This window comes from Triticum aestivum, chromosome 5B (genome assembly GCF_018294505.1).
Source record: "Triticum aestivum cultivar Chinese Spring chromosome 5B, IWGSC CS RefSeq v2.1, whole genome shotgun sequence".
Lineage (NCBI taxonomy): Eukaryota > Viridiplantae > Streptophyta > Magnoliopsida > Poales > Poaceae > Triticum > Triticum aestivum.
The window spans coordinates 225,567,356-225,638,303 of NC_057807.1; the positions used below are offsets into that span (position 1 = coordinate 225,567,356).

The 70,948-nt window shown below is 44.0% G+C and overlaps 4 protein-coding genes, 1 long non-coding RNA gene and 1 other non-coding gene across 9 annotated transcripts; 3 read left to right on the forward strand and 3 right to left on the reverse strand.

Moving 5' to 3' along the window:
• Window positions 1-10,417: 10,417 nt before the first annotated feature.
• Window positions 10,418-13,671, forward strand: LOC123111108 (stearoyl-[acyl-carrier-protein] 9-desaturase 5, chloroplastic). Its single transcript, XM_044531796.1, has 3 exons — window positions 10,418-11,255; window positions 12,292-12,781; window positions 12,971-13,671. The coding sequence occupies exons 1-3, from the start codon at window positions 11,149-11,151 to the stop codon at window positions 13,529-13,531; spliced, it is 1,158 nt and encodes a 385-aa protein (XP_044387731.1). The 5' UTR covers window positions 10,418-11,148; the 3' UTR covers window positions 13,532-13,671.
• Window positions 13,672-18,248: 4,577 nt separating this feature from the next.
• LOC123111110 (uncharacterized) lies at window positions 18,249-24,440 on the reverse strand. Its single transcript, XM_044531797.1, has 3 exons — window positions 24,014-24,440; window positions 20,332-22,096; window positions 18,249-19,766 (listed from the first exon to the last, which is right to left on the reverse strand). Exons 1-3 carry the CDS (start codon window positions 24,378-24,380, stop codon window positions 18,716-18,718), a joined length of 3,183 nt encoding a protein of 1,060 aa, XP_044387732.1. The 5' UTR covers window positions 24,381-24,440; the 3' UTR covers window positions 18,249-18,715.
• A 136-nt stretch (window positions 24,441-24,576) lies between these two features.
• Window positions 24,577-28,954, forward strand: LOC123111111 (phosphatidylinositol N-acetylglucosaminyltransferase subunit A). Of its 3 annotated transcripts, none has more exons than XM_044531799.1 (10): window positions 24,577-24,734; window positions 24,819-24,875; window positions 25,304-25,438; window positions 25,849-26,421; window positions 26,710-26,864; window positions 27,512-27,602; window positions 27,693-27,809; window positions 27,919-28,022; window positions 28,456-28,546; window positions 28,623-28,954. In XM_044531799.1, the coding sequence occupies exons 3-10, from the start codon at window positions 25,316-25,318 to the stop codon at window positions 28,713-28,715; spliced, it is 1,347 nt and encodes a 448-aa protein (XP_044387734.1). In that variant the 5' UTR covers window positions 24,577-24,734; window positions 24,819-24,875; window positions 25,304-25,315; the 3' UTR covers window positions 28,716-28,954. The 3 variants fall into 3 exon arrangements, with proteins under 3 accessions (XP_044387734.1, XP_044387735.1, XP_044387733.1); XM_044531800.1 differs by lacking the exon at window positions 24,819-24,875 and having other exon boundaries at window positions 24,578-24,734; window positions 25,849-26,094; window positions 26,167-26,421; XM_044531798.1 differs by lacking the exon at window positions 24,819-24,875 and having other exon boundaries at window positions 24,578-24,734.
• A 2,529-nt stretch (window positions 28,955-31,483) lies between these two features.
• On the reverse strand, window positions 31,484-34,894 carry LOC123111112 (uncharacterized). Of its 2 annotated transcripts, XM_044531802.1 has the most exons (4): window positions 34,726-34,894; window positions 34,571-34,624; window positions 34,399-34,450; window positions 31,484-31,819 (listed from the first exon to the last, which is right to left on the reverse strand). In XM_044531802.1, exons 1-4 carry the CDS (start codon window positions 34,824-34,826, stop codon window positions 31,646-31,648), a joined length of 381 nt encoding a protein of 126 aa, XP_044387737.1. In that variant the 5' UTR covers window positions 34,827-34,894; the 3' UTR covers window positions 31,484-31,645. The 2 variants fall into 2 exon arrangements, with proteins under 2 accessions (XP_044387737.1, XP_044387736.1); XM_044531801.1 differs by having other exon boundaries at window positions 34,399-34,624; window positions 34,726-34,866.
• A 35-nt stretch (window positions 34,895-34,929) lies between these two features.
• TRNAS-AGA (transfer RNA serine (anticodon AGA)) lies at window positions 34,930-35,011 on the forward strand. Its single transcript has one exon. It is a non-coding gene; the product is annotated as a tRNA-Ser (tRNA).
• Window positions 35,012-68,795: 33,784 nt separating this feature from the next.
• Window positions 68,796-70,131, reverse strand: LOC123115908 (uncharacterized). The gene is made up of 3 exons (XR_006456825.1): window positions 69,862-70,131; window positions 69,515-69,646; window positions 68,796-69,176 (listed from the first exon to the last, which is right to left on the reverse strand). It is a non-coding gene; the product is annotated as an uncharacterized lncRNA (long non-coding RNA).
• Between the last annotated feature and the right edge of the window lie 817 nt (window positions 70,132-70,948).

Consider the following 70,948-nt stretch of genomic DNA (forward strand, 5'->3'; position numbering starts at 1 on the left):
CCCTAAAAAAGGGGGATAACAATCAGTGGGGAAGGAAATGATGGGATTTCTTTCCTCCCACCTTTGCCAACGCCCCAATGGACTTGGAGGCCAAGAAACCACCCCCTCCACCCCTATATATAGTGGGGAGGCGCATGGGAGCTTCACCCTTCCCCTTGCGCAGCCCTCTCCCTCCCCAACACCTCCTCCTCCTTCGTAGTGCTTGGCGAAGCTCTGCCGGAGAACTGCAAGCTCCACCACCACGCCGTCATGCTGCTGGAGCTCTCCCTCAACTTCTCCTCTCCCCTTGTTGGATCAAGAAGGAGGAGACGTCCCCGGGCTGTACGTGTGTTGAACACGGAGGCACCGTTGTTCGGTGCTTAGATCGGATTCGGCCGTGATCTGAATCGCTTAATGAACGACTCCACCAACCGCGTTCTTGCAACGCTTCTGCATCACGATCTTCAAGGGTATGAAGATGCACTCCCCTCTCTCTCGTTGCTAGTTAATCCATAGATTGATCTTGGTGATGCGTAGAAAATTTTGAATTTCTGCTACGTTCCCCAACAGTGGCATCATGAGCAAGGTCTATTGCGTAGATTCTATGCACGAGTAGAACATAAGTAGTTGTGGGCGTTGGTTTGTTCAATTTGCTTACCGTTACTAGTCCTATCTTGATTCGGTGGCATCGTGGGATGAAGTGGCCCGAACCGACCTTACATATACGCTTACGTGAGACAGGTTCCATCGACTGACATGCACTTGTTGCATAAAGGTGGCTAGCGGGTGCCAGTCTCTCCCACTTTACTCGGATCGGATTCAATGAAAAGGGTCCTTATGAAGGGTAAATAGAAATTGGCATATCACCGTTGTGGCTTTTGCGTAGGTAAGAAACATTCTTGCTAGAAACCCATAGCAGCCACGTAAAACATGCAACAACAATTAGAGGACGTCTAACTTGTTTTTGCAGGGTATGCTATGTGATGTGATATGGCCAAAAGAATGTGATGAATGATATATGTGATGTATGAGATTGATCATGTTCTTATAATAGGAATCACGACTTGCATGTCGATGAGTATGACAACCAGCAGGAGCCATAGGAGTTATCTTAATTTATTGTATGACCCGCATGTCATTGAAAACGCCATGTAATTACTTTACTTTATTGCTAAACCGTTAGCCATAGTAGTAGAAGTAATAGTTGGCAAGACAACTTCATGAAGACATGATGATGGAGATCATGGTGTCATGCCGGTGACGAAGGTGATCATGTCGTGCCTCAAGATGGAGATCAAAGGCGCAAGATGATATTGGCCATATCATGTCACTTTATGATTTGCATGTGATGTTTGTCATGTTTACATCTTATTTACTTAGAACGACGGTAGCATAAATAAGATGATCCCTCATTAAAATTTCAAGAAAGTGTTCCCCCTAACTGTGCACCGTTGCGAAAGTTCGTTGTTTTGAAGCACCACGTGATGATCGGGTGTGATAGATTCTAACATTCACATACAACGGGTGTAAGCCAGATTTACACATGCAAAACACTTAGGTTGACTTGACGATCCTAGCATGTATAGACATGGCCTCGGAACACAAGAGACCGAAAGGTCGAACATGAGTCGTATAGTAGATACGATCAACATGGAGATGTTCACCGATGATGACTAGTCCGTCTCACGTGATGATCGGACACGGCCTAGTTGACTCGGATCATGTATCACTTAGATGACTAGAGGGATGTCTATCTGAGTAGGAGTTCATTAGATGAACTTAATTATCATGAACATAGTCAAAAGGACTTTGCAAATTATGTTGTAGCTTGCGCTTTAGTTATACTGTTTAAGATATGTTCCTAGAGAAAATTTTAGTTGAAAGTTGATAGTAGCAATTATGCAGATTGGGTCCGTATACTGAGGATTGTCCTCATTGCTGCACAGAAGGCTTATGTCCTTAATGCACCGCTCAGTGTGTTGAACCTCGAGCGTTGTTCGTGGATGTTGCGAACATCTGACATACACGTTTTGATGACTACGTGATAGTTCAGTGCGTAATGTTAAACGGTTTAGAATTGAGGCAACGAAGACATTTTTTGAAACGTCGCAGAACATATGAGATGTTCCAAGAGATGAAATTAGGATTTCAGGCTCGTGCCCACGTCAAGAGGTATGAGACCTCCGACAAGTTTCTTAACCTGCAAACTAAGGGAGAAAAGCTCAATCATTGAGCATGTGCTCAGATTGTCTCACTACTACAATCAGTTGAATCGAGTGGGAGTTAATCTTCCAGATGATATAGTGATGGTTCTCCATAGTCACTGCCACCAAGCTATTAGAGCTTCGTGATGAACTATAACATATCAGGGATAGACATGATGATCCTTGAGCAATTCGCGATGTTTGACACCGCGAAAGTAGAAATCGAGTAGGAGCATCAATTGTTGATGGTTAGTAAAACCACTAGTTTCAAGAAGGGCAAGGGCAGGAAGGGATACTTCATGAGACGACAAATCAGTTGCTGCTCTAGTGAAGAAACCCAGGGTTGAACCCAAACCCGAGACTAAGTGCTTCTGTAATGAGGGAACGGTCACTGAAGCAGAACTACCCTAGATACTTGGTAGATGAGAAGGCTGGCAAGGTTGACAGAAGTATATTGGATATACATTGTATTAAATGTGTACTTTACTAGTACTCCTAGTAGCACCAGGGTATTAAGATACCGGTTCGGTTGCTAAGTGTTAGTAACTCGAAATAAAAGAGCTACGGAATAAACGGAGACTAGCTAAAGGTGAGATGACGATGTGTGTTGGAAGTGTTTCCAAGGTTGATGTGATCAAGCATCGCCTGCTCCCTCTACCATCGAGATTGGTGTTAAACCTAAATAATTGTTATTTGGTGTTTGCGTTGAGCATAAACATGATTGGATTATGTTTATCGCAATACGGTTATTCATTTAAGGAGAATAATGGTTACTCTGTTTATTTGAATAATACCTTCAACGGTCTTGCACCTAAAATGAATGGTTTATTGAATCTCGATCGTAGTGATACACATGTTCGTGCCAAAAGATATAAGATAGTAATGATAGTACCACATACTTGTGGCACTGCCACTTAAGTCATATTGGTATAAAACGCATGAAGAAGCTCCATATTGATGGATCTTTGGACTCACTCGTTTTTGAAAAGATTGAGACATGCGAACCACGTCTATTGGTATATACGCATGAAGAAACTCCATGCAGATGGATCGTTTGGACTCACTTGTTTTTGAATCACTTGAGACATGCAAATCATACCACATGGGCAAGATGACTGAAAGGCCTCGTTTTCAGTGAGATGGAACAAGAGAGCAACTTGTTGGAAGTAATACATTTGATGTGTGCAATCCAATGAGTGCTGAGGCACGCAGTGAATATCGCTATGCTCTTACTTCACAGATGATTTGAGTAGATTCTTAGTATATTTACTTGATGAAACACAAATCTGAATTATTGAAAGGTTCAAGTAATTTCAGAGTGAAGTTGAAGATCGCCGTGACAAGAGGATAAAATGTCTATGATATGATCATAGAGATAAATATCTGAGTTACGAGTTTGGCACACAATTAAGACATTGTGGAAATTGTTTCACAACTAATACCGCCTAGAACACCATAGTGTGATGGTGTGTCCGAACATCGTAACTGCATCCTATTGGATATGGTGCATACCATGATGTCTCTTATCGAATTAACACTATCGTTTATGGGTTAGGCATTAGACACAACCGCATTCACTTTAATAGGGCACCACACAATTCCATCAAGATGACACCGTATGAACTATGGTTTAGAGAAACCTAAGCTGTCATTTCTTATAAAGTTTGGGGCTACGACGTTTATGTGAAAAAGTTTCGGGCTGATAAGCTCGAACCCAAAGCGGATAAATGCATCTTCGTAGGACACCCAAAAATAGTTGGGTATACCTCCTGTCTCAGATCCGGAAGCAAAATGGATTGTTTCTAGAATCGGGTCCTTTCTCGAGGAAAAGTTTCTGTCGAAAGAATTGAGTGGGAGGATGGTGGAGACTAGATGAGGTTATTGAACCGTCACTTCAACTAGTGTGTAGCAGGGCACAGGAAGTTGTTCTTGTGGCGCCTACACCAGCTGAAGTGGAAGCTGATGATAGTGATCATGAAACTTCGGATCAAGTCACTACCAAACCTCATAGGTCAACAAGGACACGTACTGCTTCAGAGTGGTGTGGTAATCCTGTCTTGAAGGTCATGTTGCTAGACAACAATAAACCTACGAGCTATGGAGAAGCGATGGTGGGCCCGGATTCCGACGAATGGCTCGAGGCCATAAAATCCGAGAGAGGATACATGTATGAAACCAAAGTATAGACTTTGGAAGAACTACTTGATGGTCGTAAGGCTGTTGGGTACAGATGGATTTTAAAAGGAAGACGGACAATGATGGTAAGTATCACCATTAAGAAAGCTCGACTTGTCATTAAGATGTTTTCCTACAAGTTCAAGGAGTTGACTATGATGAGACTTTCTCACTCGTAGCAATGCTAAGAGTCTGTTGAAATTATATTAGCAGTTCCTGCATTATTTATGAAATCTTGCAGATAGGATGTCAAAACATTGTTTCCTCAACGATTTTCTTGAGGAAAGGTTGTATGTGATACAACCAGAAGGTTTTGTCAATCCTAAAAGATGCTAACAAGTATGCAAAGCTCCAGCAATCCTTCTAAGGACTGGAGTAAGCATCTCGGAGTTGGAATATATGCTTTGATGAGATGATCAAAGATTTTGGGTTTATACGAAGTTTATTGGAAACTTGTATTTCCAAAGAAGTGAGTGGGAGCACTATAGCATTTCTGATGAGTATATGTTGTTGACATATTGTTGATCGGAAATGATGTAGAATTTCTGGAAAGCATATAGGGTTATTTGCAAAGTGTTTTTCAATGGAAAACCTGGATTAAGATACTTGAACATTGAGCATCAAGATCTATAAGGATAGATCAAAAATCGCTTGATAGTACTTTCAAATGAATATGCACCGTGACAAGATTTTGAAGGAGTTCAAAATAGATCAGCAAAGAAGGAGTTCTTGGCTGTGTTATAAGGTGTGAGTATTGAGTAAGACTCAAGACCTGACCACGGCTGAAGAGAGAGAAAGGACGAAGGTCGTCCCCTATGCTTTAGACGTAGGCTCTATAGTATGCTGTGTACTGCACCTGAAGTGTGCCTTGCCATGAGTCAGTCAAGGGGTACAAGAGTGATCCAGAAATGGATCATAGGACAGCGGTCAAAGTTATCCTTAGTGACTAGTGGACTAAGGAATTTTTCTTGATTATGGAGGTGGTAAAATAGTTCGTCGTAAATGGTTACGTCGATGCAAACTTTGACACTAATCTGGATGACTCTGAATAGTAAACCGGATTCATATAGTACAACAATTATTTGGAATAATTCCAAATAGTGCATGGTAGCCGCATCTACAAGATGACGTAGAGATTTGTAAAGCACACATGGATCTGAAAGGTTCAGACCCATTGACTAATAACCTCTCTCACAAGCGAGATATGATCAAACCCCATGGGTGTTGAATTCATTACGATCACATAGTGATGTGAACTAGATTATTGACTCTAGTGCAAGTGGGAGACTATTGGAAATATGCCCTAGAGGCAATAATAAAATGGTTATTATTATATTTCCCTGTTCATGATAATTGTCTATTGTTCATGCTATAATTGTATTAACTGGAAACGTAATACATGTGTGAATACATAGACCACAGCATGTCCCTAGTGAGCCTCTAGTTGACTAGCTCGTTGATCAATAGATGGTTATGGTTTCCCGACCATGGACATTGGATGTCATTGATAACGGGATCACATCATTAGGAGAATGATGTGATGGACAAGACCCAATCCTAAGCATAGCACAAGATCGTGTAGTTCGTTTGCTAAAAGCTTTTCTAATGTCAAGTATCATTTCCTTAGACCATGAGATTGTGCAACTCCCGGATACCGTAGGAATGCTTTGGGTGTGCCAAACGTCACAACGTAACTGGGTGGCTATAAAGGTGCACTACGGGTATCTCCGAAAGTGTCTGTTGGGTTGGCACGAATCGAGACTGGGATTTTTCACTCCGTGTGACGGAGAGGTATCTCTGGGCCCACTCGGTAATGCATCATCATAATGACCTCAATGTGACTAAGTAGTTAGTCATGGGATCATGCATTACGGAACGAGTAAAGTGACTTGCCGGTAACGAGATTGAACGAGGTATTGGGATACCGACGATCGAATCTCTGGCAAGTAACGTACCGATTGACAAAGGGAATTGTATACGGGATTGCTTGAATCCTTGAAATCGTGGTTCATCCAATGAGATCATCGTGGAACATGTGGGAGCCAACATGGGTATCCAGATCCCACTGTTGGTTATTGGCTAGAGAGTTGTCTCGGTCATGTCTGCATGATTCCCGAACCCGTAGGGTCTACACACTTAAGGTTCGGTGATGCTAGAGTTGTTATAGGAATTAGTGTGCAGTTACCGAATGTTATTCGGAGTCCAGGATGAGATCCCGGACGTCACGAGGAGTTCCGGAATGGTCCAGAGGTAAAGATTTATATATGGGAAGTCCCATTTTGGCCACCGGAAAATGTTCGGGATTTTTCGGTATTGTACCGGGAAGGTTCTAGAAGGTTCCGGAGTGCGTCCCACCTACATGGGGGGACGCACATGAACATGGGTAGTGGGGGAAAGGCCCCACACCTCTGGTCTAGGCGCACCAAGATCCCCCCTTAGAAGGAATAAGATCATATCCCGAAGGGATAAGATCAAGATCCCTAAAAAAGGGGGATAACAATCGGTGGGGAAGGAAATGATGGGATTTCTTTCCTCCCACCTTTGCCAACGCCCCAATGGACTTGGAGGGCAAGAAACCAGCCTCCTCCACCCCTATATATAGTGGGGAGGCGCATGGGAGCTTCACCCTTCCCCTGGCGCAGCCCTCTCCCTCCCCAACACCTCCTCCGTAGTAGTAGTGCTTGGCGAAGCTCTGCCGGAGAACTGCAAGCTCCACCACCACGCCGTCGTGCTGCCGGATCTCTCCCTCAACTTCTCCTCTCCCCTTGCTGGATCAAGAAGGAGGAGACGTCCCCGGGCTGTACGTGTGTTGAACGCGGAGGCACCGTTGTTTGGTGCTTAGATCGGATTCGGCCGCGATCTGAATCGCTTAGTGAACGACTCCACCAACCGCGTTCTTGCAACGCTTCCGCATCGCGATCTTCAAGGGTATGAAGATGCACTCCCCTCTCTCTCGTTGCTAGTTACTCCATAGATTCATCTTGGTGATTCGTAGAAAATTTTGAATTTCTGCTACGTTCCCCCAATAACATCTACCTTGTCAAGACGGAGCCCGCGACCCGGAACCACGAAGACGACGCACACCCTGGGGTTGCCCGCAACTTGAAGCCCGCGACACGGAGAAGAAGATGGCGCTACACGGTGCTGTCCGTGACTCGGTGGAGAAGAAAGTGTCGCATGATGCTATGCGCAACCCGAAGTCCATGCTGACGAGGTGCGACGGTGGGAAGGCGATGCGACTTCACCAAGATCTTACCACGACCCAGTGAGGTGATGCCCTTGTCTTGGCGGACCACCGTAAACTCAGCGTCTAGTCGAGACGAGGCACTACCACATGTCGTTACCCATGTCCCGGAACCCGTGAACATGAGGCGCGACGGTGGGAAGGCGACGCAACTTCACCAACATCTTATTGTGGCCCCGTGAGGTGGCGCCCTTGTCTTGGCGGACCATCGTAGACTCGGCGTCTAGCCGAGACGAGTCGCCAACCACACCGGCTATGCCGATATGAGTGTGCGTTGGTTTTACACCGACGCCGGTCTGCATAAGAATACTCCCGCGAGGCGAACCCCCTGTGTACCCCGACGAAGCCGCTACATCGTCAAGAAGTCCGTGCAGAGCAAGAACCATGCAACTTCAACACCGACTACATCAACATTGTCAAAACCGACGAGGCGTCACAGCGAGGGCAAACTTGGCTAGCACCAAGCCACGCTTTAAGTGGTACGTGTACCGACGAGGACACGAGCTTTGCTGCCGCCCACACTACGCACACACCATCATCATCATGCATGGAGAACGCGAAGCGAAGCGACGAAGATGACCACACGGCTTAATCGGAGGTATCTCGTGGAGCAACCCGCGGGAGTAATTAACCGGGAGCCTTCCGAGGCCCCGGGAAACAGGAGACCGCACATCGCCATAGTCAGGCTGGCCGCGCTAGTAGGCCACGGAGCGCATTCTTTTTTATGGGATCTTGTAATTTTGTTTATCCGATGAGATTAATGAAATACTTGTTTCCCGTACCCCTTTTCTTTGTGTACTACGGTACACTGGCACGCCCATATTTTCTTTTCCCCGGCACATTGAGAGAAATCAAACACCTCCTCTTCCCTTCATACGGAGTGCATATAATTTTTTTCTCGTGCCAAATAGTAGTGACTAGCATTATAGGTCGTCGAGCGGCCGAAAGTTTGCCATGAGTAAGGTTGAAAGATCAAAGGCAGTTTTCCGTGCACCGGACATGTAGCTTACCGAACCAGTTGCAATACTACATCGATTTTGCTAGGAATCGAGGATTTATTTTAACAATACCTTCTAAGGGATGGCTAGTCCAAGACGCAGAACAGAGTTTTATTTTGGAGAAACAGTAGGGTATGTCTAGGTCTCAGTAGACTGAGATTTAACCAAGTCTAAGTCACGTGACATAACATGTAAGAAAGAAAAAGAAAATTTAAAAAGAAAATTTTGCACGGATCTTCACATAAGATTCCGTGGATATAACATTGACTATAAATCTCATTCGACTGAGATTTAGCAACCCGATTATTATGAGGTTGTACGCGGTAGAAAAATTACGCAAATCTAGACAAGTGAATATTTGAAACAAGAAATAAATTTGGTACTATACTCTTGAAAAAAATTGCGCAACACTTTGCCCCGTTCGGCGGCGGCGAGCAAATGGGTGCTCGCGCGGCCCTCGTGAGGCGCCGCCACCACCGCTCGCTCGCCTTCCTCTACCCCACCACTCTCCCCGTGTGGACTCATTCCCTCGCAATCCCCCCCCCCCCCCCCTCCGGCGGCGGCCACGACTCTCTCCTCCAGCTCGCGCCGCCTCCCCTGACCAGGTGAAGGAGAAGAGGAGCAGCTGCGGTCCAGCGGTGGTGAATTTCTCCTCCTCCTCAACAACACACAGCGGCTATCGATGTTGTTGATGTCATGTGCTTGCTGATCATCTTCCGCGACGTCCGTCGGTTCCGGCTCGCCTCGGGCAGCCGCTGTGTTTTGTTTGCTGTTGTTGCTGAGTGCTGTGCTCTTGCCTGTTTGCTGTTGATGTATAATTCAATCCAGTAGTAGTTAGCAAGTAATCCGGTATGCTGTTGATGAAATAAACATATACCTGTGTGTGTGTATGTGTTGATTTCTCCCCTGCATATATCCCTAATGGCTGTTGATGTACGATCCATGAAGCTCTGCTAATGAATTAGCTACTAGTGGATCCTAGGAAGAAAAAAAAAATTGTTGCACAGAATGCCCAAGTGTGGTTATAAAACTGTTGCAAACAATGCTCGTAGCAGCTCAAGAACAAGTGAAATTCACCTAGGCCAACCAATTCCATATTTAGGTATTTGCTGGGTTAAGTATTTGGTCCCCAAATTTTCACGCATTATGGTGGTGAGCTAAAACCATCATAAGCGAATTATTGCCAAACTGGTAGAAAAGGAAGCAGTGGTACTAAAGAAAAATCACAGAAAGAGTTTATGCCTGGTTGGACCAAGTGGTTTCTGATCATGCATTCTTGATGCTGGTGCAAGCAGGAGGCGAACGTAAGCGAGTGTTGGTGTGTAGAGGTGATCATTTTTGGCTTCTCAAGCAACCTGCAAGCACGCACCACACTATTTCAGTGAATGTATGTGCAAGCATCCTAAGAATAAGTCCAAGTCCAAGTGTCCAACTGTGCTCACACGATCATAGCAGCTCAATACTCACTCTACTAAAATAATACTCACTCTACTATTATCTAGGTCGGGTCGGCAATAGATTGAATGTGAAATCAAATATTGATTTCCCTGTGTTTGCAGCCATATTTTAATTATAATAATTAGAAAATTTATCCCCACGGTTCTTTGGTTTCGAATACCATTCTAGGATAGAGATTGAACTCGTACTCCGAACGAATGTACGCTGGATCTGCTCGAACTGCGACATTTGCCTAATTTATTTTCACATTAAACAGAATTCAGCATTATAATATGTTGTATTATGCTCATGAAACATGTACTCCCTCCATTCCTAAATATAAGTCTCTTTAGAATTTCAATATGGACTACTACGGATGTATATAGACGTAGTTTAGAGTGTACATTCACTCATTTTGCTCCATATGTAGTCCATAATGGAATCTCTAAAAAGACTTATATTTAGGAACGGAGGGAGTAGATTCTAAATTACAATGACTTGTGGCTGGTTAGATGTTCTACAAAAAGATTTCAATGCTGAATTTGAATTCGGAGAAGCATAGAGAGAGACTCCGAACAAGAAAATATAGAATATATTCAAATTTATGTTCTATTTGTTGAATTTTAGCACAAATTATTATTGTCTGTTCATTTTTGTGAAAATTATATTTGCAGTCTGCAGGATTTGGATACTTCTTATTTATTTCTGCACCTACCTGTATGTTACTCTTATCATAGATATCTTTGTTTTCAAGAGCTTGTTTTCAAATTTCTGAAGGGCGTATTTTTCCCCCATGCTAGAGATTAGAGAAATATATGTTGGCGTATTTGGGACTCAACTAACTTTAATCCCGTAGGAACTGATTCTTTTTCAATGCAACAAAAAGAGGTTGGAAACCTTGCACAAGCCGTCAGGTCAGAAGTAACAATAAAAACAAAATGAAATCAGTTTCCTCTCCTCCATTTAGTACTAGTACTAGTCCGACTACTAGTACTCCATTCCAACTGCTCACTCTACCTCCCACCTCAGCTGGTACGTAAGTGGGCAGAATCAAAGTATTGCCAAACTCTAAACTCAGCGTTGAAAGTGGTGTTGGTGGATTGATAAGCTGATGTATCTAATGGCATACATGCCTTCCTGCGGCACCTTCCATGCACCTTTAGTGTCTTCTTGCCTGAGGAGGAAATTAACAGTGGTGGCCACGGCTTCCAAGGCCAAGTGAGTTCTGTTCTTCCTCTTCATCATGCAAAAATCTTTGTGGTTGGTTATATATTCCTCTTCTGTTCTTGAATCTTGCGCGGAGTGCTTGTGTCGGCTCCGTGATCTTGGTTGAACTGATATTTTGCTACTTGGACACCAGAGATGGCGAGTGGTTATTCTGTCTTGGGAATGAATGAATCTTTGGTTTTTCCAACGGGTTTCCTGTAGGTTCCCTAGAATGAACTGAATTTGGTCATAAAAGAATGTGTTCATTTGTTTTCGGTCATTTATGTGTTTGCTGATGCTTTTATCATCGTAATCTTGCTTTAATGTTCTTGTGGGTATTGGAGAGTCGAGTTTTGAAATTTTTTCACTCTACGCCTTATTGCAAGCTGATTTGGTTATTGACAAGTAGTTTTCTCTTCTATTTTTGTTATTTTTTGTTTACGGAGCGAGCTATTATTTCTTGCACACAGTGTTTTTTCGCTTTGTTGTCTTTGGACAGATGCATGTTTAAATCCTACAGTTCAGTTGCATGGCATGCAACTTTTGCGTATGCCCCTTTTTTTATTTTGTTAGTTGAATGATTGTGAGAAGCAGATTGGGTGTTATTTGCGTTTTTTCGCTGGTCTCCTGCTCGGTTCTGTAGTCGTGGTGCCCAGATCACTCACCTGCAGGCCATGGCATTCAAAAAGCGTGAAGTACTAGTGTAGTGAAGTTACGTGCTTGAGCTCATTACGTTTTCCTCTTGCATGTAGTTGCAAATAGCATGCCATGCTGCTCGAAAAGAGTATCTGAGTAGCATCGATGATTTATTTCATGGAAATTAGCACTTAGTTTTAGACCCATTGCCATAGCTCACAAGCTCTGAATGCTTCTTGAATTTGCATGAACTAGTGTGAATTTGCTGGGGGTAAAAACATACTAGGTGTTTCACCAATCTGGATACTCTTTCTTTTTTGAGCTTTAATTTGATTATTTAGTTCTGTTATATTACTCATTTTTCCATTACTCTTGTGCCTATCATTATAAGTTACTTTGTCTGCTTACGAAGGGTTGGAACTCCCGAAAAGGCCTCCACTCAAGTCCGATTCGCGCAACCATTCCCACCTGAAAAGAAGGAAGTTTTCGATTCATTGGAGCGCTGGGCAGAGGACAACATCCTGGTCTTGTTGAAGCCAGTAGAGAAATCCTGGCAGCCGCAGGACTACCTGCCAGACCCTTCCTCGGATGGATTCCATGATGAAGTCAAGGAGTTGAGGGAACGGGCCAAGGAGATCCCGGATGACTACTTGGTCTGTCTGGTTGGAGACATGGTCACTGAGGAAGCACTCCCTACTTACCAGACAATGCTCAATATCCTCGATGGCGGTGTCGGCGACGATACCGGCACCAGTCCAGCCAGTTGGGCTGTCTGGACGAGGGCATGGACGGCCGAGGAGAACAGGCACGGTGATCTCATGAACAAGTACATGTACCTCACCGGGAGGGTTGATATGAGGCAGATTGAGAAGACCATACAGTATCTCCTTGGTGCTGGAATGGTAAGCAAGCACTTGGTGTCAGGTTCCTGAATTTCCTTTTTTTTATCTCAACCTCCATTTTTCTTGCTTCCTTTTTGCTGACAAAATTAATTACAAGGATTACAATATGTCCCGAATGGGGAAAGACCCACGATTTGGCAACATATACATACACTTGCTAGTTGAATGGTGTGCTCTTCTTACTTGTAGGATCCAAAAACCGAGGGCAACCCATATCAGGGTTACATCTACACATCTTTCCAAGAGAGGGCAACCTTCATATCCCACGGCAACACTGCAAGGCACGCCAGGAAGTACGGGGACCTGAAACTGGCTCAGATATGTGGCACCATCGCGGCCGACGAGAAGCGCCATGAGACGGCCTACACCAAGATTGTGGAGAAGCTCTTCGAGGTCGACCCCGACTACACCGTGCTGGCATTCGCGGCCATGATGAGGAAGAAGGTCACGATGCCCGCCCACTTGATGTACGACGGGCAGGACGACAACCTGTTTGAGCACTTCAGCGCGGTGGCTCAACGGCTGGGCGTCTACACCGCCATAGACTACGCGGACATCCTCGACTTTCTGGTGCAGAGGTGGAACGTCGCCAACCTCACTGGGCTGTCTGGGGAAGGGAGGCGGGCTCAGGATTTCCTCTGCTCACTGGGACCAAGGTTCAGGAAGCTGGAGGAGCGAGCTCAGGGCAGGGCGAAGCAGTTACCGGTTGTTCCTTTCAGCTGGATCCATGGTCGGCAAGTGCAACTTTGAGTGACATTGCAAAACAATTATAAGACGATTTGTTCTTCTTATTTTCAAAATATGAAGCAACTGTTGACTTGTACTACTATAAACGTATTTACTCTACATGTGCCAAAGAAGCTTAAAATAACATAATTATATCATGAACACATCCAGACTTTTTGTTTGTTTGTTTGTTTTAGTTGTCCATTTTGAATATTGGATTTGGACATGTATAACCATCTAAGAGCATCTCCAACAGCTCCCATCTACCCAAATGTTTTGGGTGAACCCCTAAAAAACTTCTCATCTTCCCCTATAACCAAATTGACATTGGCGGGAGCCAACCACCCGAGACTTCACGCCAAGGCACGCCTGCAGTCAGATGCGCGCCTCACCGCCAACCATTGGAGAGAGAGGGGATGCATGTGGGGCCCATATGTCAGGCTATGTATATGTGAAGTTGTATTGGGGATAAGCTGCGGCTACACACCTTTCAAACTCAATTAATTTATTAGGGAGCTGCTGGAGATGCTCTAAAATTTGACTAGTTCTCGAGAGTAACATGGTCAATATTAGGTACTCCCAAGTCTCCTGTGCTCCGGTCATACAAGCCCATGTGGGTCGTTGGATCTCAGATCAAGGGTTAGGGACAAAGCCGCTAGACTTGCATATAATTACCGGACTCTTGGGGAGTTTCCTACAAAATTGCTAGAGCTCGATCCAACGGCCGAGCTCCCTCGGGAGCACCTGATATTTCAAAAACTCTGAGCCCTCACAAAGGGTACATCTTTACAAAGTAGGCGAACAGCGAGCCTAGTGGTTGAAGGCTATCAAGTAACTTCTAATCGTTTAGGAGATGCACACCCTCCAAGAGTAACAGAGCAAAACAAAGTCACTTGGTAGAACTCATCAAAAGACCTTCAATCAAAGCTTTCTTCAAGAACACGCACCCGTAGGATCTCTCTCACAAAAAGGATATGGATGGTGTAAGAGGAGATGAACTCTGTGTAGTGGTTCAAGAAGAAGAAAGGAGCTTGACCTTCAAAGAATCATGCAACTGTTATTAGAGAAATTTGACCATAACCCATTTGGTAATTTGCTTGGGGGGGGGGGTCCAGCTGCCATTGAAACTACCACAGTGTTCTTGGGATCACCCAACAATTTTCTTTCTTCTTTTCTTGCCTTGGGACTCTGTGGATTTAAACTTGTGCCAGTTGGAATGGAGTGAAATGGAATGAGGTGGTGAGTTGCTTTCCGCAACTAAGAGGATATGCAAGTCTACATATAGAGAGCGGGCAGAAATCTAGTCATTACTTGAAAAAGTAACTAGCGCAGAAGTAACGTAGAAATAATCTCGGAACTAATGGATACATTCAAAAAATTGAATGGACAAAGCATGTCTAGGAAACCTTAGAGAAAACATTATACTCGAAAGTATCGGGGTAAAAAGAAGCAAAGATTCCTGACATAAAAAAGTTGGCTCTTTTTTGCAGAAATGGAATAGACTTAGAAGTACTGGGTAAAACCAACTTCTTAGTAGTACCAGTAACATAGTAAACTGAGTATTTTTCAACAGAAAAATAGTGGATAAATGCCATGTCACAACTAAAAAATATTGGACTTATACCATGATTAGATACAAAGACAAACCGAAATAGCTCGGAAGTGTCGTGGACAATGTTATACTCGAAGGAGTCAGAGCTAACAAGAAAGGTTTTTAGAGGAAACATGGCTCACTAGAACAAACATGGACGGTAGTTCCAACCTATGAACATAATTGTCGAGAAGGGTTAACTCGCTCTATACGGGCTCGGTAGTACCGAGTAGAAAAACACAATGGTACCGGGGTGTTTAAAAACATAGGTAGAATTGTTAACGTGGATTCTTTGGAACTTTACTGTGGATCTTGTCTTGGGACTCAAACCAAATTACGGTTGCTTGTGCCCCTCAATTGATGTCATTAATCAACAAAAACCCAATAGCAATAGGCGGTGTCCAAGAGATGCACATTTAGGCTAGTTCCAATGCATTGATGCTTACATGAGGTGCTAAGCACATTAAAAAATTTAGCAACTAAAGCTTCCAATGCATAGGTGCCTAACTTGTTGGTGCTAAGCATCCTTCATTTAATGATTTTGCAACTAAAGTTCTTCATGCGTTGATAAGATCCTTCCAATTTAAGTGTTTTACCTAGGTTCTCGTGCTTGGCATTGTTTCTTCCTGAGGTCACCACACTCATCTCTATCCTCTTAATTACCTTGCCACGTCAGAATTTTTGCCTACATGACAGCCTTAGCACCTGTACAAGGTGGAGCATTGGGAGGGGCCTTACTTCAACAGCAATGGTCCATGTTATGTTGCGCCTTCACACTATATAGTCTTCTTCTTTTTTCGCGGGGAAACACACTGTAAGGTCAACCTAAAGAAACAACAACTACATAGTACCTAGTTGTAGCATTGTCAAGGAAACCACCGGCTCATGAAAAAATATGTAGAGTTCCGTTTGATCATCAGCTGTCATTTCGTCGTTCGAGTGAGTGTGTGTGTGTATGACTGACTCAGGCACCTGTTGCCTTTACTACTGTAACTACTCACACACACTAGAATAAATATGTAGAATTCCGAATTCGAATCAAGGAGTACTATTGTGATGATGACCCACAAGAATTCGAATCCGTCCGTCTACAGATCCAACAAGATGGTCCAACAAGAGCATCTCTGACGGTCCACGCGCATAGTAACAATGATGGCCGCAAAGAACTTGTACGACACTCACAATGGGCGTGTTTGGTTGCCCGCATTAGGCCCAGTCTGGCCCGCGCGGGAAGAATTCGGCCCGTTTGGTTTCTTGCATTCACTGTGCGGCCCGCATCGCACGAAACTTAAAGCACGTCCAAGCCAGGCCAGGGAAAACGCATGAATCGGCAGTAGCTCGCGAGCCTGGCTCAGGCGAGGCAGGGAAGGGCCATGTCGCGATTAGCTCACAGCCCTCTTCCTTTTCATATTGTCCATCATTGCCTACTCCTAATCGCAACTAAAAACACTTGTGTTTCATTCTTAGGACCACCCAAGGGACGCTGAGTTCCTCAACACACCCATCCAGACTACATCCAGATGCAGCACATCTTCTCCTTCGGGCTGGCAACTGGGAAGCATGCCATGGGCTCGGGTGAGCCTCTTGGTTCTCCCATGCCAGACTTCCCTGGGACACCGGACGTCGAGGTCCTTGATGGTCCTGACAAGCCCGCTGCGAAGCCCTTCGACAAGCCATTTGACCCCGTCCATGATAGGAAGAGGAAGAGAGGAGGCCTGCTGGAGGAGGAGATCAATGTCTTTTGTAGCATGACTGAGGCGGTGAAGGAGGTGGCAACAACCATCAGGGAGTGCAAGCCCCTCGACGTCCACCCTGACTTGTATGGCGCTGTCATGACCCAGGGTGGCTTCAGCAACGGGCTCTCATGGCAGCTCTCAGCCACCTTCTTGACAACAAGGCCCAGGATGTTGGGTTCGTTGCCATGGCCGACGCTCACAGGGTGCTGTGGCTCAGGAGCTGGCTGGGCAAGCACTACTACTAGAGTAGTGCTGCCTGTGAGCGTGCATGATCCCCGACGGCGACGGCGGTGGCGACGACGACGACGATGACGACGTACATTTTGTGTAGCTAGGGCTCAAAAACTATTTGATGGTCTGTATATTTTGGTGAGGTGGTATATATTAACCCCTCACTCTGATGGTGAATTTGTGGTGGTAGGACGACACCCTCTTTTGAATGTGGTGGTAGGTTAACACCAAGGTAGTGCTAGGTTGAACTTGCTATCCGTATGATCATGCATGATTTACTTCTGTTCTGCTTCATTGTTGTTTGTGTGCTACTTTGCTTACTACTTGTGCTCCATTGATTTGCTGCTTCAACTCTTGCTCTTGTGCATTGCTAGGGCAAGTGGTATGTCGTGTTCATCGGTGAGGTTCCAGGGGTTTATAGTTCATGGGAAGAAGCCAATGCACAAGTGGCATCGTATAGCAACATCAACTAGAGAGGGTTCAAGACTAGGCAGGAAGCAGAACAAGCTTACTCCATCTGGGTGCGAAAGCACGGAGGCAGCAGTGTTGACAGTGCCAAGGTTGGAGCTGTCAAAGTGGAAGCTGCTAAGGTGGATCGTCAGTTTGGGTTGAAGCTGAAGAACTTCATCATCTTCGCTCAGTTCATCATCATTGCTGTGTTGTGACGTTGGTGTGCTAGATGTGATTATTGTGGGTAAGCTCACCAACTGGGGTACAAGGTAAGCACAACATGTACGGCGTATCCATATGCCGCTAGGGCCAATGCAGCCAACCAAACAAAGTGCACTTGCGTATTACTTAATGCAGGAACACTAGATGCGGGCAACTAAACTAGTTGCATATGGCGTATTAGGCCCTGTTTTTGCTCAACCAGGCTGGGTTGTGTTTAAAACTTGAACCAAACACGCCCAATAAGATTTCACACTGCACCAAACCAAAACTTTTATTACCAAACGCAACACTGGTACCCTAAAGAAAACAAAAACAAGGCAGCACTAGTAACTCAAGACCAATCAACCGCGTATGTTGACCAAATCAAATGCAGCCAACCGACATAGCGAAAATATAAGAATCAGCAACAAAATATTGCAGTTGCAACAAAGCAACTGCAAACAACTATTTTTCTCTGCCCCGATGTAGAAACCCAACCTTATCGTAATGGATGGAGGAAGAACACAAGAAGGAAGACAAGCTTATAAATGTTACATGATGGCATCTATAAGTGTGATGCAAAATCTCAGTGGTATTTTTCCAAAGAGGAAAAGTGGGCATTTCTCTGAATCGACAGAATTGCAGTGGCATTTATCTAATTAACCCCTTATATTTTGGTACCCAGCGAGGCCTTACCAACGAATCGCAGTGCTCCAGTTTATTCAAAATACCAGTGAACCCTCAGCAAACTAAAATGGCCATGCTAAATGAAGCTTGTCAGTTAGCCTTACAAGAATAATATAAATACCCTCTAAACTAAGGAGATGAAATGTATATGGCCGCCGCGCCGCCCAACATGTCGTGCTGATTTGAGGAGCTGACGAAGAACATAATCCAAACGAGGAGCATGCCCGCTTTCAGTATGGCAACGGGGTAGCTGCTGCCATTTTGCCGCTCAAAGAGAAAAGGAAAACAGGCGTTGCTGCCATTACCAGCTCATCAATTAGACGCCTTTGCGCCTCGAGCTTTCTGCAGACTACCCAAGACGCTGTCCACAAGCTTATCCTTGCTTTCATCCTCTTCCGAGTCTGATGAAACAAAGGAATACTGCTTCTGTGGCTGTTGCTGCTGCCTTGTGGCCCTCAGAGTGTCAAGGTAACCTGGACTGCTCCTGGAACAATCCATGACCCCGTCCTCTTGAGGTTTCTTGCCAGAGCCATCCTTGCTGCCGTTCCAGGAATCAATGATTTTCAGGAGCGAGCTCTGTTCAGCGCTTCTTCTGGGCTCTTGCTCTGCTTGATTCTCATCGTCAGAGAAATCATCTTCTGAGCAGGTGGGAGGCCGGTAGCAAGTTTCTTTATCAACCCCTTCAGCAGTTTTGGCAGTGGCAGATACAGGACCAAGTTCCCCCCAGATGGAATCATCGCCATTACTTTGATTCCCATCGCCCTTACTGCCACCCTGATCATTCCCATTTTCTGCAGGCAGAACCCTTGGAAATTTTACCCTTATACCAGGCATAATCTGCAACAGTGACTCAATGTCTGCATATCCAAGCTTCTGGTGGTCAAGCTCGTATCCGTGCTTCTGAGCAAACTGACGCTTGAAAATGCTGATGTTAAATCCATATTTGTATTGCAGGAGAAGGTCCTTCAATAGCTTGTGGCAATCAGACAATGTTTCCTCCCTGTTCGGAGTCCTATTTGTCCTACCTTTTTCACCGCCATATTTACCCTGCTCCAATGGCTTGACATTAAAGAGAGAACTCAGATCAAACTTGCTAGAATTTGGTGGAGTGGATGTTGTGCTAGAATTTGATGGAGTGCATGCTGTGCTAGAATTTGGTGGAGTGCTTGTTGTGCTGGAATTTGGTGGAGTGCGCGTTCTCTTTTGAGGGAGTGTAAGACGGAAAGGAAAATCGCTAGAAGGAGTTTCCTCGATCCATTTCTTTTCTGAAAGTAACAAATGGACCAGATGATTGACATCTTTCTCGACAAGGCCTTTGAGAGGCCAACAATCTAAATTCTGCAATCCATGTACCAACTCCTCCCTGCCAATAAAAGAATCATGTAAGAATAATCTCTCTTAAAGTGATCGAGCCAAACATGATTTGTAGTATTAGCTTATGTGAATCTGGGTTGGATCCATTTGTTTGCCTGTAATTAGTTCTGGAGTAGACAGCACATGCTCATGAAAGATATAGGTGCTCCGACTACTAAACTAACTATTTGAGCAACAATATTTACTGCAACATGATCATAACACATCCAAACAAATTAATGAGAAGTTTTAAAGCAGCAAGGCAAAATTGCAGAACTATGTTATCAGGCTACAAGATCTCATGCAAGCAAACCTATCTATAGATGGGCATATTTGTTGGCAGCACAAGGTATAAATCTGTTGGCAATGAATGCTATTTCCTTCTCCTTAGTTGAACTGGACAATCTACATACTGTATATTGCTTCAGACACACAAACAGAAATACTATAAATGTAAAGAATATATTACATGCAAGACTTCACTGGTAAAATCTTCAACACTTTCTGTTTATCATAAGTAAGAACTGAGATGACTACAAGGCATGGAATAAAATTATCAGTGTTAAAAGCTTTACCTTGTCTTTGCTTTCGAAACAAGCTCAGACCCAATGGGCTTCGATAGCTGTTTCCCTAGAACATCCCAAAAGTAAAATCTTGTGAATATTTTATTAACTACTTGCTGCTCATTTCCACAAGTTGAAGCCTTCAAAGGTTGAGATTCCTCAATTATGTCTGTCTTTGCTTCATCAATGCCATTTTTCATGGCTATACTGTTATCTCCATCCAATTTTCCAAATTTCCACCACCGCATTACCCAACTAAAAAAGCCCTTACTCATCTTGGATGTATCACCTCCATCTTTACACAATGGAACAGATGCAGGTCCAGTACATGGTTTCGAGTTCTGCAGAATAGGCGGATCCCTCTTTAACTTTTCTGTCTCTTCTGCATGTTTTTCAGAATGGTCATGGTCAGACAAAGTTGAAAAGTTAACAGTCATAGCTGCAGAGCCATCTGTTACATCTGAACTTCTGTTCTGGGAAGAGGTCTTATGGATCCTATTCAAAAGCCTGCTACATTGATCACTATTGCAATCTTGCTGAGGAGTTCCCAAATCAGCGACTTCAGCAGAAGTGCCTTCATGACATTGAGAAACCTCACGATTAGCACTCTCAGGGCCATTCCATAGTACCCAGATCCTTTTTAATAGTCCGTCACTGTCAACAGTATTTTCCACCCCTAAGAAAGAGGGAGTTCCAGCGGCATCAACTTCCTTGTGGTTGGCAGATGATTTTGGCCTTGTGGTTGGACTTTTTAATAGCCCATCACTGTTAACAGTATTTTCCACCCCTAAGGAAGAGGGAGTTCCAGGGGCATCAACTTCCTTGTGGTTGGCAGGTGATTCTGGCCTTGCATTCATATCAGCTGCTGGGCACACCTTTTGATCCTCAGGTAAGACATCTTGTGGGGAAGATGATACAGCAGATGCAGCTGGGTTCTCATATACAGTCTGCTTGAAGCTTCTGTCCCTGATGATACTTTGAGAACTTAGGGTTTTACAGTTTTGTTCAGGAGAAGAAGTGGACACGGAGGATGGAGGCTTCTTATCATTGTGTGTTGCTCGACCGCGGTTATTGTCCTTGCCATCACTTTCAACAGAACTCAGGGGCTCAAAACATTGTTCAGCAGGTTCCAGTAATTTTTTGTTCACCCCAACTACACATGGCTCTCTTAAAGCAGATGAACGAGTAACAAACTTCACAATATCTGGCATTGATAGGAGAAGGCAAGACAACTTTTTGTGGCCAAAGAAATCATTACCAAGAGGCACATTGTTCTTTTTGAGATGTTGAAGAAGAATTGAAAGCTTGACCCCACTAGGATACGAATTCAGTGCCTCTCGTATCCCATCAACCACATCTTTGGGGACTGCAGTAACTGCATTTTTGGGATTATGGCATATTACATCAGATGGTACTGGTGTTGCAATGGTTTCTTCTGATTCAGCTTCCACGAAGGGGTCGTCAAGGGCTCCTTTGTAGTGACCATACCAAGATCCAGATAAACCATCTGGTGGGTGGTTAAAACGCTTTGGTGAGAAATTTTCCCCTTTCACTAAAGCTTCCCAAGGCCACATAATCGTCGCTGCATTGCACAGTACACTGGTAGTTTTACCAGGACAAGCAAGTAGTATGTTATAGTTGCTCATTCGCAACCGATGCAAAATGTTGGCGAAATCTTTATCCCCAGATATGAGGAAAAAATGAGCTGGTGGAGGGTTCTGAGCAATCCAGTAGACAAGATCAGCCATAAATGACCGGTCAGAACTGTTCTTTCCACCTACATTATTGAAATAGCATTGTTAGTATTACAAGAGAAACCACAATAGCACATCAGCAAAGAATCTGAAAAGGAATAAAAGATAATACAGACCGCCAAATTAAACCCATTAAGCTACGCGGGAAGGGCGGCCAACCAGCTATGCCACGTGGCGCAAGCTGGTTGGCCGCGGTGAGAACTCTTTTGGAAAAAAAACAACCAGCTATGCCATGTGGCGCAAGCTGGTTGGCCGCGATGAGAACTCTTTTGGAAAAAAGATTAGATGGAGGTGTGGATTATTTTTTTATATGTATTTTTTTCTTTTTAGACGGAGATGGAGACATAACTCCGCCTATGTCTTCTAGGCATAGCCGGTCCCAAGCCCGGGTAAAGGAGGAGGGTTGTGATAGGCTTGGCGAGCCAACGTAAAAACTAGCCAGTCCCATGGGTATGAAACCCATTTGAGCGAGAGTAGTACTAGGATGGGTGACCTCCTGGGAAGTCCTTGTGAAAGGGTTTCATATCTAAGGGTTGTGATAGGCTTGGCGAGCCAACGTAAAAACTAGCCAGTCCTTTGGGTATGAAACCCATTTGGGCGAGAATAGTACTAGGATGGGTGACCTCCTGGGAAGTCCTCGTGAAAGGGTTTCATATCTAGCCTACCCCAACTTGTTTGGGACAGAAGGCTTAGTAAGTAAGTAAGTAACGGAGATGGGGACATCTGGTATTTTTTAAATGGAGGGTTATGCAAAGTGGCACTTGCTGGTAGGCTGCGGTGGTAGTTTTTTCTTTTTTCTTTTTTACCTTTTTTAGATGAAGGTGAGTATATTTTTTTCTGAGATGTTTTTTTAGACGGAGGAGAGGACTCTATGTATTTTATTTTAAGTGAAAACGTACGCACAACTTCCTCTCAAGCGGCGCCACAGGGTGGCGCCCCAACCACTAGTTTGAAGAAATTCGAGAGCACCAATGAGGATGCTAATATTGTTACTTAACAATTGTTAGCAAACAAACTCCTAGCACACCAATCCAAGCTTCAAAATACTAGTTCATCATATCGGTCTGGTCTTAACAGACTGATACGACAACAATATCATCTGACATGACCCGTACTGCGGTGAATATGACCGCAAAAATCGTCCGAAACTACAATAGCTGCAAAATCCTATATCTAGACCAATCCCACAATGCCATTCATGCAGTGAACCGTCAACCTAATCACATGATACCAGAGTTGCCTAAAATTGGGGAAACATGGCCACAGCACTGCCTAATATTTTATCGATCCAAAATATGTAAAAGAAACATCATGAATTTTGCCCATAAAATTTGAAGGAATGACTTACAGATTACTACGAAACGAATGATAAAATCTATACAGGTTATGCTTCTATAAGATCATCAAGCAGTGAAGATGTTATCAAATCGAGTGATTGCAAATCAAATAATCATTTCTCAGAGTCCTCTAATGTTGCTACGCTATAAAAATGAAGCACATCTCCCACAAATCTGAAGCAATATCAAAGCAAAGTTCTAACCTTTCTGGTGAGAAAACACACACACACACACACACACACACACACACACACACACACACACACGCACGCACACACACACACACACGCACACATGGTTTCCATTGTTCAATTCGACTCTATGCAACCCAAGTGTGTTCCATCCTGTCAAAGTAACTCATTCGTGGTATTCAATTATGTGAATGAAATAGTACAAATAAACAAAACGACACCGTGCGATTCATGACCGTCAACTCAAGCATACGTACTAACAGGGCAAAAAACATGGCAATGCATCGCAAACCAGCAGCAGCAGTGCAGCACAACAAGCGAAACGCACACGACTTTTCCCCCCCAAATAATAGAGAATCGCACAGAGATAAGGGAATGTAACGGAAAAGGAGAGGGGACGGGAGGACGCAACTGCTTGGGACGTGGGAGATGACGACGCCGGTGGCAACGAGCGCCTCCTGCGCGGCGCGGGAGAGCTGGACGACGTCCCCGAAGGCGGTGATGGAGAGCGGGCCGCGGACGCCGGCGGCGCGGAGCGCGGCGGAGACGCGCTGGGCGACGCGGCAGACGTTGACGTTCTGGGGGACGTGGCAGTTCTCGAAGTCCCACCACACCGACACCTTGACCGCCTTGCTCTCCTCCTCGTGCTGCCGCCGCAAGCCGGGGCTTCCCGCCGCCTCCGACGCCGAGCTGAGGCGGCGGCGGTGGGCGTGTCCCTGGTAGCGGCAGAGGTGGGCGCCGGCGGAGGGGAAGCGGCGGAGGAGGAGCTGCGGCGACATGGCTGGGGGTTCGGATCGGCGCCGCCTCTCCCTCTGGGCCGGGGTGGGCTTGCGATTCGTTCCAGGGTTTTGTTAAACCCCATTTTAACAGCAGTCGTAAAACGCCCACCGTCCGATGCGCTCCGGACGGCTGTGATCTGGCGGAATGGTCACACCACTCAGCGGTGGCAAACACATTTCTCTCGGTGTGTTTTTTGAGAACAAAAACGCATTTCTCTCACTAGCCAGCCCGGGATGCCCGCTTAATCCCTGGGCGTCTGGGCCGGATCATCAACCCCTCCAAGCTCCTGTCTGCTCCGGCGACGGCGACGGCGACGGGCCGGCGGTTGCCTTCCTCCTCCTCCGTCGACCAAGGTTAGCCAGCCCCCTCCTCCTATTCCACCTCCCTTTGCTTATCCGTCTTTATCCGGCACCACACTGATGAGCTCGTCGCTCTAGATCCACCAACGCCAGCACCGCCTCCTCCTCTTCTTTCAGCTACTCGTCACATCACCAGTGAGCACAGCCTCCTCCTATCCCCTGGATCTTGCAAGCAAACCTCTAATTTCTTTTGGTTGGCAATAAACATTAGATATTTGACACCTTATCATGTTCAAAATTATTATAATTGGAGTTGTAGCCGCCGGTTTAGGCTGCACCTGCGAGTGTGATCTCCTGTATGTCTCTAGGTCTATGTAATTTGAGTTGTTTTTTACCTGCAAGCCCCCGTTTGGGAACATTGAACTGTTACGTTGGTTTCCTTCTCAGTAATGGAACCGGGGATTTAAATCCATGTTTATCTAGTACAAAATATATTATTATAATTGAAAACCTTTCATGCTCAATTCTTTTCCCAATTACGCTAGTGATTAGTCATGGTGTGTCAATATTGTAAAAAAAATAAGATGAATTGGTTATATGATACATGGCTTATGTTATTTCAGATTTCACACACAATGGATGGGCAAAGCAGAAAGCACAGGATTTTGATGGTGTCCGACTTCTTCTTCCCAAACTTTGGTGGTGTGGAAAGCCACATCTATTATCTATCGCAGTGCCTCCTTAAGCTTGGCCATAAGGTCTTTCCCTAATAAACTACTTTTTATTATCCTGCTTTCGTCATTTATGCTTCGAGAATGTAAGATAAGCTACTGGGTATGCATTTCATTCGTCCACTCGCATCAGTCGAATGGCGGAGACAGGCCCCAGGCAGCCTGGGCCGTGAGACCCAGCCCTACTACAGTGCACGAAGGCGGCCTGGGGCCTGGCCCATTCCTGGCGCCGCCACTGCTCATCACTCTGTATGAATGCATCATTTTTACGGGATTTTTGGAGCATGCACATATACTGAGTTTCTGTTTGAGGATGTACTGCTTGGGAGACCTTACCTTCTTATGAACACAATGAGCATAAGTTTGTGCAAAGTAACTTATGCTACTATTTCTAGGTCGTACAGACTTTTGAGCGAGTTCAATTTGTTATTCTATAGGTTGTTGTCATGACACATGCATATGGAAAACGTTCTGGAGTACGATATGTTACTGGCGGCTTGAAGGTTTATTATGTGCCGTGGAGGCCATTCCTGATGCAGAATACACTACCTACATTATTCATGACATTTCCAATCATAAGGACAATTCTTATTCGTGAGAGGATATCTGTTGTGCATGGACATCAGGCCTTTTCAACACTGTGCCACGAAGCGTTGATGCATGCTAGGACAATGGGGTACAAAGTTGTCTTCACAGATCACTCGCTTTATGGTTTTGCTGATGTTGGAAGCATTCACATGAATAAGGTGCTGCAGTTTACTCTTGCAGATATTGATCAGGCCATATGTGTGTCTCATACAAGCAAAGAGAACACTGTCTTGAGGTCAGGGATATCTCCGGACAAAGTTTTCATGGTTCCCAATGCAGTGGATACTGCAATGTTTACTCCCTCCTCCAACCGCTTAAGCTGTGATGAAATCATTATTGTTGTGATAAGTAGATTGGTATATCGAAAAGGTGCTGACCTTCTTGTTGAAGTCATTCCAGAAGTATGCCGTCTATTTCCAAAGGTGGGTGATAGCTAGTAACTACAGCACTCTTTGCATGAGATAGGAAAAGGTTAAGTTCATGTATGTTCTAAGGTGGAACAAGTTCGTAATTCAGCATATAGACATACTGTTTTCGTAACTGTCATCCTTTCTGGTCTGATACATATAATAAATTGCCTGACAGTTCAGCTTGATAGAATGTTTTGGTTCATATGTTATCATCTTGCATCTTTACTTTCTTACTCTTATCTTGTTTTGGACTTATAGTGGATTATGTTCCCTCAGTTAATAAATCTATGGATTTGTCAGGTTCGCTTTATTGTTGGAGGTGATGGTCCAAAACGTGTGCGGCTTGAAGAGATGAGGGAGAAGTTCTCCCTTCAGGATAGAGTTGAGATGTTAGGGGCTGTACCTCATGCTCAAGTACGATCTGTTCTGATATCCGGTCATATATTTCTGAACAGGTACCTTTCTGAGTTTTCATTCTTTTGTGTTCAAAATATCTAGATTATTGGTTATATATGTGCCTTTTTCTGTTCTTAATGTATTTTTACTTTACCATCGATTATTGTATACTCTGGTGTGTTGAAATAGTCTTGTCAGGTTCCAATTTTATGTTTTTTTGTTGCGACAAAGGAAGTTGCATTTACCAAACTGTCCATTGAATTCTAAAAGTCCAAGGCATCGGTGGCAATGATCATTGCTATTCACAGAGTAGCTAAAATTGTTGTACTAGAATGTCTGAAATGATTAGCGCTCTCCTCGAACAGATACTTTGAGCCGCTTTGGATCTTTTCTGTAGTTGGTCATATTTGTACCATATTATTGAATTGTTCCTGTGAGCCTCTGGTGCTTCCAACATGCATGTACAATATCATTTGATAAAATGTAATGATGTTGTGGGTGTATTTCTTGTGAAATTATAAGTATATATTTCATGGATCTAATGCAAAGAAAGAGAAGTGCTTTTGGTTTCGTTTTTTTCACTTACATAATCCTATATTATTGGGAAACTAGAAGGTGGATGAGTTAACCTTGTTTATGACAGTTGTGCATAGTGCAATTAACTATAGCAATACTGAGACGTAAAATGTAACCTTTGCTACTGTAGTTCGCTTACAGAAGCATTTTGCATAGCCATTCTGGAAGCAGCAAGCTGTGGGCTTTTGACAGTAAGCACTAGAGTCGGAGGGGTTCCAGAGGTATGCCCTTTATGATTTCATAGTTTCTTTTGTGGAGAGCCATAAATTTCATCTAGTTGGACAATTTGCAGACAAATTACTCCTTTTCAGGTTCTACCAGATGACATGATAGTACTTGCAGAACCAGATCCAGAAGATATGGTACGGGCTGTGAGGCAAGCTATCGACATACTTCCTGGTATAGATCCCCAAATTATGCATCGCCGGGTGAGTTTCAACTCTATGCACCTAGCTGACCTTACTGCACCAGCTTTTTTTAGTAGAAAATTAACATGCAAGTTCTCTTGGGCTTATTCAAATCTAATGTGCATTGTAGATGAAAAAACTCTACAGTTGGGATGATGTGGCCAAAAGAACAGAGATTGTCTACGATCGTGCAATGCAGTCATCAAACACTAATTTGCTAGATCGTCTTCCTCGGTGAGTATAAGGCAGAACACGGACTGTAAATTCATCTTCTGTCACTCATTGCAGAGTAGTTATAGCTGAAGATAGGTTTTTCCTTTGGATTGCCACCTGTCCTTGCATATATTGTATGTCAAAGTGCTAACTCTCCATTTTCTATATTTCATACTCCCTCCGTCCCAAAATAAGTGTCTCAACTTTGTACTAACTTTAGTACAAAGTTGTACTAGGGTTGAGACACTTATTTTAGGACGGACTCTGTCCCAAAATAAGTGTCTCAACTTTGTACTAACTTTAGTACAAAGTTGTACTAAGGTTGAGACACTTATTTTAGGACGGAGGGAGTATAATGATTAGTTCTACTGGTCAAAGTGTGGGCAATACCGCCACAGTTTTGCATGCAAACGCAAAAGGAAGTCACTGACGTTGTGTTTCCGTAATGTTGTAGATATCTCACATGTGGAGCTTGGGCAGGCAAGCTGTTTTGCCTCGTTATGATCATAAATTACCTTGTGTGGTGCCTTCTAGAATTCCTGCAGGTATTTCTTTTTTACCTAGGCATTTCTTATTTTCTGGAGATTGATGAGATTATAACGGGGTTTCTCTCCCTCTCAGCCTGCTGAAGGTATTGAAGAAGTCCCAGATATAGGGCCACTGCACATTCATTCGGATTCAGTAGATGACCAGTGCGAAGCGCAACGAAATTGAACTGTTTTGCAACCATTGTGGCATGGATCATATTGGAGGTCGTGATATCTATTTTAGGCTGGCTCTCACTCTGGAATTTCTTTCGGTGTTTCCCGGTTCTGCATTGACTGTTTTGGGAACAAGTCTTTGGCGAATGAGATAACTATGAAATCATTTCGTCATACCAAATACTGGAAACAATCGTGTTGCATAAAGTTAATGGTGTGAGTACTTAATGCCATTCCCAACTTTTCATCTCATGTGTCTCTTGTTCCAATCGTCGGACATCAGCTGCTTCTTGGTGCTAGTTTCTACCACTAGAGATATGACGGTCTTTGGTATTAACTACTCCCTCCGTTCCATAATATAAGAACGTTTTTAACGCTACACTAGTGTTAAAAACGTTCTTATATTATGGGACGCTCTAATATTTCTTTCCAAAGGGAGTAGAAGGAAAGCCGCGTGTTGCTGCGGCGGCGCGGGGGGGGGGGGGGGGGGGGGGGGGGGGATTAGCCTAAACGCGCATGTGACACACACAGAGTATATGTTGTTTCTCTTATTGCCAATATGCAGATTGTATGCTTATTGTTCAGTCATTGACGGAAAATATATTTTAAAATGTTCACAAATTTAAAATTTTGTCTATCGATCAGCGTAGGAGCATCCACAGCCCACAACCGCAAGTGTTCAAGTGTGAATAAGCATAACCGCAGCCCACAACTGATCCACTCCTTAACATGTGGGGCAACAAATGCAAAATCTTCCTTGATGCGCCATAAGGCTCCAATCCTGGGGAGAACTTGAGAGATTTTGAAATTTGTTTTGTCCTGAATTTGGCTCGCACGAGAACATGGGGAGTTTGTATTTATTTGAGCAATTGATTCTTCTTCTTTTTTCTGTTTTGAGATAGCCCCCGCTCTTTTCAAAACCTAGACGTATCTGTGAAGTCGGAATTGAACGTGACATCACATGTAAGTCAGAAATTCAACTTGTGTATTGTATAACTGCACAAAGCATGGAGAAACACGGTGTTGCTTTCAGAGACAACTTCAAAATGATATCTGAAGCAGTTATAAGGTATAACTATTTATCACCCTTCCAAGTCAATCCAACATTCTAGGTTTCGAAGTAGATTTTGCACAATATAACTGCCGCTACAAGCGGATGGGCTCATAGCCCAGTCGCTAGAGGGCAGCGGCGCCTCTCAGCTGGCGCGGGGCAGAACCTTAGTTCGGATGTGTGTCTCACTGTCTCTCTTAATTAAAAAAGCCGTAGGGGGCTCCTCCCGCTACTGATCTAGTTTCTTTTAGTTGGCGCTACATCTCATTTTCAAAACTACTTCTCGAGTTTCAAAAAATGTAAGATATACATTGTGAACCTGTCGAAAATCATTGAAAAGTGCGACTTATAGGGTGTGACACTCTGGAGTGAACATTTTCATAACTAGGAAATGATGCAGTTGAGAACGAAAAGTGCAGTTGAGAAAGAAAGTGATAATCTATTTCTTTACAGAGGGAGTACAAATTATTGGCCCCCTTCAAAGCATTTACAAGTCAGTTGTTAGCTCAACATTTTTGCAGAATTAACAATACTCACAATGGTCTTTATGGGGAAGATACCGCTAACAAACAACACTCAATCCACATGTCATCAACTAGACTACACTGTGTACAACAAGTAAATACCGAGCCATATACCAAAATAGGATCTCAAGAGCGAGTCAAGACCGACAAAGAGAGCAGGTCCGCTTGAACCCTATTCGAAGTTATGGACCCCAAGTGTGACTCTTTGTTTTAAAACTTTCGGTCAATACATTTTCAATCATGGTAGTATAACGAAATCTAGCGACGATTACAAGCATTGAAGCGAGCCGAATGCATGCCAACGTCATCGTCCCTCGCTAATCGGACAAAAACTTGTTGTAGTAGACAATTGGAGGTCGTGCTAATGTCTCGAAGGACACCACCCAAACAAAGACGAACATAGACTGGATCCAAACAAATCCATCAAAGACCAGCATCGATCGAATCTCGCAAGAACAGTCAGAGACACATCTGCACACCGCCCTACGACAACACTAGAGGCACCGTCGGGGCGAGGCTGAGCGAGAGGAACTTATTCTATCATCAGAAAGCCGCCGCCGCCTTGGCCCTCTAGGCAAGAAGAACCCTAACCGAAAACTTGTAACTAAAAGCTGAGTTGGAGCCCTCCCGGCAAGAGTCGGGTCCACCGCGCCTTTATGGCCCTAAGGCCACTAGAGACGAGGCAAACTAGCGGCAGCGCCAAGGGAGACAGGGAAACCTAATTGCCTTGTCGCCCAAAGACGCGAGGCAACATAAAAAAATGCTCGTGGGTGTATCAATAGTTTTTAGTACTCCTTCCTAAATATAAGTCTTTGTAGAGATTCTACTAGGTGGACTACATACGGAGGAAAATGAATGAATCTACTCTTAATATGCATCTATATACATCCGTATGTGGTTCATAGTGGAATCTCTACAAAGACTTACATTTAGGAACGGAGGAAGTATGTTGATAGGAACATGTCTACATCTAGAATGAAAATCATGTGTGTCCCTGGAGCTCAGCAAAACCAAATGTATCTGTGCACGGATGCAGAATCAACGCATCAAACAAATGTGTTTGTGCACAGATTCCGAAGACATAAACAATATGCCATCCATGTGAGTGCAGTTTTTGTGTGTTCCCTGTATTTTAGGGCACACACAAAAAATGCCCTCAACCCAAGCAGGACGAGAAATTAATCCAAAAAGTATTGAGAAGGATAATAACAGAGAAGATACACGGAAGTAATAAAAACCAATTGCACAAAACCGGGCGAAATGTTGCTAGCATTTCAAGATTTTGACCAAGCTATCTTTCGGACATTGTTAGGAAGCCACGCGTGTTTCGCCGACATAACTGACTTGTGCATTTTTTCCATATTCCACTTACAGAGTACTACATGGTATCAACTTGGTATCAGCTACGACTCCAGATCGCTCAAGTCCGTGGAACCAAGTTTGTTGCTTCCTATGCAATTGCAGGTGAGGAAGATATGCCAGTGGGGAGAAAATTTCAGGGCGTTTAAGAGCTGCGCTAACTGAATCGGCTGCATAGTCAACCTGTAAAAGAATACAAGTCCAGTAATTAGCTACTGGTTGGTTAAGCTTCTGTACAGGGGTATCTGAAAAAATGTCAAGCATGCATTGCATTGGATAACCTAATCAAATGGCATGTTAAATTTAATTTAACTAATGGCCACACATGTGAAAGTTGTGTGCTTCAGCATCTACATTGACAACAATATTGTCGAGTATTATTATGAAACAATGACTAAAATGCGCAAATGATCTGCATGGTTGATGACATGAATGGTCAACTAGCAATATTCAATATTCATGGAGAAAAAGGATCATATTTGTCTTATAATGTTTACAACTTTGCGTATGGTACATATAAAGTACTACTCCCTCCGTAGTGATCTAAACGCTCTTATATTTCTTTGCAGAGGGAGTAACATCTACCACAATCTGACCACAATAATGCCCTTCAGATATTAACAGGACAACATATACATTTGTTCTTGGGCAAAGACATGGGTAGAAGTTCTGTTGACACTGTATATTGGGCAAAAGCATGGAGTCATACATTTTGTAAACTGGTGACATATAAATGGAATTAACAGATGCCCAATTTGCTTTTCATCAACAGATTGAGTCAAAGTTAAAACAGCTGGCCTGAAAAGCACGTGCTGACTAACAAGGAGCAACTGAAAAGGGAGTACTGCATCATTTAAGCTAGCGTAGTGACTAGTGAAGGAAAAAATGTAATCCAACCAAGTTGATCCAGAAGAAAAAGGTCTAATTTTTGTCCCTCAGCCATTAACACGCCTTATTGCAACCCAAGTTTGAATACATTTAATTTTCCCCCTAAATTCTCAATACCGGTGCAGTGACTTGAAGGTGTGATCAGGGGCCAAGCCAGTGGTGGGACAGGCGTATTAGGGCTGGAGGTGGATGAGCAACCAGATGCAGTAGTGGCAGACCAAGGGTTTCTTGCCATCTGCCACCATGGATAGTACCGTTGGGATTTGCGGTGGCAGGCTGGGTGGTAGTGATGGCAAACTTCTTCAGGTGTACTGGCACTGTAAGTAGCTTGAAAGTTGGTTGGCAGCTGCCATGGATAATGGCAGCAGTGTCCATGGTGAAGACTGAAAAGAAAGATAGTGTCCATAGAGTGGAGAGGCTGATAAATGAATCCATTTGTTTAATACATAATGTTCATTTGCTGATCCACCACCTATATGCTTACTAGTACACAATAGCATGCCACATCATAAAAACCACAAACGAGCCGGCATTGGGATCTAATTGGATGGTATTGATATATGAGGGTGCAGATAAAATGATGGTCTAACAGAAGAGGGAAGTTAAACACTGGCAATAGTTGAGAGTTCAAGATTAGACTTTCCCAAGATGAAACATAAATATGAGTATCAGCCTCTCCACTATATATCTCTATTTGTCTCCCTTTTCTCTATCTGTCTCCCAAGATGTTAAAGATCTGTTAATCTTTACTGAACATTCACCAAATGAAACAAGAATATGAGTATCTTTAACCTCAGAAGAAATTCAATTGAAAATTGTTGAGTCGTGTGGTGTTCTGGTTATTTTGAAAAAAAGACTAAGATTAATTTCTAATTTTAAATAGAATTAGAATTTTTCTAATTCTTATGTATATCCACCGATTATCTCTTAACAAGTTAACATCATCCCATGCTGACAAGCCAGCCCAGCTAATCGCTTGCTTCTTTTAATGCCAAGTACGAAAGATGATCGATGAGTCTGCCATGGCACTACAATATAAGGTGCGAAAGACTATGGAAACTACACTGATGGTTACTACCTTTTTTTGTGAGGGATTGGTAACTAACTACACTATGAAGCAAGTTTTTTTTAGTAAGAGATATAGTTAGGTTATGAAGGACGGGCGTCGTGCAGTGGTAGTCTCTCCACTTGTGGCCTGGTGGTCCTGGGTTCAAACCAACCTCCTTGCAGAATTACTATGCAAGGGTAAGACTGTCTAGAAATTCCCTTCCCTAACCCCACCTTGTGTGGGAGCCTTCGGCACTGGGTACGCCCTTTATATAGTTAGGTTAACTTACGTATATGTGCAATATCACAACGCAACCTACTTTTGTAGGAAAGGCAACCTACGTATTGCTAAAATGTTCATGGGGTACTTCAATTTTGTGAACTTACTAGAACATAATTTTGAAAGCAACCATAGGTTCATCTCTTGTGCACATAGTATATGTTAAATCTAATCTCGTGAGCTACAACTGATACGCAAAATACTCTGACTGTAAACCTAAGAATCCTAACAAATCTCGAAACCAAGCGAAACGTTGACTGTAAACGCCAAACAAGAAACTACTAGTAATGACAGTGGAAAACTCTGCTTATCTGATCCTACCAAGTATCAATCCAAGTAAATAATAACAAAACCATTCGAGAATCATTCAATCAGGTCACGCGGTAGTTTCTAATCTTAGGTTTACAGTCAGCTCGCTCAAAGCCCATCAAAGCCCGAATTGAGCAAGCAACCAAACAAAATTATAATTCGGATAAGCTATTCGCAGGAAAATAATAAAAAAAAGAATCAGCACGCTCGTGTTTCTAATCTGTACAAAGTCGTTTACCGAAGATGCAGCCGCGCTCATCAGCGACTGAGCCATCGGTAGTATGCAGAACCTGGAACACAGGAGTGGGCAAAGAATCAGTACACGTGGGCATTGGGGGTAAAATTTAAGGACTCGGAAGAAGGCCGCCGTAGTGTGCTGGAGCGCGGGCGGACGGCGAGAGAATACTAACATTCCCCTGCCACCGGAGAGGGCGGCGACGGCCGGGTCCGTCCATTCGTCGAAACTGAGGGGGAGAAGAAAGCAAACGAGATGGTCAGCCAAAGCGCAGCGGGAGCAGAACCGGGAGAGAGAGGGTAAAAGGGTTAGAGGTCGGTGTACTCGTACATCCATCCGTAGCGCCGGTCGAATACGAGGCGGCGCTGGCGGCGGCGGAGGTCAGCACGCGGCGGATTGGGGGAGGAGGAAGAGGCTTCTGCCGCCGCCATACTCTTCGACGATAAGTTACAGCGGTAGAGGACGGCCTTGTCTTCTTAATAATGGGCACGCTTTCGCGAATATGTAACGGCAAAACATCAAATAGACACAAAAGTGGTCGTGCCGGAGTGGTTATCGGGCATGACTAGAAATCATGTGGGCTATGCTCGCGCAGGTTCGAATCCTGCCGATCAAGTTTCTTTTGTTTTTCATCTATGCATTTTCTTTTTAATTTGTTGTTTATGTTTTGTTCATCTATGCATTTTTCTTTTTCATTTGTTGTTTATGCTTTGGTCCATAAGGTTCGAATCCTGCCGACCACGTTTCTTTTGTTTTTCAACTATGCATTTTCTTTTTATTTTGTTGTTTATGTTTGTTCATCTATGCATTTTCTTTTTAATTTGTTGTTTATGTTTTGTTCATCTATGCATTTTTCTTTTTCATTTGTTGTTTATGCTTTGGTCCATAAGGTTCGAATCCTGCCGACCACGTTTCTTTTGTTTTTCAACTATGCATTTTCTTGTTCATCTATGCATTTTCTTTTTAATTTGTTGTTTATGTTTTGTTCATCTATGCATTTTTCTTTTTCATTTGTTGTTTATGCTTTGGTCCATAAATTATTTTAATTTCCTTTTAAATTTGTTGTTTTATGTTTTAGTCCAGAAAATATTTTAATAGAGTGTTATTCCATGTATTTTGTTCCATAACATGCATCTTTGTAAAAATCCGTCTATTTTAATATTTTGTTTACTGTTGGAGTATTGGCGTTACAAACGTTTTGGTCTATGGAATATTTTTATCAAGAGCATTATTCCATAATGCTTAACTTTGGAGTGCTGGTGTTAGGAATGTTTGCGCATCTTCATGGGAGTCTCAGAGAGCAGTCGTACCCTTTATCTTCAGTAATTGGGGAAGGAGAGTTAATATTGAAAATGTTGTCTAAACATGTAATGCACTGGTATCATAAGGTGTTATAAAACTATTTTTAATCCGTTTTCGCGACGGCATTTGAAACTGTCGTCAAGTGAGTGTGGGTGATAGGGGGTTCTTCCCACACGACTCAGAAACCCTCGGGGATGGACGGGCGGCTACTGACGATCGTCACAGAATAAACGTATGAGAAGCCGTCCCAGTCCCACACATTACATCTCAACGTTACGTTTCTGATCAGAGAGACATCCCAAATGTTTACGTCGCTATAGTCGTGTGAAAAAGGTGGACATCAATATTTAATCTGCCGATATGTTTGTGATAGGTACGTTATCGCACATGGTTCAAGAATGTAAAATATGTGTGGTACCTCTACTACCGCCAATGTGTCCATCTTCATAACTGTGTGCGATTGGTATTCCTATCACACACGCACACTGGTTTGAAATGTTTGTCTTATTACCATGAATCGCACACACATATGAGACGAAACCATGTGTGTGTCCGTCAGGCATCGCAAACGTTTCACGTCAAAGAACCGCATGTTCTCTTTTTTTCACCGCACACATTGTTTTCTTTCTAATCGTGTCCTATTATTTTATTCTGTCATGTATGTTTTTATTTTTCCGTGTAATTTATTATTTGAATTGGAAATTTGAAATATGAAACATGCAATTCAAATTCTCAGCACAATGGTTCAACAACGAATCCATAAATAAAATTGGCAGTACAATATGTTCAGTAATTACAAGATTAGACAGCAATTAACTATAATGAACCACGATATTTACAGACGATAAAGGTGAAGAGACAAATGTAAATCATTTTGACTGCCGATGGTGTTGAAGAAGCGGAATGCCCATAATGTGCCTTCCTGCATGCCATAGGCACGAACAACTTTTTTCCAACCCCTTGTGACGATCGCCCGCCCATCCTTCACCGCCTTCTGGAAGACTTCTAGAGCATTATCATGGTAGCATGCGTTATATACTTTAACCTTAGTTGCCTCCACTCTGATTATGTAGTTTGCAAGATAATCATCGGTAAATAGCTTCGAAAACCACTAACAAAATAAAAATATCAGATACTGAGGTCTAATAGAGTAACTTTTTTGTGGGCAGGATGGAAATGCAACACATTACTTACCATCCTAAAGTTCACTGTTGTCTTAGACAAAGTGTAAATAAAGAGCTTAATTCCTATCACCCATTTCTTTCGCCTAACAATCTTTCTTAGTTTCCTCAGTTGACGCTTGTTCATGAATATCTCATTGCTCCATACGCAAAAGGGATCGAAGCGTGGATCAGTACCGCTCAGATATGTACTTACAAGCAACCAGTAGAAGCTAAACTGAGATTGCACAAATGATGTAAAATACAACTTCCTATGTTCCTAAGTACAAGTATTTTTAGATATTTCAATATGAACTATATACGGATTTATATAGAATTATAGATATAGTTTAGATTAGAATCTAGAGTCACTCATTTTGCTCCTTATGTAGTCTATATTGGAATCTCTAAAAATACTTATATTTAAGAATAGATGGTGTATAAGACATGGGATGCAGCTAACCTCGACGACAAACAACATCATCATCCATTGTAGCCGTGTGCAAGTACATGGAAAGCCAATGTTAACTACAACAGGGTTAACATCCACAAAAAATAGCAAATGATAATAAAACAGCAGCATCTGTAGTGATATCTTCATTGCGAAAGAGTAGCACGGTAGCAAAGGGACGGATTAAAAAATGGATACAACTGTTAATTGCAACAGGCTTAACAGCATCATAATTCATGTTTTGTAAGTTTGTAGCCATTAAAATATAAATGTTTAAAAATAGATATAATTGTTAAGTGCAACAGACTTAATAGCCATTGAAACCGGTACTGATAAAAATGCAATTGACAGAGTTAAACATCACAAGGCAGGTGTTGCTAGAGTAGACAATGGCTCAGTTGTCTATAAAAAGGTAGGGAAAATAGCTAAAACATGTTAGGCATGTTTACTACAACATGCTTAATACATCGATCGTACAAAACATAGCCGTTAATTTCAACTGGTATTAGTAAGATTGAACTGGTGAGTACATACTTGATAAGTCCTGAGAGGTAGTTGTTGGGGCACTTCATCTTGGCCAGAGCTCGCCCAAAGTCAGCGGCGGTAGAGGCGAACTGTTCCTCCGGGTCGAAGCGTGGATCAGTATCACTGACATATGTACCTACATGCAACCAGTAAATGATAGAAGTTAAACTGTAATTGCACAAATGATGTGAAATATTATAAGACATGAGATGTAGCTAACCTCGACAGCAAACAACAACATCGGTCGTTATGACCTTGTGTAAGTACATGGACAGACATGTTAAGTACAACAGGGTTAGTATCCATCAAAAATAGCAAATGTGCAGCATATCTGGTATATTTTCATTGCGGAGAGTAGCATGGTAGCAAAGGGACAGATTAAAAAATGGATACAACTGTTAATTGCAACAGGCTTAACGGCATCCTAAGTCATGTTTTGTAAGTTTGTAGCCATTGAAATACAACTGTTTAAAAATGGATTCAACTGTTAATTGCAACAGGCTTAATAGCCATTGAAACCGATACTGATAAAAATGCAATCGGCAGAGTTAAACATCACAAGGAAGGTGCTGCCAGAACAGAGAATGACCCAATTGTCTATAAAAAGATAGGGAAATTAGCTAAAATGTGTTAGGCATGTTTACTAGAACATGCTTAATACATCGACCGTACAAAACATATGCATTAATTGCAACTGGTATTGGTAAGATTGAACTGGTGAGTACATATTTGGTAAGTCTTGAGAGGTAGTTTCTGGGGCACTTCATCTTGGCTAGAGCCCTCCCAAAGTCAGCGGTGGCGGAGGCGAGCTGTTCCTCCGGGTCGAAGCATGGATCAGTGCCACTGACATGTGTACCTACAGGCAACCAGTAAATGGTAGAAGTTAAACTGTAATTGCACAAATGATGTAAAATACTTTAAGACATGGGATGCAGCTAACCTCAACGGCAAACAACAACATCGGCCGTTATGACCCTGCGTAAGTACATGGACAGGCATGTTAAGTACAACAGGGTTAGCATTCACCAAAATAGCAAATGGGCAGCATCTCTAGTGATATCCTCAGTCATGTATTGTAAGTTTGTTGCTGGTATTGGTGAAATTGAGCTGGACAATTAATATTTGAACATCACATAGTGTGTAGTACTAAATAAACAAGGCATGAACATGCTTAGTACATCAACCGTACAAAGCATAGCCATTGCAAGTGGTATTGGTAAGATTTAGCTGGTCAAATCATACCTGTTAAGTCCTGGGGGTAGTCAATGGGGCACTTCATCTGGGCTAGAGCCTGCACCATGTCGGCGGCGGCGGAGATGAGGTGTTCCTCCGGGTCAACACGCACAGCAGCGATCGCGTCATGGACCACCATTAGCTCCTGGCGGTGGGGATTTGGAGGCATGAGGATGTTTCACATATGCCGTTTAAGAAATTAGGCTGGGACCGTGATAGAGATCGGTGGGTTACCTGACTGGATCCAAGCAGAACGTAGATGTGGTTGAAGTTGTGGTTGCGGCGGCGACGGTTTGAGCTGCCGGTAGGGTGAGGCGCACGCGGGGGCGGGGGGATACTAAGGAAATTTGATGGGTGGGGATGTGGTGGGAGGAATAAATTATGAAATCGCGCGCCTAGTGAAAATTTCACTGCGAAACTTGAAAATTGGGCGGGGGAAACACACAACACAGACGAAGCGCGTAAAATACTCGTGTGCGAGAAAAGAGAAAATTGGTAGATCCCATCTCCAAAAAACGCACACAGGTACGACATAGAAACCGTGTGTTTTGTGATCTCCTAATGATTAACGCAAAAAACGCACAAGGGAACACATGCTTACCGACATTGTAGTTAATACTACAAACTTAAAGTACTACTGGTAATTTGCTCTAATACTACAAACTTAAACTACTTCTCACATGCTGCTATCAGGGCATGCTGGCCAAACGCTTGCGTTCTCCTTCCTGGCCTTGTAGGCGGCAGCCCACCGTGCTTTGATCTCCGCCAAGCTCTCCTCACCACGGCATGCGGCCTCTTCTTTCTTGCGGCGGCGGGACTATCTTTTCTTTACTGCTTTCTGCCTTTTCCGCTCCTTCGACCATGGCAGCCTCAAAGTCCGACCATGTAACTGTGTGGCCGCGGACGATGATGAATTCGGCGCGGCAAGATATCATTGCTTCCTTATCATGTGTGCGGTCGCGGGCGGCGAGGAACGCGGCACGGCGGGATGCCATCGCTTCCTTACCAGTTACTATGCTCCGCGGTGCCATGAACGACGCTTGGAGAGAGCTCTGGGACGGATGGACCGGGCAGCCATACAGTGCGGTGGTATTTACGAGCTCAACGACAAACAACAAAGGAAATTTGGCTCCCCTTACAATTTTGCTCGTTCATTATTGCACACGGTTCATCTCCGCCGCTTCCGGAAATAGTGTGCGCTGAGTCTATTATGTTTTGTGTTATGATTGGCCGGAACCCCAGCCATGCGGATCGCGCATGTGCACCATAGGATGCGCCGCGATCGAACGACAATCCACGTCCCTCACATCACACCCGTGCAGCTGTAGCTGGATTAGATTTATATGCGCTAAATACCTAAAAATGCACATAATCCCCTAAATATGGTAAATGAGCCCGGAAAAAATGCCAAATTTGAACACGGTGATTTGCAACGTGTATGTTCGTCGTAGAAAAAAACTCCAGGGCAAAGAACGAAGAAAAATTTGGATTCCCCTTCAATCTTGATGATTTCCCTCTAGAAAGCATGGAACTTCCTCGGTGATGATTTGATTTATAAAGGGCGTGCATGACGACATAAGCCAAACCTTCTCAAATTTTTACCAGGGCATGGTGAGGTCATACCATGGCACCATGCCAGGCGTCATGTTTTTCTAGCATTATTTTTATTTTTTCTATAGTTGAAAACCCAATACACAAACGTTTGTGGTTGACTATTGCCACACATTTCATCGAAATATCTGTCCATTCCTTGTAAAAGGCATGAGAATTTACTAAATGGCACGAGCATGGTTTTCCAGGCCTTTCTTGTGCACCCTTGAAGGAAATATGCCCTAGAGGCAATAATAAAGTTATTATTTATTTCCTTATAATCATGATAAATGTTTATTATTCATGCTAAAATTGTATTTACCGGAAACATAATACATGTGTGAATACATAGACAAACATAGTGTCACTAGTATGCCTCTACTTGACTAGTTCGTTAATCAAAGATGGTTATGTTTCCTAACCATGAACAAAGAGTTGTTATTTGATTAACGAGGTCACATCATTAGTAGAATGATCTGATTGACATGACCCATTCCATTAGCTTAGCACCCGATCGTTTAGTATGTTGCTATTGCTTTCTTCATGACTTATACATGTTCCTATGACTATGAGATTATGCAACTCCCGTTTACCGGAGGAACACTTTGGGTACTACCAAACGTCACAACGTAACTGGGTGATTATAAAGGAGTACTACAGGTGTCTCCAATGGTCGATGTTGGGTTGGCGTATTTCGAGATTAGGATTTGTCATTCTGATTGTCGGAGAGGTATCTCTGGGCCCTCTCGGTAATACACATCACATAAGCCTTGCAAGCATTACAACTAATATGTTAGTTGTGAGATGATGTATTACGGAACGAGTAAAGAGACTTGCCAGTAACGAGATTGAACTAGGTATTGGATACCGACGATCGAATCTCGGGCAAGTAACATACCGATGACAAAGGGAACAACGTATGTTGTTATGCGGTCTGACCGATAAAGATCTTCGTAGAATATGTAGGAGCCAATATGGGCATCCAGGTCCCGCTATTGGTTATTGACCGGAGACGTGTCTCGGTCAAGTCTACATTGTTCTCGAACCCGTAGGGTCCGCACGCTTAAGGTTACGATGACAGTTATATTATGAGTTTATGCATTTTGATGTACCGAAGGTTGTTCGGAGTCCCGGATGTGATCACGGACATGACGAGGAGTCTCGAAATGGTCGAGACATAAAGATTGATATATTGGAAGCCTATGTTTGGACATCGGAAGTGTTCCGGGTGAAATCGGGATTTTACCGGGTTACCGAGAGGGTTACCGGAACCCCCCGGGAGCTATTTGGGCCATAGTGGGCCTTAGTGGAAAAGAGAAGGGGCTGCCCTAGATGGGCTGCGCGCCCCCCCTTTCCCTAGTCCTATTAGGACTAGGAGAGGTGGCCGGCCCCCTCCTCCTCTTTTCCCCTCCGAGGAATCCTAGTTGGACTAGGATTGGAGGGGGAATCCTACTCCCAGTGGGAGTAGGACTCTCCTGCGCCTCCCCCCCTTGGCCGGCCAGCCTCCCCTCCTCTCCTCCTTTATATACGGAGGCAGGGGCACCTCTAAACACACAAGTTGACACAAGTTGATCCTCGTGATCGATTCCTTAGCCGTGTGCGGTGCCCCCTGCCACCATATTCCTCGATAATACTGTAGCGGAGTTTAGGCGAAGCCCTGCTGCTGTAGTTCATCAAGATCGTCACCACGCTGTCGTGCTGACGAAACTCTTCCCCGACACTTTGCTGGATCGGAGTCCGGGGATCGTCATCGAGCTGAACGTGTGCTCGAACTCGGAGGTGCCGTAGTTTCGGTGCTTGATCGGTTGGATCGTGAAGACGTACGACTACTTCCTCTACGTCGTGTCATCGCTTCCGCAGTCGGTCTGCGTTGGGTACGTAGACAACACTCTCCTCTCGTTGCTATGCATCACATGATCATGTGTGCGCGTAGGAAATTTTTTGAAATTACTACGAAACCCAACAGTGGCATCCGAGCCTAGGTTATTGATGTTGATGTTATATGCACGAGTAGAACACAAGTGAGTTGTGGACGATACAAGTCATACTGCCTACCAGCATGTCATATTTTGGTTCGGCGGTATTGTTGGACGAGACGACCCGGACCAACCTTACGCGTACGCTTACGCGAGACCGGTTCCCTCGACGTGCTTTGCACAGAGATGGCTTGCGGGCGACTGCCTCTCCAACTTTAGTTGAACCAAGTATGGCTACGCCCGGTCCTTGCGAAGGTTAAAACGGAGTCTATTTGACAAACTATCGTTGTGGTTTTGATGCGTAGGTGAGATTGGTTCTTACTTAAGCCCGTAGCAGCCACGTAAAACATGCAACAACAAAGTAGAGGACGTCTAACTTGTTTTTGCAGGGCATGTTGTGATGTGATATGGTCAAGGCATGATGCTGAATTTTATTGTATGAGATGATCATGTTTTGTAACCGAGTTATCGGCAACTGGCAGGAGCCATATGGTTGTCGCTTTATTGTATGCAATGCAATCGCGATGTAATGCTTTACTTTATTACTAAACGGTAGTGATAGTCGTGGAAGCATAAGATTGGCGAGACGACAACGATGCTACGATGGAGATCAAGGTGTCGCGCCGGTGACGATGGTGATCATGACGGTGCTTCGGAGATGGAGATCACAAGCACGAGATGATGATGGCCATATCATATCACTTATATTGATTGCATGTGATGTTTATCTTTTTATGCATCTTATCTTGCTTTGATTGACGGTAGCATTATAAGATGATCTCTCACAAAATTATCAAGAAGTGTTCTCCCTGAGTATGCACCGTTGCCAAAGTTCGTCGTGCCCAGACACCACGTGATGATCGGGTGTGATAAGCTCTACGTCCATCTACAACGGGTGCAAGCCAGTTTTTGCACACGCAGAATACTCAGGTTAAACTTGACGAGCCTAGCATATGCAGATATGGCCTCGGAACACGGAGACCGAAAGGTCGAGCGTGAATCATATAGTAGATATGATCAATATAACGATGTTCACCATTGAAAACTACTCCATCTCACGTGATGATCGGTTATGGTTTAGTTGATTTGGATCACGTGATCACTTAGAGGATTAGAGGGATGTCTATCTAAGTGGGAGTTCTTTAGTAATATGATTAATTGAACTTAAAATTTATCATGAACTTAGTCCCTGATAGTATCTTGCTTGTTTATGTTGATTGTAGATAGATGGCTCGTGCTGTTGTTCCGTTAAATTTTAATGCGTTCCTTGAGAAAGCAAAGTTGAAAGATGATGGTAGCAATTACATGGACTGGGTCCGTAACTTGAGGATTATCCTCATTGCTGCACAGAAGAATTACGTCCTGGAAGCACCGCTGGGTGCCAGGCCTGCTGCTGGAGCAACGCCAGATGTTATGAACGTCTGGCAGAGCAAAGCTGATGACTACTCGATAGTTCAGTGTGCCATGCTTTACGGCTTAGAATCGGGACTTCAACGATGTTTTGAACGTCATGGAGCATATGAGATGTTCCATGAGTTGAAGTTAATATTTCAAGCAAATGCCCGGATTGAGAGATATGAAGTCTCCAATAAGTTCTATAGCTGCAAGATGGAGGAGAACAGTTCTGTCAGTGAGCATATACTCAAAATGTCTGGGTATAATAATCACTTGATTCAATTGGGAGTTAATCTTCCGGATGATTGCGTCATCGACAGAATTCTCCAATCACTGCCACCAAGCTACAAGAGCTTCGTGATGAACTATAATATGCAAGGGATGAACAAGACTATTCCCGAGCTCTTCGCAATGCTGAAAGCTGCGGAGGTAGAAATCAAAAAGGAGCATCAAGTGTTGATGGTTAACAAAACCACTAGTTTCAAGAAAAAGGGCAAAGGAAAGAAGAAAGGGAACTTCAAGAAGAACAACAAGCCAGTTGCTGCTCAAGAGAAGAAACCTAAATCTGGACCTAAGCCTGAAACTGAGTGCTTCTACTACAAGCAGACTGGTCACTGGAAGCGGAACTGCCCCAAGTATTTGGCGGATAAGAAGGATGGCAAGGTGAACAAAGGTATATATGATATACATGTTATTGATGTGTACCTTACTAGAGCTCGCAGTAGCACCTGGGTATTTGATACTAGTTCTGTTGCTAATATTTGCAACTCGAAACAGGGACTACAGAATAAGCGGGCACTGGCAAAGGACGAGGTGACGATGCGCGTGGGAAACGGTTCCAAAGTCGATGTGATCGCAGTCGGCACGCTACCTCTACATCTACCTTCGGGATTAATATTAGACCTAAATAATTGTTATTTGGTGCCAGCGTTGAGCATGAACATTATATCTGGATCTTGTTTAATGCGAGACGGTTATTCATTTAAATCAGAGAATAATGGTTGTTCTATTTATATGAGTAATATCTTTTATGGTCATGCACCCTTGAAGAGTGGTCTATTCTTACTAAATCTCGATAGTAGTAATACACATATTCATAATGTTGAAACCAAAAGATGCAGAGTTGATAATGAAAGTGCAACTTATTTGTGGCACTGTCGTTTAGGTCATATCGGTGTAAAACGCATGAAGAAACTCCATACTAATGGACTTTTGGAACCACTTGATTATGAATCACTTGGTACTTGCGAACCGTGCCTCATGGGCAAGATGACTAAAACACCGTTCTCCGGTACTATGGAGAGAGCAACAGATTTGTTGGAAATCATACATACCGATGTATGTGGCCCGATGAATATTGAGGCTCGTGGCGGATATCGTTATTTTCTCACCTTCACAGATGATTTAAGCAGATATGGGTATATTTACTTAATGAAACATAAGTCTGAAACATTTGAAAAGTTCAAAGAATTTCAGAGTGAAGTTGAAAATCATCGTAACAAGAAAATAAAGTTTCTACGATCTGATCGTGGAGGAGAATATTTGAGTTACGAGTTTGGTGTACATTTGAAAAACTGTGGAATAGTTTCGCAACTCATGCCACCCGGAACACCACAGCGTAATGGTGTGTCCGAACGTCGTAATCGTACTTTACTAGATATGGTGCGATCTATGATGTCTCTTACAGATTTACCGCTATCATTTTGGGGTTATGCTTTAGAGACGGCCGCATTCACGTTAAATAGGGCACCATCAAAATCCGTTGAGACGACGCCTTATGAACTATGGTTTGGCAAGAAACCAAAGTTGTCGTTTCTTAAAGTTTGGGGCTGCGATGCTTATGTGAAAAAGCTTCAACCTGATAAGCTCGAACCCAAATCGGAGAAATGTGTATTCATAGGATACCCAAAGGAAACTGTTGGGTACACCTTCTATCACAGATCCGAAGGCAAAACATTCGTTGCTAAGAATGGATCATTTCTAGAGAAGGAGTTTCTCTCGAAAGAAGTGAGTGGGAGGAAAGTAGAACTTGACGAGGTAACTGTACCTGCTCCCTTACTGGAGAGTAGTTCATCACAGAAAACTGTTTCAGTGACACCTACACCGGTTAGTGAGGAAGCCAATGATAATGATCATGAAACTTCAAATCAAGATACTACTGAACCACGTAGATCAACCAGAGTAAGATCCGCGCCAGAGTGGTACGGAAATCCTGTTCTGGAAGTCATGCTACTAGATCATGATGAACCTACGAACTATGAAGAAGCGATGGTGAGCCCAGATTCCGCAAAGTGGCTTGAAGCCATGAAATCTGAGCTGGGATCCATGTATGAGAACAAAGTATGGACTTTGGTTGACTTGCCCGATGATCGGCAAGCAATTGAGAATAAATGGATCTTTAAGAAGAAGACTGACGCTGATGGTAATGTTACTGTCTACAAAGCTCGACTTGTCGCAAAAGGTTTTCGACAAGTTCAAGGAATTGGCTACGATGAGACCTTCTCACCCGTAGCGATGCTTAAGTCCGTCCGAATCATGTTAGCAATTGCCGCATTTTATGATTATGAAATTTGGCAAATGGATGTCAAAATTGCATTCCTGAATGGATTCCTGGAAGAAGAGTTGTATATGATGCAACCAGAAGGTTTTGTCGATCCAAAGGAAGCTAACAAAGTGTGCAAGCTCCAGCGATCCATTTATGGACTGGTGCAAGCCTCTCGGAGTTGGAATAAACGTTTTGATAGTGTGATCAAAGCATTTGGTTTTATACAGACTTTCGGAGAAGCCTGTATTTACAAGAAAGTTAGTGGGAGCTCTGTAGCATTTCTGATATTATATGTGGATGACATATTACTGATTGGAAATGATATAGAATTTCTGGATAGCATAAAGGGATACTTGAATAAAAGTTTTTCAATGAAAGACCTCGGTGAAGCTACTTACATATTAGGCATTAAGATCTATAGAGATAGATCAAGACGCTTAATTGGACTTTCACAAAGCACATACCTTGACAAAATTTTGAAGAAGTTCAAAATGGATCAAGCAAAGAAAGGGTTCTTGCCTGTGTTACAAGGTGTGAAATTGAGTAAGACTCAATGCCCGACCACTGCAGAAGATAGAGAGAATATGAAAGATGTTCCCTATGCATCAGCCATAGGCTCTATCATGTATGCAATGCTGTGTACCAGACCTGATGTGTGCCTTGCTATAAGTTTAGCAGGGAGGTACCAAAGTAATCCAGGAATGGATCACTGGACAGCGGTCAAGAACATCCTAAAATACCTGAAAAGGACTAAGGATATGTTTCTCGTATATGGAAGTGACAAAGAGCTCATCGTAAAAGGTTACGTTGATGCAAGCTTTGACACTGATCCGGACGATTCTAAATCGCAAACCGGATACGTGTTTACATTAAACGGTGGAGCTGTCAGTTGGTGCAGTTCTAAACAAAGCGTTGTAGCGGGATCTACATGTGAAGCGGAATACATAGCTGCTTCGGAAGCAGCAAATGAAGGAGTCTGGATGAAGGAGTTCATATCCGATCTAGGTGTCATACCTAGTGCATCGGGTCCAATGAAAATATTTTGTGACAATACTGGTGCAATTGCCTTGGCAAAGGAATCCAGATTTCACAAAAGGACCAAACACATCAAGAGACGCTTCAACTCCATCCGGGATCTAGTCCAGGTGGGAGACATAGAGATTTGCAATATACATACGGATCTGAATGTTGCAGACCCGTTGACTAAGCCTCTTCCACGAGCAAAACATGATCAGCACCAAGGCTCCATGGGTGTTAGAATCATTACAGTGTAATCTAGATTATTGACTCTAGTGCAAGTGGGAGACTGAAGGAAATATGCCCTAGAGGCAATAATAAAGTTATTATTTATTTCCTTATAATCATGATAAATGTTTATTATTCATGCTAAAATTGTATTTACCAGAAACATAATACATGTGTGAATACATAGACAAACATAGTGTCACTAGTATGCCTCTACTTGACTAGTTCGTTAATCAAAGATGGTTATGTTTCCTAACCATGAACAAAGAGTTGTTATTTGATTAACGAGGTCACATCATTAGTAGAATGATCTGATTGACATGACCCATTCCATTAGCTTAGCACCCGATCGTTTAGTATGTTGCTATTGCTTTCTTCATGACTTATACATGTTCCTATGACTATGAGATTATGCAACTCCCGTTTACCGGAGGAACACTTTGGGTACTACCAAACGTCACAACGTAACTGGGTGATTATAAAGGAGTACTACAGGTGTCTCCAATGGTCGATGTTGGGTTGGCGTATTTCGAGATTAGGATTTGTCACTCCGATTGTCGGAGAGGTATCTCTGGGCCCTCTCGGTAATACACATCACATAAGCCTTGCAAGCATTACAACTAATATGTTAGTTGTGAGATGATGTATTATGGAACGAGTAAAGAGACTTGCCAGTAACGAGATTGAACTAGGTATTGGATACCGACGATCGAATCTCGGGCAAGTAACATACCGATGACAAAGGGAACAACGTATGTTGTTATGCGGTCTGACCGATAAAGATCTTCGTAGAATATGTAGGAGCCAATATGGGCATCCAGGTCCCGCTATTGGTTATTGATCGGAGACGTGTCTCGGTCAAGTCTACATTGTTCTCGAACCCGTAGGGTCCGCACGCTTAAGGTTACGATGACAGTTATATTATGAGTTTATGCATTTTGATGTACCGAAGGTTGTTCGGAGTCCCGGATGTGATCACGGACATGACGAGGAGTCTCGAAATGGTCGAGACATAAAGATTGATATATTGGAAGCCTATGTTTGGACATCGGAAGTGTTCCGGGTGAAATCGGGATTTTACCGGGTTACCGAGAGGGTTACCGGAACCCCCCGGGAGCTATTTGGGCCATAGTGGGCCTTAGTGGAAAAGAGAAGGGGCTGCCCTAGATGGGCTGCGCGCCCCCCCTTTCCCTAGTCCTATTAGGACTAGGAGAGGTGGCCGGCCCCCTCCTCCTCTTTTCCCCTCCGAGGAATCCTAGTTGGACTAGGATTGGAGGGGGAATCCTACTCCCAGTGGGAGTAGGACTCTCCTGCGCCTCCCCCCCTTGGCCGGCCAGCCTCCCCTCCTCTCCTCCTTTATATATGGAGGCAGGGGCACCTCTAAACACACAAGTTGACACAAGTTGATCCTCGTGATCGATTCCTTAGCCGTGTGCGGTGCCCCCTGCCACCATATTCCTCGATAATACTGTAGCGGAGTTTAGGCGAAGCCCTGCTGCTGTAGTTCATCAAGATCGTCACCACGCCGTCGTGCTGACGAAACTCTTCCCCGACACTTTGCTGGATCGGAGTCCGGGGATCGTCATCGAGCTGAACGTGTGCTCGAACTCGGAGGTGTCATAGTTTCGGTGCTTGATCGGTTGGATCGTGAAGACGTACGACTACTTCCTCTACGTCGTGTCATCGCTTCCGCAGTCGGTCTGCGTTGGGTACGTAGACAACACTCTCCTCTCGTTGCTATGCATCACATGATCCTGTGTGCGCGTAGGAAATTTTTTGAAATTACTACGAAACCCAACAACCCTTTCATGCACCGATTGTTTGAACTTGAATTATGTGTATTAATGCCTAGAAAATGCACATAATCCCCTAAATATGGTTAATGAGCCCGAAAAGTGCCAAATTTGAACACGGTGATTTGCAGGGTGTATGTCCACCACAGAAAAAAACTCATGGACAAATGACAAAGGAAATTTGGATCCCCCTTCAATCTTGGTGATTTCCCTCTCGAAAGCATTGAACTTCCTCGGTGATGGTTCGATTTATGAAGGGCGTGCATGATGACATAAGCCAAACCTTCTCAATATTTTACCAGGGCATGTGTAACATCCCAAAATTCTAAATTTTGGAATGTTATATTAAATGAATAGTTATTGAGTGAAATTTGAAACTTTTTGAAAGTTGAATGAGAGGGAATGAAATGACTTTCCCAAACTTTCACCTTGCATTTATGATCTCCATGAATTCATATTCATTTCATCACAAAACCCTAGAGTGAAGATGACATGACTTCTTCCATTTAAATAAATGAAAAGGGTTTTGAAAAGATTTGAATTTTATTTGGAAATATTTCAAATTCGGAAACTTTACGCAACTTAATGAGTTTCATGAGAGAAGATAAAATGACTTCTTCAAATGCTAAGAAAGAGAGTTGGAAGTTTCAAAGAATCAAATTGAAAGTCCCTTTGAAGTTATTTTGAAACCTACTTTCAATTTGCAGTTATTTGGTTTTTATTCAAATTATTTTTCTCCAAAAATTAAATATATGGAAAATAGGGTAAAATGGTTCCCTACAGTAGAAAAGTAGAGAAAAATGAGTTTGAAATCATTTTGGTATTTTAAAATATTTTTATTTGGTTTTTAAATGAACCACTAGTACTGTTCGCTTTATTTAAATTTTTGGGGAATTTATTTGCCGCTGAAAATATGTTCACCATTTAAGAAAAAAAAATCTGAAAATTGTTATATATAATATGCCTACGTACAATTTTATTTTTATTTTCGTTATTCAGTTTTTCCTTTTCTGTTTCTATTTAAAAAACAAAAAATGCTACGGATCCAATCAGTAGCTCTGTTAGATAACCTGCAAAAAGTTGATAAAGTTTTTTCGGTTAAAAATTATGTCATTAGTGTTCCATATAGCCCATAATAATGTGCATACTCCCATTCGAATATGTGTCGCTATGTTTGAATCCACTCCATTTAGCCACTTTCCAAATAATGTGTTCATGCAAATTGGAGGATTAACATTGAAGGCTATATGTATTGTACGCCACAACAATTTTGCCAAAGGGCAATCGAGAAAGAGGTGTTGAATAGATTCATCCTGATCGCAATAACTACAACGAGAGCTACCAACCCAGTTTTGCTTAATCAAATTGTCTTTCGTCAAGATCACTCCCTTGTGGACAAACCACATGAAGATTTTAATTCTTAGCAGAACTTTAATCTTCCATATGTGAATTGATCTCAGGATTGGCCCAGTATCGATTACATCCATATACATAGACTTCACAGAGAAACTAACGTTCAGTGTTAGTTTCCAAAAAATGGTATCCGCCTAGTCAGAGAGTTGAACTACCATCAATCTACAGACCAAGTGTAACCAAGAAGTCCACCGTTCCCCCACCAAAGACCTCATGAATTGGATATTAAGAGGGACTAAATTCAATACTGTAGCATATAATAGTGTAGATTTACATTACTATGGAAGGAATGATTTATCGTCTATGTTGAATGTATAGGAAATATTAGATCTCACTCAGTTCTCCTCATACGATGAGAAAAATTGGCAGCAAAATATTCACCAACATGTAATACCCATATCACAACTGGCCAGCAACAACTATCTTTAAGCAAAAGGAAACAAATGAAGCTCTGAAACATAATTGAAGTTGTTTAGCTAAACACCATTAGCTTGTATTGCTCACTAGCAAACATAACCGTAGTCATCTTCTTTATCTTTCTATTAAAACATAGATGAACACAAGAGCATAAATTGTGGTCATCTTTTATCTTCTCCACTAAGATGCAGTCCCTCAACTTTTCTACATACATAACTATTGTACTTTTAGAGATACATACCAAAATTGTGGGAAGACATGAGAGAATTTTTTATTTCTCTTTATTCCTTTGCATTTACTCCTCAGTCACCACCGCAACAAGACATGCCAGTATCTTCATTCTCCCTACTTGCCTCATATTTTCTAGCAGCCCTTCGACCTCATCTTAAACCTTGCTGTCAAATAGTCATTGCTCTTCTTTGCCATGGTCCATATCATTTCTTTCCACGGATGATGGTGCATTAAACACCTCACATTAATTTTGAGGTCAAAAAACATGAAGAACTTGTGACTTGGGAGTTTATGGAATCCATTGTCTCACTCTACAAACTTTATTCTTTCACCATGTTTTCTTCTAAATGTGCTCTTTCAAGAAAGCACATGGAAATAAGAGCTCCAACGGATGATATAATGCCAGCTCTCGAAATAGTTTACCAAAATAAGAGCTGCAATGGATGGTGTAATGGAAGCTCACGAAATTGTTTACCAAAATAATTCAAGTTCACTATCATCAATAAACACTCATTCTGAATCATCTACTTCACTTCGTCAACAACTTGATTTCCGGCCCAATCTAAAGAAGAAAAAGAACCGAGTTCTCCAACACATGTGAAATCTCTGGGACCTAAAAGTTTCAAATAATAGATAATAAGGGCTTCTAAAAAACCCAAAGAAAAGGCACAAAAAATCATAACAAATGGATTAGTAGCTCAAGGCCTCATCGTCGGAAATTCATCATCCAATATACGTACATCAAATTCTAAAATACTTGATGGTTGTCAATGGGGAAAATAGTCATCATTTTGGATAAGTATCGTGTCACTTGCTTTGTACCTATTTCATAGGAGTTGGTCATAAATGCCAAACTACCATATGTTGTCATTTGTTGTTTACTATTTCAAAGTTGATCATATAAACAGTTGTTGGAAGCCTATTTTTTTAAAGGATCCATTGTAGGCATACAACAAATTATTGTTAGCTTGTGAATTCATCAGATCAAAACCACAAGGTCAAGCTAAGTCAGGTCCTTGAAGAACCAACAGGGGTTCAGGTTTGACGCCCGGATAATCATGCTACAGTAATCTCACGTTAATGGTGCCACATCACCTTTGTCACTGTAATTAATCTCGGGTTAATTCAAAACCGTTTCAAATTTAAATCCTAAATATGTCAAACGACAAAAGTTTTCAAATATTAAAACAAAAATGTTCGGGCTATGTCAATTATTGCATCGGTAATTACGGTGAAGTAAACACATTTTTAGAAAATGCCTAAGTAATTTAAAATGATTTAAAACAGAAAAGAAAATAAATAAAAGCAAGAAAATACAAAAGAGAAAACAAACAAAAAAAGAGAAGAAAAGGAAAAGGCCCCCCCGGGGCCAGCCGACCCAACAGGCCGGCCCATTCGGCCACCGGCCCAACTGGGCAAAGGCCCAGCCGGCCACTCCCCCTCCATATCCCCCCACCCCGAAACCCTAACCACCCCATCGCCCCACTCGCTCCCCCCACTCCCCTCGTTTGTATCCGGATCGGGAGGAGATCCCGATCCCCTCGCCCCTCTCCCCCGACGCTGTGCCCCGTCGCCGCCTGGAACCGCCTGACGCCGGCGCCCGGAGCTCCTCCCCTGCCGGATTGCTTCCTCCGCCCCACCGGCCTGCCTCCTCTACGACATCGTCGCCGTCTTCCTCCTCAACCCCTGCTCCCCAGACCCTACGCACCCCGGTGAGGCCCTCGGCCTCCTCTCCCCTCTCCGCCGCACGCTCGCGCCCGCCTCGTCTCAGGTCGGACGAGCCCCCCTGGCTCCACCGCGCCCCCCCGCGCCTGGAGCTCTGCTCCCGCATGCGCCCGCGCTATGGCCGGCCCCCTCCTGGGCGTGCTGACGCGCGCGCGCCTGCACCCCGCTGCTCTGCCGTTGTAGCCGGCCGCCCGTTGCGCCCTAGCCACAAGGCCTGCCCCGTCCTAGCCTCCCTCGCACCCCCTCTCGCGCCCCCTATTTCTCCTCCCTCGCCGCTGCCCGCGGAAGCCACCGCAGCTCCCGTTCGCGCCCACGCCATGCCCGCTGCAGCCCCGACAGCCCCGCGCATGACGCCCCAGCCGCGCCTGTACCCCTTCTCGACACCGTTCAAGCCGCCCCGGTTGCCGCCGTCGACCGCCGTCGTGCGCCTGGCCATAGGCCGCGCCGCGCCCGTGCCCCCTGTTGGCCTCTCCGAGGCCACGGCCTCGCACCACCGTGCCGGGCTACGGCCTCGCCGACGCCCCTGTTGCCCCGTGCCCTCGCATGGGTGCACGCCCGTTAACCGCGCCACAACGGGCCCCGCCCCAAAACGTTTATAGAAAAAGAAACAAAAATAAAAATAATAAAATAAATGAATAATTAATTAACTAATTAAATTAATGAATTAATTAAGTTAATTAATCCTGTGTAATTAACGTAATTAACTAGTTAGTTTAATTAAACAGTAACTAGATTAGTTAAACACTAATTAGACTAAAAGTCAATGACTAGTGGGACCCACACGTCAGTTGACCAGTCAACACCTCTGTTGACTGCTGACGTCATGATGACGTCAGCAAACACTGTTTTGGATAATGTTGAATTTAAATAAATAATTAAAATCAGAAAATGATTAAATCTTTAAAAAATCATATCTTTTAATCTGTAACTCGGATTAAAATATTTTCAACATGAAAGTTGCTCATAACGACGATACGAATCCAGATACGCAGCCCGTTCATCCGCCACGCGTCCCTAGCATAGTGAACCTGCAACATTTCACCTCTGGTTCATCTGACCGAAAACACGAAACACCGGGGATATTCTCCCGGATGTTCCCCCCTTCACCGGTATCACCTCATACCGCGATATAACACGTCTAGCTCTGCTTGTTGTCCTGTTATGCACTTGCTTGCTATGTATTTACTGTTTCTCCCCCCTCTTCTCTCCGGTAGACCCCGTGACGATGCTGATGCCCCTGTGGTCGACTACGTCACCGACGACCCCTCCTTCTTGTCTGAGCAACCAGGCAAGCCCCCCCCCTTGATCACCAGATATCGCCTATTCTCCTCTATACTGCTTGCATTAGAGTAGTGTAGCATGTTACTGCTTTCCGTTATCCTATCCTGATGCATAGCCTGTCCTTGCTACATCTGTTGTTACCTTACCTGCTATCCTAACTGCTTAGTATAGGATGCTAGTGTTCCATCAGTGGCCCTACACTCTTGTCCGTCTGCCATGCTATACTACTGGGCCGTGATCACTTCGGGAGGTGATCACGGGCATATACTATATACTTTACACAGTTACATTACCTGTGATACTGTTCGGAGATGGGGGCTGAAGGGGCAGGTGGCTCCATCCCGGTAGAGGTGGGCCTGGGTTCCCGACGGCCCCCGACTGTTACTTTGTGGCGGAGCGGCAGGGCAGGTTGGGACCGCCTAGGAGAGAGGTGGGCCTGGCCCTGTTCGGCGTTCGCGGATACTTAACACGCTTAACGAGATCTTGGTATTTGATCTGAGTTGGCTACGAGCCTATACGCACTAACCATCTACGTGGGAGTAGTTATGGGTATCCCGACGTCGTGGTATCAGCCGAAGCACTTCGTGACGCCAGCGACTGAGTGGCGCGCGCCGGATTGGAACGTAAGCCTGCTCTTGTATTAAGGGGGCTAGTTCCGCTTTCGGCCGCGTACGCAACGTGCAGGTGTGCTATGGGCGATGGGCCCAGACCCCTGTGCGCTTAGGTTTAGACCGGCGTGCTGGCCTCTCTGTTGTGCCTAGGTGGGGCTGCGACGTGTTGATCTTCCGCGGCCGGGCATGACCCAGGAAAGTGTGTCCGGTCAAATGGGATCAAGCGTGTTGGGTAAGTTGGTGCACCCCTGCAGGGAAGTTAATCTATTCGAATAGCCGTGATCTTCGGTAACAGGACGACTTGGAGTTGTACCTTGACCTTATGACAACTAGAACCGGATACTTAATAAAACACACCCTTCCAAGTGCCAGATACAACCCGGTGATTGCTCTCTAACAGGGCGACGAGGAGAGGATCGCCGGGTAGGATTATGCTATGCGATGCTACTGGAGATGCTGCTTGGAGATGCTACTTGGAGATGCTACTTGGAGATGCTACTTGGAGATGCTACTTGGAGGACTTCAATCTACCCTCTTCTACATGCTGCAAGACGGAGGCTGCCAGAAGTGTAGTCTTCAATAGGAATAGCTATCCCCTCTTATTCTGGCATTCTGCAGTTCAGTCCACCAATATGGCCCTTTACACATATACCCATGCATATGTAGTGTAGCTCCTTGCTTGCGAGTACTTTGGATGAGTACTCACGGTTGCTTTCTCCCCCCTTTTTCCCCTTTCCTTTCTTTCTGGTTGTCGCAACCAGATGCTGGAGTCCAGGAGCCAGACGCCACCGTCGATGACGACAACTACTACTCCGGAGGTGCCTACTACTACGTGCAGCCCGCTGACAACGACCAGGAGTAGTTAGGAGGATCCCAGGCAGGAGGCCTGCGCCTCTTTCGATCTGTATCCCAGTTTGTGCTAGCCTTCTTAAGGCAAACTTGTTTAACTTATGTCTGTACTCAGATATTGTTGCTTCCGCTGACTCGTCTATGATCGAGCACTTGTATTCGAGCCCTCGAGGCCCCTGGCTTGTATTATGAGGCTTGTATTACTTATTTTATTTGTAGAGTTGTGTTGTGATATCTTCCCGTGAGTCCCTGATCTTGATCGTACACATTTACGTGCATGATTAGTGTACGATTGAATCGGGGGCGTCACAAGTTGGTATCAGAGCCGACTGCCTGTAGGAATCCCCCTTCCACACTCCTTGGCCGAAGTCGAGTCTAGACATTGCAAAAACTTTTACTAACTTGACTGTGTGCCTTACGAGCCCACGTCGCCATCGGGTGGTATTAGGATCTTTTATTCCTCGTCTATACTCTGGGACTCTGACATCTCTTCTATTCGGGTTAAATGAATTTTACTAAATCTAACATTAGGATCTCGTTATCATTTTCACCCGGAGAGCCCCTTATTACTAATGATCGTCTGCTGCACCAGAAGACCCTGAAGATACTCTCCGCCGTTAACCCGAGAACTTGTGTTCGTCGCGTTTGCAATTCACCTTCCACCGCAAACCCTTATGGATAACTACTTGCATTTGTTCTTCTTACATTCATCCCCAGTGGTCTTGTTATTACAAGATACCCTGAAAAACTCGTCGTGGTTACGATAATCCCTTAAGCTTACTGCCTTGCTGTTCTTGTCACTTGAATACCCCTACGGTTAATTCTCGCACTTATCGAGTATCCGCTCATCCCCAGTTGTTCATGTGCTTCACAAAAGTCTTCAAAATACTATTCGATCTGCCGAAAATCCTCTGGAGCCTTTGGCTCTTGAAATTCTTGCTTGCTTGCATTATGGTTAATCCCATAACTCTCGTAGTCTTATTGACATTCCGTGTCATTATCATTTTTGAGTCTGTTGACTCAATATGTTTGCGAATACACGCAATCATCTTTGATCCTTATAAGTTACTTTTCCGGCTGAGCTGCCATTCTTTTAACTGGAATTGGTTCTCGACCAATCCAATTGTCGTTGATTGTACCATAAGGCTATTCAACTTATCCATCCCTAATCAGAGCATTGCTTCTGATCCCTTGATTTGGAAATCATAATTCCTTTGCATTTGACAAATTGAGTTAGTCAGTTGTTTCTATAATCTAACCTCCTTGCATTCTTCTTCCTCTAGTTGAGTACCGATGCTCACGTCAGATCCCTTGTGGACCACCAGATCCTTTGTTGGGTTTTATCTGACAACGCCCTTCATATTCAATAACCTTGTGAGCATTTCCTCTGATACATAATGCCTTTGGTAAATTGTATCCTCTGCTTTCTCAACCATGCTCTGCCTTCGAGCTTGAGTTAATTACTTCTGAAGATTTGGTATATGATTCTAAGATGCCCCGATGGGTTGAACCTATGCCTTCCTTAATATGTGTGAACTCGAAAGTTTTCACGAGTCATACTCATCTGGTATTACACCAGGTAAAACTTTTAACAACTAATGCCATTATCGAAACGAGAAGTGAATGTAAGGTTATGCTTTGGAGAAGTGGGAGTCGACCTTGAACTTTGTGTTCATGCCCATGGACCCGAGGTGGAACTTATCATGGAAGCTTCTCGTAGTAATAATAATCCCCTTGTTATAACTTCTTCTCTTATCTATGCTTGGTCTTTTGCGACCGTGGTTTCGACCATATTGTTCTTCTTTCCCATTTCTTGGACAAGTTTAAGTGCTTGCCTTCTGCAAATGATTTCACTTGTCCAACCTCTATCCCGCTCTACCCTTGAGTATACCCTCTGGTACCGCGAGAATGTCAGGGTACTACATAACTTCTTATGGGTTCTTCATCAACTGTTATCTCTCACCGATTCCAATTTTCCTGGGTTCTGGGTTGTCGTCAACCGAGAACACCGATAAGTGAATCGATTCCGCACTCCAATTCAATAAATCTAAGTAAATCTGGTTGCTTACGAGTTTAATAAACCTTCAAGTCATTCCTAGCCTGATCGGCTATATCATTACCATGTTAAATTTTAACTGTGCTACCCGGTCCTTCTTCCCGTAGCACAATTATTTGATGATGAGCTAAGCTTACGTTGATCTTCCTCATCATATCATTTCTCCTTGGACAACAAGCTTGATTTCGAGTTTGTGTCGTACCCTTGGTTCCAATAACCTTTCACTTCATCATTCATTTGACTTGATGTCATCGCCGATCGATTACATCTTGAAATCTCTCGACAAAGTGTGTCGTGATCATCATCAACCTTATGAGCTCTTCCAGGATATCAAATGAGTTCATGATGAGAAATACCATCCTTGCCCTCGATGATCTGCGTTATCATCGACCACTTTATTGCCTTCCCACCAACACAAGCTTGTTCTTGTTTGGTGTTACACCTTGAGTTCCTTGCTATCCAGTAATTGTTCTTCTTTACCTTGGAACATTAACATCTCTTATGTCCTCAATGTTGTGAGAAATTCACCACCCTTAAGAATTCTTGATACCAGTGATACTTATTAACATCACCATTCTTTTCTTGGTCCCCGTGATGTTTCTAACCGGAATACCGACAAATGGTCTGTGATGTGTAAATTCTAAACTTCGAGCAACCCTCTTGCTTTGAAGTTATTGGTCTATAGTTTCATTCTACGACTATGGATTATTGAATCACCATTCCAATGTTAGCCGTGCAACCCAGCCCATATTTCGGGCGCACCTTTCAACCCTTGTTAAATTGTGTATGTTTTCCTCAAGCATACATCAATATAACATTTTGATCTGACAAATGTTATCTCCTTGTTCACATAATGGTGGAAATCCATCCTTTGGAAATTTTGGTGAATTGTTGCTGAGTTCATCAGCCACCTCCTTGTCCTCTCCTTGGGTTAATGATGAACTCTTGTTAACGGAAATCACTTCATAGTTCATTTCCCAAGAATCTTACAGTGTCATCCCGTCAATTTGTGTTGCACCTTTCTTCTCAGGCATCCTGAGTCTGAGGTATCCTGACACCAATCAGATCTGAATCTCGGTCAGATATGATGGTTGGAACATGTTTCCAAGAGTTATAACTTTGGTCTTTTATGACCCGGTAAGGTGATGTCATTCCTGGCACAACTGGCCGAAGGACCTAGTGTTATAATTTCCTTTTTAACAAGGTTAACCCTTTTTCCATGAGGGAATTGAATGCCTTGTTTAATAAGTTTATCCTGATGGATCGTTTGTGTATCCAAATTCTGACCTTTGCTTGAAGACCATGTCGATGCTATCTCGAAGCATGTCTGTGGTACTCCGATTTTCAACAAGAACAGTTGAAGCCCAATGCTAAATGTTTCCTGCTCAATTATCCAAACACCGTTGTATGGGTAATGTCTTGAAATTTCTCTCCCCTTACCTAAAGGGTTTTCTAAATTATATCCTTACATGATATCATGCTCTGCTTGTCCTTGGGAAGGATATATCCCTGAAATGTGTGTTTAAACACATTTTCTTTTCCATTGTTCTGTTTAATCTCATGATCACCTTTTCCTTTCCATTGTTTCGTTTAACCTTACCGGTGATCTATATGATCTAAGCAGTAATATTCTCCTGCTTATGAAAACACCTCTGTGTACAATTCTGTCAGAAAGACCCTGTTACTTTTGTTGATGACATCCCGGTAACCGCCGATGGACGAGAACTTTGCCTATTGGTCCGCCTCGTTCAACGAGCAAGAAAATGGTTCTCTTCGTCCCTCGCCCTTGGTACCGACATTGTTGCCAACATAACTGACAGGCTATGCTTTGACATGTCTTTCCTATGCGATCATGCAAGACGTCAACGCCCTTCCTTCTTTTACCCCACATGGTGGGCCCATAACCCACAGTTCCACAGGATCGAAACCTGACTCTTTTGTACCCCCTGTTGTCAAAGTTATTCCTCACGCTTGACTTTGTATGTAATTCACGGGCCACTTGCCTGTTGATCTATTCAGGTATCACACGCAATACTTATTCTCGATTGCTTTGAGCCCCTTTCACGCCCCGTTTCAGGCATCGAACAGTTGCCTGCTCGCTCGAAACATCCCATGAAACCTCATTACTTTGCTCTCGATATTTTCTTAAATTCCAATTCGAGAGTTACTTTCTGCCACCTTCCCCGATGATATCGACCGATAGTCAACCTTGTAGAGGTTCGTTCTCCCGGAATACCCCCTCATTCTTTCGTAAGTATGATGGAACCCCCGAAGAAAGGATACCGACTTTATCTTGATGACTTGAAGCAGAGAAATGAAGACATCAATGTATTGGACCGGCCTCTTCGAGAAGAGCAAGCCAGCATGAGAAGACCCGCTAGATTCGTTACCAAACCTTCCCCCCTTTCACTACCTCTTAAATCTCGGGACGAGATTTCTTGTAGTGGAGGAGAATTGTGACGCCCGGATAATCATGCTACAGTAATCTCATGTTAATGGTGCCACGTCACCTTTGTCACTGTAATTAATCTCGGGTTAATTCAAAACCGTTTCAAATTTAAATCCTAAATATGTCAAACGACAAAAGTTTTCAAATATTAAAACAAAAATGTTCGGGCTATGTCAATTATTGCATCGGTAATTATGGTGAAGTAAACACATTTTTAGAAAATGCCTAAGTAATTTAAAATGATTTAAAACAGAAAAGAAAATAAATAAAAGCAAGAAAATACAAAAGAGAAAACAAACAAAAAAAAGAGAAGAAAAGGAAAAGGCCCCCCGGGGCCAACCGACCCAACAGGCCGGCCCATTCGGCCACCGGCCCAACTGGGCAAAGGCCCAGCCGGCCACTCCCCCTCCATATCCCCCACCCCGAAACCCTAACCACCCCATCGCCCCACTCGCTCCCCCCACTCCCCTCGTTTGGATCCGGATCGGGAGGAGATCCCGATCCCCTCGCCCCTCTCCCCCGACGCTGTGCCCCGTCGCCGCCTGGAACCGCCTGACGCCGGCGCCCGGAGCTCCTCCCCTGCCGGACTGCTTCCTCCGCCCCACCGGCCTGCCTCCTCTACGACGTCGTCGCCGTCTTCCTCCTCAACCCCTGCTCCCCAGACCCTACGCACCCCGGTGAGGCCCTCGGCCTCCTCTCCCCTCTCCGCCGCACGCTCGCGCCCGCCTCGTCTCAGGTCGGACGAGCCCCCCTGGCTCCACCGCCCCCCCCGCCTGGAGCTCTGCTCCCGCACGCGCCCGCGCCGTGGCCGGCCCCCTCCTGGGCGTGCTGACGCGCGCGCGCCTGCACCCCGCTGCTCTGCCGCTGTAGCCGGCCGCCCGTTGCGCCCTGGCCACAAGGCCTGCCCCGTCCTAGCCTCCCTCGCACCCCCTCTCGCGCCCCCCTATTTCTCCTCCCTCGCCGCTGCCCGCGGAAGCCACCGCAGCTCCCGTTCGCGCCCACGCCATGCCCGCTGCAGCCCCGACAGCCCCGCGCATGACGCCCCAGCCGCGCCTGTACCCCTCCTCGACGCCGTTCAAGCCGCCCCGGTTGCCGCCGTCGACCGCCGTCGTGCGCCTGGCCATAGGTCGCGCCGCGCCCGTGCCCCCTGTTGGCCTCTCCGTGCCCCCCGACGCCCCTGTTGCCCCGTGCCCTCGCACGGGCGCACGCCCGTTAACCGCGCCACAACGGGCCCCGCCCCAGAACGTTTATAGAAAAAGAAAAATAATAAAAATAATAAAATAAATGAATAATTAATTAACTAATTAAATTAATGAATTAATTAAGTTAATTAATCCTGTGTAATTAACGTAATTAACTAGTTAGTTTAATTAAACAGTAACTAGATTAGTTAAACACTAATTAGACTAAAAGTCAATGACTAGTGGGACCCACACGTCAGTTGACCAGTCAACACCTCTGTTGACTGCTGACGTCATGCTGACATCAGCAAACACTGTTTAGGATAATGTTGTATTTAAATAAATAATTAAAATCAGAAAATGATTAAATCTTTAAAAAATCATATCTTTTAATCTGTAACTCGGATTAAAATATTTTCAACATGAAAGTTGCTCATAACGACGATACGAATCCAGATACGCAACCCGTTCATCCGCCACGCGTCCCTAGCATAGTGAACCTGCAACATTTCACCTCTGGTTCATCTGAGCGAAAACACGAAACACCGGGGATATTCTCCCGGATGTTTCCCCCCTTCACCGGTATCACCTCATACCGCGATAGAACACGTCTAGCTCTGCTTGTTGTCCTGTTATGCACTTGCTTGCTATGTATTTACTGTTTCTCCCCCCTCTTCTCTCCGGTAGACCCCGTGACGATGCTGATGCCCCTGTGGTCGACTACGTCACCGACGACCCCTTCTTCTTGTCTGAGCAACCAGGCAAGCCCCCCCCCTTGATCACCAGATATCGCCTATTCTCCTCTATAATGCTTGCATTAGAGTAGTGTAGCATGTTACTGCTTTCCGTTGATCCTATTCTGATGCATAGCCTGACATTGTTGCTACATCTGTTCATACCTTACCTGCATTCCTAAATGCTTAGTATAGGATGCTAGTGTTCCATCAGTGGCCCTACACTCTTGTCCGTCTGCCATGCTATACTACTGGGCTGTGATCACTTCGGGAGGTGATCACGGGCATATACTATATACTTTACACAGTTACATTACCTGTGATACTGTTCGGAGATGGGGGCTGAAGGGGCAGGTGGCTCCATCCCGGTAGAGGTGGGCCTGGGTTCCCGACGGCCCCCGGCTGTTACTTTGTGGCAGAGCGGCAGGGCAGGTTGGGACCGCCTAGGAGAGAGGTGGGCCTGGCCCTGTTCGGCGTTCGCGGATACTTAACACGCTTAACGAGATCTTGGTATTTGATCTGAGTTGGCTACGAGCCTATACGCACTAACCATCTACGTGGGAGTAGTTATGGGTATCCCGACGTCGTGGTATCAGCCGAAGCACTTCGTGACACCAGCGACTGAGTGGCGCGCGCCGGATTGGAACGTAAGCCTGCTCTTGTATTAAGGGGGCTAGTTCCGCTTTCGGCCGCGTACGCAACGTGCAGGTGTGCTATGGGCGATGGGCCCAGACCCCTGTGCGCTTAGGTTTAGACCGGCGTGCTGGCCTCTCTGTTGTGCCTAGGTGGGGCTGCGACGTGTTGATCTTCCGCGGCCGGGCATGACCCAGGAAAGTGTGTCCGGCCAAATGGGATCAAGCGTGTTGGGTAAGTTGGTGCACCCCTGCAGGGAAGTTAATCTATTCGAATAGCCGTGATCTTCGGTAACAGGACGACTTGGAGTTGTACCTTGACCTTATGACAACTAGAACCGGATACTTAATAAAACACACCCTTCCAAGTGCCAGATACAACCCGGTGATCGCTCTCTAACAGGGCGACGAGGAGAGGATCGCCGGGTAGGATTATGCTATGCGATGCTACTGGAGATGCTGCTTGGAGATGCTACTTGGAGATGCTACTTGGAGATGCTACTTGGAGGACTTCAATCTACCCTCTTCTACATGCTGCAAGACGGAGGCTGCCAGAAGCGTAGTCTTCAATAGGAATAGCTATCCCCCTCTTATTCTTGCATTCTGCAGTTCAGTCCACCGATATGGCCCTTTACACATATACCCATGCATATGTAGTGTAGCTCCTTGCTTGCGAGTACTTTGGATGAGTACTCACGGTTGCTTTCTCCCCCCTTTTTCCCCTTTCCTTTCTTTCTGGTTGTCGCAACCAGATGCTGGAGTCCAGGAGCCAGACGCCACCGTCGACGACGACAACTACTACTCCGGAGGTGCCTACTACTACGTGCAGCCCGCTGACGACGACCAGGAGTAGTTAGGAGGATCCCAGGCAGGAGGCCCGCGCCTCTTTCGATCTGTATCCCAGTTTGTGCTAGCCTTCTTAAGGCAAACTTGTTTAACTTATGCCTGTACTCAGATATTGTTGCTTCCGCTGACTCGTCTATGATCGAGCACTTGTATTCGAGCCCTCGAGGCCCCTGGCTTGTATTATGAGGCTTGTATTACTTATTTTATTTGTAGAGTTGTGTTGTGATATCTTCCCGTGAGTCCCTGATCTTGATCGTACACATTTGCGTGCATGATTAGTGTACGATTGAATCGGGGGCGTCACATCAGGATTGTGGCACCTATTTTGTCCTTATGTAAGAAGTGGACCTTTAAAATAGAGTTCACGAATTAACCTATGAAGATGAACAATCTTGAAATTTGATTACATGAATAATTATTTCTGAAACTTGACTGATGTGCATTGTGTTGCCTCCCTCTCTTTTTATCTGACGTATGCCGATCAACTTCCAATCGACACACCAGTCGGCACACATTATTTGCATACATCAACCAAAAGAGCAACACACTAATGCATAACAATCGACAAAGAACATGATGTACCAGGATTTTGTAAAACAACAGACATTAATGTGTAGCAATAATAGATAGATGGACAATTCAGGGGGTGTTTGGTTCAGAGACTTTTTAGTCTCAGAGACTAGAATAAGTCCCTAAAAAGTCCCTAGGAACCAAACGGGAGGGACTTTTTCTACACGGACTAGAAAAAGACTCTACTGAAGAGTCTTTTTTGATTAGTCCCTGGGACTAGAAAAAGTCCTATGACTTCTGAACCAAACATGCCCTCAGATTACCCACAATAATAGATAGATGGACGTTTTTTCTCCTTGCATATGAAAAATAAATGCTTTAATTTTCTTAGAATTGGTTATTTATTTCCTAATTAATGTGATTGAGAGATTTAAGGTAAGGTTAATTAATTTAGATTTGATCTTTAAAGATTGATCATGATTGATTCTTTCACATAAAGACATTACTAAATAACTTTTGCCAGTATGGAAAGTTCTGATCCGTTCAGATTTTTTCCATTATGTGAGAGGGTGACACAAAAATAAACCGGTGGGTGGTGGGGGGACGAAAAAAAACAGCGAAAAAAGGTTGAAAGTGGTGGGATAAAAATAAACCGTGGATACTATTCAACAAACTCAGACATTAGGAGTAGAGATCTTCAATGATATGTTACAATTGGTTTTTATTCTACATTTCAATAGAACTTGCCCGCCGTAGCAGTTCCTGGATCGATTTCCTGGCGTGGTCGAATTACACTTGTGCCTGCTAATAACCCCAAAGTGATTGCAAGGTACTGCATTTCCCGCAGAGATGGAACCATTCAAATTAACAAGTTCTCGCTTGTCGTGGTAATGCATCCATAGTGGGAAATTGGAGACATTGTTCTACTCATGCTCTACCAAGTCACAGGAGGGCTCTTCCTTTTCATTGACGAGATGCCGAGTCGCTGTGATCAAGCTGATTCCAGCGGATAGTTGTGGTTGTTGGCCCTCAACCTCTTAAAATGTGCTAGCTGTTACTTTGTTAAGTATGTAGATATGGACCATATAGTTGTTGGCCCTTAGCCTCTTAAAATGTGATAGTTGTTACTATGTTAAGTATGTAGATATGGACCATATAATTGTCAAAACTGTGTTACAAAGATCCTCCTTTTGTCGAATAGTGTAACCACTATATACATGTTACTCAAATATTGTTACCCAAGTTCTTAAATTTTCATGGAAAGTATTAGTATCATACACAGTTCATTGAGTCTAAGTGTCTATCCGATGTCCAGAAGGCATTTGCATATTAACTGTCCATATTGCAAATTCACACACATGTTAACATAAAGAAACGTATATGTAACTTACTAATCATCGCACACGAGTACTCGTAGACGCATCATGTGCGATACTCCTAGTCACCGCAAGCAACTAATTTGCATTTTCAAAGTTTTTTGTACACACAGAATCACGCACGTACTAACTGTATTAACCGTCTGTGTTGTAATTTCTCATCGCAAACAGTTCATCCGAGTCAGTTGTTTGCCAAGTATCACACACATCTTGTTTACACGACTCATTTGTGTTCTTTTGGCTCATCGCAAACAGTTCATCCATGTGAACTGTATGTTGCATATCACACACATCTTGTTAAGTTGAACCGTTTCTGTTGTGTTCACTAATCGAAAACAGTTCGTCCGAGTGAACTGTATGTTGTATATCATACACACCTTGATCTAGCTAACCGTTTCTGTTGCACTCCCTAATAGCAAACAGTTCATCGGAGCGAACTGTATGCCATATATCGCACACACACATTGATATGACTGCCCATTTCTGTTGTTCTGTCTCATCGCAAACAGTTCGAATAGATTAACTGTGTGCCCTGCATCGCATAACAACTAAAATCTGGACCGTGTTTGATGACTCCGCCATCGCAAATATTTTGCACCTTGTTTTGATGGTTTTTTTATATCATTGTTTGCGATTAATGCATTGCACACAATTTCATCAAAGGGTCTCTGATCGTAGTGTCGCGTTAGCAGCGTCCTGCAGTAGTGATGGTCAGTGTTTTCAATCGTGATCCAATCTGATAGCTCAACTAAAATTGATGCACTGCCGGGTCACTAGCAAGACCGGTCCTAGTATGGACACCTCATGTTAGAGATACAATCATACAAAACAACTCATGAAACTCTGCGAGTTTATCCCTTGAAAATCAAGCAAAATCAAAATAAGGTTGTTCATAGTCAAGCTAATTTGGGTTGTTCTGGAGGTAACACAGTTTGTTGGTTGTGACGTGTTCAAATTTTGTTTCAGAGTATGTACTAGTAGATTGTAACACTATTAAATGAGGAATAAAACTCACAAATCCTCTGCAAAAAATATCGATGGAGCGGGTTACCCGTCGGTTTGTGTGTGAGAGAGAGAGGTCGGCATGTGTTCTAATGTGTTTATGCTCTTGTTGAATCTTTGTGACAAAGAATGGTACTTCCTCCGTCTTTAGTGATCTAAACCCTCTTATATTTCTTTAGGATGAAGTAGTTTTTATGCTTGTGTGCTCATGATGACTCCTTGTGTGGTATTTTTTATGCATATATGCTCTTCATTGACTCTTTGTTTGCTAAATGAATTAATATTGTTCATGACATATTTGATTGTCTCATGTCGAATTTATTTTACAAGTTATGGGGGTTAATCTTACCACCTCAATCAAAATGGTCACCAATCTTATCCATCACTCGTTGCTAGCCAAAACACTAAATTGGTTATCCCCCGACCATCTTTCATCCTTGCAATGGAACAAAATGTTGGCTCATCCAATCCACCCAATCAAACAGAAAATGTGGTTATCCTTAGCCAGCTTGACGGATACCCTCAACCACTCAAACATATTTTGTAACCAATGGCGGAGCCAGAGCTTCTATGGAGCCTACGCAAGTTGAGCCTAAGTCTGAAAGGGTATTTTGGATACTCTAGATATAAAATAGCACCTAAATTCTGAATCAGAAATTCACCTTAATAATAAAGTAAAAATATAAAGACAGTACTCATATCTCTACTCCTAATGTCTCGGTACGTATGTCGTTTCGTTTGCTCGTTTCCTCGCCCCCCTCGCACGACTTCTCGCTCCCACCGGTTTCTTTCCAAAAAAGTGCGTCACCCATTTCCGATCGAAGGAATAGGTCACCCCACCAGGTTTTACTCAAGGAAACTCACCCCCCTGCGCACCACCAATCAAAGGAAGGCGCACACCAATTAAAGGAAGGCATCGACCCACGGATTGTATCCAAAGAAACCACACCTCCTTCTGGATCTGGTTTTTATTACGGATTTTTCTTGCCATACGATACGAGGCAGATCGCACAATTTAAGGAGGACAGTTATGTGTATGGGATCCCACCTAATCAATAGGGAACCACTAGGGATCAGACTATTGATCCCTACCTATCCATCAGACTAGTCCACTGCCGTACGATTGGGATTGATCTGAGTACCCGATCTAATAGGCTAGCTGGACGTGGGCCTTTGGTATTTAAGCGGGCTTTGGTAGTTTCCATCCATCAGCGCTAGCTTTTTAACTGCTAAAAGAAAACTGCTCCATGAATCACGCGCAACCAGTACTTTCCATGCACCAGTTTCCATATCTAAACAATTTTCTTCTCTGATGCTTCCCGTTGATTTCCCTCTACGAACATCAATATTTCTGCTTCAAGCATTGCAAACCATGCTTCATAACTGCATGTTTATTTCTGGTATACGGAAGTCGTGCTTCCAACACTACAGCCGTTCTTCATAATCTGTAGTAAATCGCAGCACTATCAAGTGGCGTGCTTTCTATATTTTTTAGATAAAAGTGCTTCCCTGTATTATGCTTCCAATTCTTTGATTTACTAGCAATCCAGTTGCTTCGTACAAAATTTAATTAATCTGCATAACTTATTGGTGTATTGTTTCGGCACCAACAAAATTAACGCATCATACGTCCATGATTAAATTAGACATGGTTCCAATTTTCTGTTTTAGAGAGGTTATATATCACAAGTGATTCAAATTCTCATCCATTAGCAATATTTAAATGTTATCCGCAAAAAAAAGCACTATTTAAATGTTCATCGCATATGCTTCCAAGCTTTGAATTATTGTTTCAACCATTTTCATTGTATGCTTCCTTTTCTATATCCGTATATGCTTAATATCTTGTAATCAAAGTTACTTGCTTCCGATAGAAATTTTACAGAGATTTGATAGAATATTATTCAGTGCCTCGTCAACATAAAAATAAGAGCAAAAAATGCACCCTTTAGTTTCATTGTTGCTTCAGTAGTAGCACCGACACATAAGCACATATTCATGTTAGTTGCTTCCTGATTATATCAATATTGTTTTAGTTCTTGAGTAGAATTGTGGCATAGCCGCTGATGGGAGAGAGGGACGTTGTTGCTGTCGGTCGAGGTTCTCACCATTGCCGCCGCTACCCCTAGCAGCCACCTCGTTGTTGTCGTCTCCATCTATACACTGGCCCTCGATGGCCGCAGAGAAGCCCTTGGTAAAGCGAAGATCACCACTCCGCTATTCCTCATGGCATTGTGCAACAAACTTTGCTTCCTACATAGGAGGAGTATGAATCAAACATTGCTTCCAAAGATGTTAGAATTTGCACCAGAAGAAAATAAGAAACACATTGTAGTGATAACCAAAATATCTTAGCATTACTACAGAAGCACTATAGGAGTATGTACTAGCAAAGTTCTAAAGAAGCATTATAGAGCAAAGTTAGGAAACACTTGCTCACGTGATGGAAGCATTATTTCATGGAGTAGAAACATATTCTCATGCTGATGAACTATTTTCCCTTGCATGGAAACAATCACGACAAATAGAATACGACAGAACAACAGGGAAGGGACGATGACACAAGTGAGGCAGTGAGATAGCGAGAGTACCTACTCGTCGACGGGGCATGCTAAAACGCGCTCTCGGTCGATCTTGGACATGTCGTTGGCGTCGAATAGGATCGTTCCAGTGGCCATGACGCAGTAGCGGTGGCGACGAGGGAGGCAAAGTGTGTGTTGTAGCTGCGACAGCATCAACGGATGAGAATGGCTGAACAGGAGTATTACTTGCCTGGTATGTCGAACTTAAGCTCCGTTTCGAAAAAAAACTATGGAAGCAAACTATCATGTGACGCAAAACAGTTGTACTGTATATTAGAAGCACCCTCTGCATGCACGAAATCATTATAACATCAGACCAAACACCGGCAGCAACAAAGAAAGATGAAAGTGCAGACCTCGGCGAGTCAACTGTACGTATCTCCGCCATGCACGACTGCGGCGGTATGCGTGTAGGCAGGATGGGTCGGGGGCGAGGCTGCTCAGGAACCGGGCGACCTTGGCGGGGGACGAGGCGCCAAGCAGGGCCATGAGCTCTTCCAGGGTTTTACCACGTGCTCTAGCGGCTACCAGGCCGAGCGTCATGTAGATGGACATCGGCGAGCTGGCCGGTGGGGTTGCTATGATGCTCGGGGAGAAGGGGATCTGGGCGAGGAGGAGATCGGGCCGGTGTCGCTGCGACTGGAATCAGGAGAGATTAGGGGCGATATTAAGGGGAGGTTTACATCCGTGGGCTGCGGGCAGTTAGTTCCTACCTATGTTTTTTTTCTAACAAAAGAAGCACAATTTCCGAGACGTTAGATTTCAGTTGAATCAACCGTGTTGGATTGGTCTGGCGTTGGAAGTTTATCAGACTATAGATCCCTAATCAATATCTTCCTTCCCGAAATTTCTTGCGCCTATATGCCAGTTATATGCTCCGCAGGTCAGGGTCTCCTTTCCTCCCTCCCATGGCAGCCATCCCTTCCCCTTTCCCTGTCTGCGAGCGACTCCCCGCTCTCCGTCCGCGAGCGACAGTGGTGGTGGCAGTGGGCTATGCGAGAGGTAAGAGAGAGTGGCCTCCCCGACCACACCGGGATGGCGGAATTGGCGTGGTTGTGCCTCCGCACCGCCGACGGCGCGCTTCTCCACTTGAGGGGCACACCGCCTCCACCTCCACCTCCATCGGCCCCTCGCGCCTGCTATCAGCGGATCGCCGGCTTTCTGCAGCAGCTCGGGTTCCGGGCTACTCGCTCCGACGCCTCGCTATTTGTCTTCCACCAGGCTCCGGCGACCGCTTACCTATTCCTCTACGTCGACGACATCATCCTGACGGCTTCCTCGCCTGAGCTACTTCGCTAGCATACTGCTCGCCTCAGTGCCGAGTTCGCCATTAAGAACCTCGGCCTGTTGCACTACTTCCTCGGCATTGAGGTGGTACGACGCGCCGATGGGTTCTTTCTTCATCAGCAGCAGTATGCGCAGGACCTTCTTGAGCGGGCAGGC

Excerpts from the sequence above, each read along its gene's own strand:
- LOC123111111 (XM_044531799.1), top strand. The coding sequence starts at position 25,316 with ATGGATGGGCAAAGCAGAAAGCACAGGATTTTGATGGTGTCCGACTTC. Across the intron at positions 27,603-27,692 it reads GAGTCGGAGGGGTTCCAGAG|GTTCTACCAGATGACATGAT; the intron begins GTATGCCCTTTA and ends ACTCCTTTTCAG. Across the intron at positions 28,023-28,455 it reads TTGCTAGATCGTCTTCCTCG|ATATCTCACATGTGGAGCTT; the intron begins GTGAGTATAAGG and ends GTAATGTTGTAG.
- LOC123111108 (XM_044531796.1), top strand. The coding sequence starts at position 11,149 with ATGTATCTAATGGCATACATGCCTTCCTGCGGCACCTTCCATGCACCT. Across the intron at positions 11,256-12,291 it reads GCCACGGCTTCCAAGGCCAA|GGTTGGAACTCCCGAAAAGG; the intron begins GTGAGTTCTGTT and ends CTGCTTACGAAG. Across the intron at positions 12,782-12,970 it reads ATCTCCTTGGTGCTGGAATG|GATCCAAAAACCGAGGGCAA; the intron begins GTAAGCAAGCAC and ends TCTTACTTGTAG.
- LOC123111112 (XM_044531801.1), bottom strand. The coding sequence starts at position 34,826 with ATGGCGGCGGCAGAAGCCTCTTCCTCCTCCCCCAATCCGCCGCGTGCT. Across the intron at positions 34,625-34,725 it reads GACCGGCGCTACGGATGGAT|TTTCGACGAATGGACGGACC; the intron begins GTACGAGTACAC and ends TCTCCCCCTCAG. Across the intron at positions 31,820-34,398 it reads TGAGCGCGGCTGCATCTTCG|GTTGACTATGCAGCCGATTC; the intron begins GTAAACGACTTT and ends ATTCTTTTACAG.
- LOC123111110 (XM_044531797.1), bottom strand. The coding sequence starts at position 24,380 with ATGTCGCCGCAGCTCCTCCTCCGCCGCTTCCCCTCCGCCGGCGCCCAC. Across the intron at positions 22,097-24,013 it reads CATCTCCCACGTCCCAAGCA|GTGGAAAGAACAGTTCTGAC; the intron begins GTTGCGTCCTCC and ends TCAATAATGTAG. Across the intron at positions 19,767-20,331 it reads GTTTCGAAAGCAAAGACAAG|GGAGGAGTTGGTACATGGAT; the intron begins GTAAAGCTTTTA and ends TTTTATTGGCAG.